Source organism: Cygnus atratus, chromosome 3 (assembly GCF_013377495.2).
Source record: "Cygnus atratus isolate AKBS03 ecotype Queensland, Australia chromosome 3, CAtr_DNAZoo_HiC_assembly, whole genome shotgun sequence".
NCBI lineage: Eukaryota > Metazoa > Chordata > Aves > Anseriformes > Anatidae > Cygnus > Cygnus atratus.
The window spans coordinates 91988030-92060118 of record NC_066364.1 but is presented as its reverse complement, the minus strand read 5'-3'; the positions used below and the strand labels follow the sequence as shown (position 1 = coordinate 92060118).

The following is a 72089-nucleotide window of genomic DNA, read 5'->3' as shown; positions in this document are numbered from 1 at the left end:
CTCACAATTTTGGAGCTGAAGTCTTTGGCACGATTTGTATAACATTATAAGTTTGGTTTTAATAGGGAAGAAAAAAAAAAAAGAGGTAGTTAGGAAATGCAGTTCTGACATCCAGGGCCATTTTATCACTCTAAAGATTTTATCACTCTAAAGACTCTGTTCTGTCTTGCAGGTTGAAAATTATGATGTGTTCTGACTTTGTTTTTGTAAGCTGGTTGCCAAGTCTAAAGGATGGACATCCTCTTCACAGGCTGCTCATACACCAGCCCATCAGTTCATCTGTTTTGAGCCTGAACTTTGAATGGTGAGCAGTAGCTGGTTATCTCAGCCAGCCCTGATAGCTTTTGGAGAATGAGGATGGATATATTTCCAGCCTCTTACTGGGAGTGATGTGGTTGATAGTATTACATACTATCCAGGCATATCTAGTGGATGTGCTGCTATTTTTCCTTTTCTCTAGTCTCCAGTTAAAAAGGGTTAAGTTATAGGGCTAACTATAAATAAAACTATTTATTTGATGTTTTGTTTGCTAGTGTGGAAATCTTGCTTACTGAGCACTACAGCAGTAGCATTTAGTTTGCATATTCCTGACTTTGGGCTCGAGTTGATGCTGTGTAGGTGGTTTTGTCAGGACACCTAGAAACTGAAGTTGGCCTTTTGAAGCTAATCAGTCTTTGGCAGAAGATCTACAATTACAATGCTCAGAAACGAGACTGTGAAGGAATGCTTAAGGCAAGACTGCTCAGTGTCTGGGCAACAGGATGCATTTGGCCCACAAAGGCCACTCATTCCCAGATGGCATGAGTTGTAGTCATGTGTCAGCAGCAACGCGGGTCTTCAGATGCCATCATTGCACAGTGTTAGTGGCAAGGACCACTCACATAATCATGGGAAATGAGGACATGAATGTCCTGTCAGCAATCTGAGGCTTCAGCATGGGTCTTGAGACAAGCTAATGCCCATCCTGCAGATACCAGTAAGCCAAGACACCAGCTTTCCCACTGCCACGGCGCACAGCTCTATTTACCTGGGCTTCCCAGGGTGGTGGAGTCACCACAGTGAGCTGCTCGGGTGGACGTGACTTCAGCCTGGAGGTGGCTGAAAGGAGAACTGCGGTCCTTATTCCTTTTAGATCCCTAGTGAATGGGTAAAGGACTTATTTTCTGTCATTCACACTCTCTTTCTTTAGGAATATTTAACCCATCTTTGTGAAATGTAGCTGTGTCAAAGGAAGATTGAAAATGACCCCGTCCTAGGAACCTACTCTGCCCAGGTACTGTAAGCTTGGAGCATTGGACTCAGCGGGCATGTGGAGTAATGCTAATCTGCAGAGGAACTGCACAGGAGATTACAGATTTAGGTTTGTTTCAGAATCAAAGCAAAGTAAGTTGCTGACATTTTTCACTACAAAATGTTTTCCATTTTTTAATGGTAATTGTGAGTCGTATTTAAGCCTTCTCAGTGTCTCAGCACTGAATTTGGTGGAGATTAATCACACAGATGTCAAATAGGCTTCTTCTCTTTTGATTTAGAAGTACATTTATGGATAGCATTAGCCCTCTTGGCTACAGAATCACATTAGAAGCACGTAGCTAGTGCCAAGAAGACAACCCACCTTATTCAATCCCAAGTCTTTTCCAATGTCACCTTCTCAGGACAGATCTTCTAACTTTCACCTGTTTTATGATTATGATCTGCATTCCTTCTTCCTACATCTGTAACTTATGTTTTATTATATTTTCTGCTTGTGTCCGGTTTATCATGCTATCCAGACTGTTATGTATTATTGACCTGTCTTCATTCTTCACAGCTGTTGTAATCTTTGTTGAGTCTTTAAGCATCAGCATCAGTTAGGCACAGGTATAATGTTGTTTTCCCCCCAGTATGTTTTTCTGTCCTATGCACCCTCACACCATAGCTTCTGTATGTGACTTTGTTGAGGCAGCATAGTTATCACAATTACAAGATATAACAGCAACACAGATATAGTGCTTTCTGTGTGCTCAGTCCCCTTTATGGTGAGCTACATCACATCATTTCTGTTGCCTATGGACCGGGCCTTGCTCTTTGTAAGCCTGCTTAAGAAATATCTGCAAGAGGATATCTGTAGTCTTGCAGACTGGTCTTCTAAAAGTAAATTGATTTATTTACATACATTCTGCAGCCACAAAGGACACTGAGGCACAGCACTGTGCAGAAATCACAGTCCAGTTCCCAGGGAACAATTATTCATCAAGAGCAGATCCAAGGAAGCTTCTGAAAGACTTGAGTCAGAAGGATCTAAGAAATTGTACTCACTTCACTGAGAAAATAGATGCTCTGTGCAGCTACATCGACATGTACAAGATGTTCCTTATGATAACTATTCAGATAGCATGGCCAGGATCCAGCACCTGTACTGACAAATAACTCCATGAACTGAGACCTTCCCCAGAAACCTAGAAAAAGGTACTTGCACCCTCTTGCATGTCCTTGGCAGGCATAAATTCCTCTTTCCACAGAAATCTAACTGTATACAAACAGGCAATCTGTACTGGAAAAAGAGAAAAGCATCAATAACTTGAAACAAAAGAGTATCAGAATAGAAATGCTAATGAGGTGTCAAATATTCCTTCTCTCTCTTTCCTTTCCTGCTGGTAACTTAATGACAGTCTTCCTGCAAACTATCAACATGATTATCTCACAGATAATAGTTTCATAGGAACTCCCTCGTGGAATACCTCTATTCCCAAATACTGTTCTAAAGCAGCATGTGGTAAACATTGTGCATTTCTGATTTAAAATGACTGTAAATTTGTTTCTCACTCATTAGTCAAAGAGTTTGGTCACATATACTGAGACAAGTAAGACTATCAGATGAGCAAATATGATATTTTCTACTCTAGAAAGTACTAAATCTAGGAAAAGCTGATGATTATTAGAACCTTTGTTATTATATAAGCATGGATAGTTTGAAATCTTTTGTATTTTTTAACATTGCAGTTGGTGTCTGTAGTTAACTTATAAAATAGGTCAGCTAATATTTATATATCTAGAATGAACATCCAATTTTTTGTATTAGAAACACCTCTGGGAGAAGTTTGGCTTCATAAACTGGAGCTTAAGCCAATCTGTATGTGCTAGGCACCAGGCTAAGACCAAGGCTATGAGTCTGACTATTTGCTTGCCATGAGGCTCTGGAAGGTTCGTTTGAAACACCTCGTACCAATCACTGTCAGAGAAAAGGTTTTGGACCAAATGAATCTGGACTTGCACATGCAGGTAATATCCACGTATTGAAACTTTACTGCTGAATTACTGTCTGCTCCTTAGACTACAGCACCAAATTAGCTCTGAGTTTACTTGAATTATTGTCATCTTCTATAGAATTTTTCCTGTCACTTCCTAGGCAACAAGATATTTTAACAGTAGAAATTGAACTAATTCACAGAACAAAACACGGACCCAATGGCACCTATACTGCCTTTAAGTTGAACATTTTTGCTTCTTCAGTCAGCTTTTCGATATGTGTGGTCTCTTGGCACCACCTAGTGTTAACAAAATAGATAAACTTTAGACCACCGAGCACAACAGCACTACAAAGATTTCAGCTGCAATTAAAGCTAGTGGTGTTGGTAACTATTAACTAATTAGTTTCACGCAATTAAGTTTTTCCAGTTAGAGAATACAAATATACCAGAGCAGGATATTCAAAAAGCTTTTGATGCTTGTAACTTCCAGTCCCTTCTCTCTCTCATGATGTTACACTGAACTAACTGATCAATTCAGAAGGACATTTCTACATCCATTAGAGGCAAATGTAGAATACTTTTCAGGGAAATAAGTTGGGGTTACATGTTATATGTTATAGTTGGTGTTAAATGAATCTGCAGGCACAGATTGGGTGGAGAAAATGATTTTCTGCTGTTGTTCCAGGTTAATGTCAGCTTCTGACCCATTCCATAACTGCAGCCCTCTGCATCCCAAACTTAGCTGATGGTTATCAGCCTTTCTAGGAAATGATGCTGACCTTCCAGCTCTTGCATGGATTCCTCCAGAAGCAGAACCATAATTACATACACATGTACTGTACAATTGTATAAGCTACTCTTCAAAAATCTATTAGCAGAGCTTTTCTGTCAACATTTTGTATTTTATGAATTTTGCTACCAAAACATTTGTTTTAATAAAATCAGTAAAAACTATTTAGTTTTAGTATAGAGTGCTATGGCTTCTAAGAAAACTGAGGCAGCGTAGTCTCTGATTTCTGATATGTTGAGACCATGACTTGCAGCAGCTGACTGAAAAGATCTGTGTGAAATGTAGAGTGTGGTTAGCCAAGTGTGAAAAGGAAAAAAATGCTGTGATAGCAAATTACACTTCCTTCTACGTGCTTTGAGAAATGTAGTCAGGCAAAAAAAATAAATTACATCCCATTGTTGGTTTATGCCAGGCCAAATGAAAGTCAGGGAGAGGTGATATCATTTTTTAACTGATAGCTTTGTCTTGTTCTTGTGACTCCATGAATGTGACCCAGCTGCTGGATATTGAGGTATTGCCAGGAATGGCTGGGAAAAGACAATTTGCTATAGATAACTGGAGATAGAGGCAGAGGATGTGTGGAAGACAGAGAACAGAGAGGATATTCAGCATTTAAATTAAACTATGTGGATTCTCATACATCATGAGTTTGGCTATGCATGGAACAGATTATAAGTGCTGTTCTGGAAAAGTAATCAGCTGGACTAGAGAGCCCGAGCCATCATTAAGGAAATAACTGTGATTGCCTTGCTATGGCTCTCTGAGAAGTAGACATCTGGTCCTATGTTGTCCTTTATGCTCCTTGCTAGTCAATGGAGACACCATTTTCAGAAGGTGATACACTCCATGTATCTAAAACATTTATTTTGGAGTGGGATGAATGCAGAGCTCGGTAGGTAGTCCTTCCTCTCCTGGACTGCAGAGGAGGCCTAAAAGGCAAGCTTTGAGATGACGCCAGGTTTAGCTCAGTTAGGTGGGGTGAATCCTGTGCTAATTCAGAGGCAGAAATGAGGCGAGGAGAAGACGCCTGAAGAAAAATAAACAATTAGTAGCATGAACAACCTTTTGCTGTTCTTTATTCAGCATACTTAGGGTAAGGGTAATAGGCATGACAGTCTTGAGACTGAGATCCTGTAAGTGTATAAAATGATCTGCATGCTCATGATAACTCTGTTCCACACTGCCCTCTGCTTATGGACTCCATTTACATTTGTTTCAGCCCATTTGTTGTTATATTAAATAATTTGATGAATGCAAGACTATACTCATAAAACAGGTGGCAGGCTCAAGCCTTTCTCTGAGGACTGATACCACCCGGGTTTTGGTGCAAAATAATTGACAGCACCTTTTTCAGCTAGGTCTAGTCTGGTAGTGGCTGGTAGATATAGGCCCTGAGGCTCTCTTGCCTCACAGCTGTCACAACACAACGTGATCTACCCTAGTCTGCCCTTGAGAGTGAGCTCAAAATTCTCATGCAGTGCTTTCTGTAGAGGAAAACCTGGGGTTACATGGGTCATAAGCTTAGTATGAGTCAAGTTCTGTGACAGGATTGCAAAACAGACAAATGATGTTCTGGGAAGTGTTAATAATAGGGCCATACATAAGCCAAAGAAGGTCATTTTTCTGGTCTGCTTGGCACTGGATTGTTCTTCCACAGCTGGAATAAAGAGTTCTGTTTTGGGTACTGTGTTTCAAAAGGGACGAAAAGCTAGACAATGGGAAGAAAAGCAGTAGAAATGACAGGCAGTTCAGAAAACCTAAGCTCCAAGAAAAGAAAGAAAAGAAGGAAGTTAGGCTAAAAAAAAAAAAAAGAAAAAAAAGAAAAAAGGAAAAAAAAAAGAGGGAACTAGGGAACTGAGAGAAGAATAGAGAGAGCAATCCGCTAAGTATGTTTTCAGTTGTTATGAAGTTGAAGTTGATTCAACTGTTGTCTATGTCCAGTGCAGGTAAGACATTGAGAAGCAATTATCTGAATTTTGTAATGAAAGATTTAGCTTAGCCACTAGAAAAACAAAATCTAGTTAGAAGGACAATGAACTAGTGTGAGGGGATGCTAGTTGCTGTCCCTGTGAAATCACTTTCATTGGAAGCTGTCATGAAATAAGCGTCTGTCAGGAATAACTTGATACACTTCATTCTGTGTTGGTACTGGGGAGTGGACTGAATGATACCAGGAAATCCCTTCCAGATTGTTGTGGTTTAACCCGGCCGGCAGCTAAACACCACACAGCCGTTCGCTCACCCTCCCCCCTCCCTCTCCGGGATGGGGGAGAGAAACGGGGAAGTGAAGTCTGTGAGTTGAGATAAAGACAGTTTATTAAGACAGGAAAATAATAATAACAATAATAATAATAATAATAATGATAATAGTATTACTACTAATGATGTGTACGAAACAAGTGATGCACAATGCAATTGCTCACCACCCACTGATCGATGCCCAGCCTACCCCCGAGCAGCCGGCCCCCCCTCCACCCTGGCTAGCCACCCCTATATATTGTTCAGCATGACGTCAGATGGTATGGAATACCCCTTTGGCCAGTTTGGGTCAGCTGTCCTGGGTCTGTCCCCTCCCAGCTCCTGCTGCACCCCCAGCCTGCTCGCTAGCAGGACAGAGCGAGAAGCTGAAAAGTCCTTGGCTTGGTGTAAGCACTGCTCTGCAACAATTAAAACATCAGCATGTTATCAGCGCTCTTCTCATCCTAATCCAAAACATAGCACCCTGCCAGCTACTAGGAGGAAAATTAACTCTGGCCTACCTGAAACCAGGACAGATATCCACCCCTTATTCCATACCATTTATGTCATGCTCAGGTTACACTCTTTCCAATACCTTCTAATTAATCACCATTTTCATCTATGGTATATAGCAATCATGGTAGTGATGACATACAGTATTATATGATGATTAACATACTACAATTCAACTCATGGGCTATTCTCACCCAGTATTAGGTCCCCTTGAGGTACACACCGGACCTCCCCATTCTTTTGCATTACCCACCAAGTGCATCCAGGTCCCTGAGCAAAAGCAATCCCACGAATGGGCTTGCCTTTTCCTGAGGCAGGAGTAGCCCAGACTGTCTTACCCAGCATGTTTCTTACATGTACTACAGGAACTTCATCCACTTCTACAGTGCGTCACAGGTTTGATTGGGCAGGTCCAGCTTGGTTGGCAGATCCCCTAGTATTGACTAACCAGGTGGCCTTTGCCAAATGTGTATCCCAATTTTTGGATGTCCCAGCACCCATTGCTTTCAGTGTAGTCTTTAACAGTCCATTGTATTGTTCAACTTTCCCAGAGGCTGGTGCATGATAGGGAATGTGATACACCCACTCAATACCATGTTCTTTGGCCCAAGTGTCTATAAGGTTGTTTTGGAAATGAGTCCCATTGTCTGACTCAATTCTTTCTGGGGTGCCATGTCGCCATAGGACTTGCTTTTCAAGGCCCAGGATAGTGTTCCGGGCGGTGGCATGGGGCACAGGATATGTTTCCAGCCATCCGGTAGTTGCTTCCACCATTGTAAGTACGTGGCGCTTGCCGTTGCGGGTTTGGGGGAGTGTGATGTAATCAATCTGCCAGGCCTCTCCATATTTGTATTTCAGCCATCGTCCTCCATACCAAAGAGGCTTTGACCGTTTGGCTTGCTTGATTGCAGCACGTTTCACAATCATGAATAACCTGTGCTATAGTGTCCATGGTCAGGTCCACCCTTCGGTCACGAGCCCATCTGTATGTTGCATCTCTACCTTGATGGCCTGAGGTGTCATAGGCCCATCGGGCTATAAGTAATTCACCTTTATGTTGCCAGTCCAGGTCCACCTGAGCCACTTCAATCTTAGCAGCCTGATCCACCTGCTGGTTGTTTTGATGTTCTTCAGTAGCCCGATTCTTGGGCACATGAGCATCTACATGGTGTACCTTTACAACCAGGTTCTCTACCCGGGCAGCAATATCTTGCCACAATGCAGCAGCCCAGATGGGTTTGCCCCTGTGCTCCCAGGTGTTCTGCTTCCATTGCTGTAACCACCCCCATAGGGCATTTGCTACCATCCATGGATCAGTATAGAGATAGAGAACTGGCCACTTTTCTCGTTCAGCAATATCTAAAGCCAGCTCTGGCAATAATGGCCTGGAAAGAGGATGAGGAACCCCGCAGTGGATGAAGTGGCTAAACTCCGGCAGTACGAAGAAAGTCTCTCCTCTTCCCTACAGGCCTGCATCTCGAGGAAACCAGGACACAGATATAGATCTCTAAGTCTCATTAATGCTCTCAAATTTCAGGAAAAAACTGTATTTACTTTACACAGACGAAGTGACAGATATGTGACCTTTCCCATCAATTTAACAATATGCCTACCTCTTTTTTCCTCTTTTTTTTTTTTTTCCCCCTAGAGCTTGCATTCCTTGGCTGCCTCTGGATGCACAAATTGCAGTGGAGGCTGGACCCCCTTGTGCCTGACTACCAATCTGTGGTACCTGCCTTGGACAAGGACTGTGCTGCCTTACTCCATACATTTCTCACTTCATTTCTCACTTCCATCTTGGACCATGGCACTTTTTCTCAACAGAACAAAGGTAATCCAAGCTAATACAAGAGGGGTGTGCCTGTGCTCTGTATTGTATCATACATAGAGCATATTTCATCTCCCTTTACAGATTCCACTTCATTTTCAGCTATAACTTAAGGTGTTCATTTTGCCATAAAAGTGCTGTAAAGCTTGGGCTTTATATGTGTAAGGACATATCTATTTAGTTGTGCTAGGCTGACTGTCTTATACCTGAGGTCTCATTCAGTCAGCTTTGGTGCTAACAGCAGTTTAAACAACACTAATACGTACCTAAGTATAGGATGCAGAATCCATTTAAGATGCTGATAGGAGCTAGCTCCATGATGCTACAACTACGCTTTGAACAAAACCCATACTTTATGCCCCATCTGAGCATGTTTGTGATTGTAAATGGATGTGCCCTTTGAGGATTCTGCTCTTCTGTCTCTTTTCCTAAGTTGGTGAGATCAACTTGGTTGCTTGCCTCAAACATGAAGGTCTCGTGGGTAACTGTTTTCAAAGGTGAGCTCTTGAGTTTAAGCCTTCCCCTTTGTTCCCAAAATCCTGTAAGACTTCCAGAGTTGCTGGAAAACATCTGGTCTGTTCTAGAAAGATTTATCAACAGAAGATACCTTTTGTCACTGTTGATTTGCATGTATTCGTATACATATTTGATGTTAGCCAGCAAAACCTAGCCTTTCTGTCACCTGAATAAAACTATCCTCCCCAAAGAAAACAATCCTCCATTTAAATTCAGACCCTGGCAAAAAAAACAACCAGGATGTGCTCTCATGACACTAATGTCAGCCAATATGAAACAATACAGGTTCTGTGGGGAAAAGGCTTCTGGTAGAGATGTGGCCTGAGGCTTTCTCTGAAAGGAAGGATCAAAAGGGGAGGTTGTCGCTTTTTCTTCTGTGGGAGAGGGATTTCTTTAAGGGTCATTTCTAACATCATGTTAGTTCATCTTCTGTGTGTTTAGTATCCTAATGTGTATGTCTGGAGTGTCATAACAGGCAAAGTACAGAAATCAAATAAATAACAGGAGGATTGTAGAAGGATGTCAGACTGTAGCTTTATTTAAACCACTGCTTGTTTGCAATCCTAACTAAATTCTCAAGGGTTATTTTCACTTTGTTTTGAACTCTCTCTGAATATTTACAAGTTTGCCTGATGTTCAAGCTGATTAACCGTGCTCATTGTTACAATGTGAAGCTTTAAATCCAGAACTTCTGAATAACAGAAATAATTCCGTTTTGAGGAATGCCTGGAAATGAGTTTGGACTGCCAAGTTTAGCTCTGCACTGCAGAGTTTCCTCATTTAATTGACTATATTTTGTTAATTGTCTGCAAAGTGGTTTTGATCTGCTGTGTCTATGCACTTACCTCCTTCAACTAAGAAGAGTAAACATACTTTCCTGGAATTTATCTCCCTCTTAGAATAGGACTGAGTGATTCAAAAACATAAATGGACTAGAATGCTTGCTGTAGTATGGCTCAGAGGAAGATGAAGAAGTTATTCCTGAGCCTTTTGCAAACCTTTATTGCTCCCAAGAACTGAAGGTTACTCAGAGAAGGATCATTCTCATATTTCTGAGTTTGAAAACAACATATTGTCATTTTTCCTTGTGCTTCCACTTGTGTCCAATACAGCACATGGCAGTAGATAGTAGAGATGGGAAAAGAGGGAAAACTGGTGGAGTATCGCTTAGAGTAGGAGGGAGCCCACAGATCTTCCATTAGCAATGCTGATCAGGCTCTGTATGTACTACAGAGGGTACCAAAACAGGTGGGACCATGTGACCTTTATCCTTCAGAGCACTGATGGCAAAGTACAAGGTTCTGATTTTAACTTTAGCATATGTTGGATTTCTAATTTTGCTGAGTTGTGAGTATGCATGCTGAAAGGCTACATACTCACCCTCTGCTTCTCCCTTAGGGTATGGCTAAAATAAGGTTTAAGATGAGTCACTCCAAAGCTCTTATTATTGCACAGGCATTGATCAATGTCTGCAAAGAGCCAGTAAAAATACATGCACTGAAATTATTTAAAAGTTTGTATCATATATATTTTTGAAGTACAGACCAATACAGGATATAAGGTCCTGTGAAAGACACATTCGTCACTGAATTATGCCATGTAGGGACCACAGGGGCAGGAGTGTACACTTTATTGAAGCAAGTGCTTAAGAAGCTCTCCAGCTGCCTAGATGTACAAAAGATAATAATTATCTTTTCCTCTTTGATACAAAAACAGAAGAAGAAAAAAGGTTTCTAATAGTGACTATCATTTGGTAAGAGGAAGAGGCAGTGGAGCTGTAAGAATGAAACATTTCATAGGCTCCCATTCATTTGTTATGCACATCCTGCTACAGAGATCATGCCTCCAACACAGAATATAGATGTCAGAATCCAGTATTAAATATTCTTACCTCATTTCCTAAGGTGTTCATAATTGTCAGTCATCCTGCAGATTTTACAACTGATACTAAAAAGAGAACAATTTATTGCCATATTGTGTCTTGAAGGTGTCTACACTCCATAAATAATGACCTTGTCAGATAACAGCTGAACAAAGGGAGAAGACGTAGTGGTTGAGTATATAGTTCTTCCAGTCCTGCTGTATGATATTTTAAAGAGTAAGCTGTAATATTTAATAAACCAAATAAACAGGCTTCCAAATTGGCAGGAGGAATAAACAGTAGAAGAACTAGAAGGACATCTGGTAGAATACTTTCTTCTCTTTTTAGCTGTCAGCTGCAAGGAATGTTCCCAGGACAATAAACTCAGAATCCAGTTGGGAAAACAATAATTGTTTTCCACTCCTGTCATCAGGAAACTGAAGGCAGAACAAAGTACTTAACTTGTGTTATCACAGTGACAGATGTCTGCAGCATTCCCACCACCCCTCGTACCCCCAGATTGTTTGTTAGTGTCTGCATTCAGTGAGTTTAAGACTTTAGGATATGCATGTGGACTACACAAGCAGCCTGAATGTTCATGAGTGAAAGAATAAATATGGAAGTATTACAAAGCATTGATTTCTCTGTATAGCTACATGTTACCTGCTGTCCACTCTACTTCAAGTTGTCCACTCAAAGAGATTATAGCTGGCAAACATTACTTATGACCAAGAGAGTTGTCTTCAAAGTTTAGGAGTAACTTTCCAATTTTAAATATTATTAATAGGTCAGATTCTGGCATTTCCATCAAACATTTCAAGGAAACAGAAAGTCCTGCCTGACCATCCACTGATGAATCACTAATAGCTGGAGTCTTTTCCAGTCCCTTGGGATAAGAGCTACTCAGCCTGGAAATACAAAGCTACTCCTTTGTTTCTCCAAAGAAGAAACTTTTTTCTACTAAGTCAAAAGGAGTCTTGCTATTGTTTTGAATAAACACTGTAATTCTTCTCAGCAAGGAGTGACATTGGTAGGAGGCATTGTTTTCTCTCAGCAGTCCCAGAACAGGGACAAAGCCTGCCTTGCTGGGATCGTGCTGTTGAGGAGCAAGAGTTACAAGGTTTCCTCCTGGCACTACTCTGTGTGCCTGGGTCTGGGTGGAAGCTCTTGTAGCTCTCAGGTTGGCCCCAAATGCAAGAATTGGAGAGGCTGCTGGTCATCCTGCATGAAACCTTCTCTGTCCTTTTGCTTTGAGCATTAGGTTTATGGAAGAGCTACAAGAAGTTCGTGCTGCTGCTTCAGGGGCAAAGAAGTTCCTGTATGGTGAATTCTTTATCTATTACCCGATAACATCCTGCCATGTTTTCTATACAGGGGAAAAAAGCCTTCTCTGAAGGCATACCATAGCTTGTTGCAGTAGCCAGCCAAAGACAGGCCAAGCAGCTATTTTTTAATTAATTTTCATGACCACACTGAGCACCATGCCCACTAGCATGGAAAATCCCAGAAAAGAAATGAGGACAATGCAATCCTGCATTGTTGCTTGTGTCTCCTAAGTAATCCTGTTCAGTCACATACTATTTCTAGTGTCTGCTCAGCAGCATGATATGTGTTACCTCAGACTCTGGCTCCTGTGTGTGCCTTCTATCAGCTTTGCAAGACTTCATGAACAATTAATGGGAAAAATGTAAAGGACAGAGAGGCAACTGATCAGCACTAGCTCCTGAATAAGACACAGTCCCTGAAATGTGTGCAAAATCAACAGCTCTTCTAAAATTGATTGCTTGCATATACAGATATAGGAGATGGTGAATGCTACAGACTCTATGAATTTCCTCAGCCATCCTGTTTAGGTGCAGCTCTGAATGTTAAATATTAGGTGATTCAGTTGCCTAATCAGAAGCATCTCATGTCTTCTTATATCCTGACCAGCCTCCAGTTGCTGCTGAAGAAGGGCTTAGATCTTCTGGAAGTCCTTATCATACCTGTCAGTCCAATGTAGATCCCTTAAAAACCTAGGGCATCTAAATGGCATAGATACCTAGTCCAGATCTGTCCTGATTCCTCCCAAGATGTCTGCCTAGCTGGGAAAATGGGATTCATTTGAAGTTCAAAGCTTGTATTTTCTGAGTAGAATAAAAGGGTTTCCTTTGTCTTAGTTAAATGGATCATTAGGAGAACAAGCAGCCCTTCATGTTTTGGCACATGAAAGGAAACCCAGAAGGTCACGAGCTCTCACATGCAACCAAAAACTGTATATAGTGTATCTATAATCTGTATGTAAGCCACGGTGAAGAGTACCAGTCTTGCAGTCACCTGACTGCTTTCATGCAATCAAAGGCAGTGGAGTCCTTTGATTAAGGATTTATGAGATTTCAGTGGCATCGAAGACTGTCTTTATTTAAATGTGAGTAGACTTGTGAGAATTGAAGCCATTGTGTGATGAGAAGAATGTACTGGTTTTTGTGGTGGTTTTAGCTTGCTGGGTAGCTGAACTCCACCACAACTGCTCTCTCACTCCCCCTCCTCCTCAGAAGAGGGGGAGAAGAAAGGATGCTGGAAAGAAAAAAAAGGCTCATGGGTTGAGATAAGGATAATTTAATTAAAGGTTAGAGGAAGAGGGAAACAACAAGCAAAGGCCGTGTGGAAGCACAGAGAGAGAAAAAAATTATTCTCTACTTCCCATCAATATCAATGAGTGATGTTCAGCCATGCCCTGGGAAGCAGAGCCTCAATATGCGTAATGGTTGTTTGGGAAAGATGTCTTCATAACAAGAGGCCCCCCTCTCCTTCCCCTTTCCCAACTTTTATTGCTGAGTGTGACACCATATGGTATGGATATCCCTTTGGTCGGTTTAGGTCAACTGTCTGGTGATGTCCCCTCCCCACATCTTGCCCACCCCCAGCCTACTGGCTCTTGGGGGACGTTGGAGGGAGTCTTGATGCTGTTCCAGTATTATGCAGCAGTAGACAAAACTACAGTGTGATACCAATGCTGTTCTAGCTACAAGTGCAGAACACAACGCTATATGGACCGCTGCAGGGAAAGTTAACTCCATCCCAGCAAGACCCAGTAAGTTACATGACTTGCAGATCTCAGTGAAGTGTTCTACATCTACAAATTTCTTTCCAGAAATGATTTAAATACACTTCACGCCATGTGACTCAAACAATTCCATGAAAGAAGTGGAGCTAAATAAAATAAAAGTAAGCCGAAACTTTCATCATTGCTCTACAAACACATAATCTTATCATGTATTTTATGATAGTGGGATGATGTGGATTTCCTAAATCTAAGTCCTGGAATGACATAATGTCACACTTAGTTGTGTAATGTCAAAGAAAAATTACACATTCTAAAAGATAAAGTAAAAAGAGCCCCAAAAGATATAACAACAACGATGACAAAACCTTATGATCTGGGGTGTCTGCCTCATGAATTTTGAATACTTGTCATTAGCAGTACCGAAACAAAATGTTGGGTTTTAGATTATCAGGCTCTTCAGGTTCTTACGGCTGCTCAAGCACAGCATACTCGGTGTCTTGTCCCACTGGTCTACCCTGGAAACCTCAGTTTTACTGGTAGCTCCAGGTTAAACTTCAGCAGTAGCGAACCTGATGTGAGAGCAATCCCACACACCACTCCTACTCTGTACTCTAACTTCTATGAAGCAACAGGAATCCCCTATACCAAAAGTGGGTCTGGAAAGGCAAATCATTGCAAGATCTGCTCACTTAGCCATCCAGTCTGAAATAAAAGCAGCTGCAAGGAAAGTATTGTATCTTAGAAGACGGTGAATGCAATGCCGTGCCCTCATGGGCATGCCCCATGGGTGGCTTTTGGCATTTTGGCAAAAACAACTAGGCTTCAATGATCTTTGACAGTCCTGTTTGATCTTGTTAAAGGGGAAACCACCCTTCAGTCTTCGGTTTTTCCTTGACAGTTCCTGCTTTCACTTTGGAGTCACTCCTCCACAGACACTAGTCATCTTTATGGTAACATCTAGGCATGTGACATCATGGGCTAGATCTGAAGAGATAATCTGCTGTCTGGGAATCAGACTTCTCCTTGAAACCAGTGCCTCTCCAAGGATGCCTCTTTCCTTGTGGGATCTCCCTCAGGAGGAACTTCCCTTCATGCCACAAGAATCAACCAAAACACACACCCTGCCAGAGGGCCTCTGGCATGGCTGATGCACATAAACGTCAGTTTTCTTTGCAGACTTCCAAATAAGCAAATGACAGCCATTCCAAATGCCAACCTTTTGCCCTCAACAACATCCTGGATGTTTCCTTTCTTAGCTGAGGGGTACAGCTGAATTAACTGTCCTGGCCGCTTTGGCTATCACCATACAGGCTGCTGGTGAGACGTCCTAGTTTACTGGAGCTCTCGGCAGCAGCACCACAGCTGTGACGAGCCTAGAAGGTGATCTGGGCCCACCAAGCAGCTTGGACTCTGCGTGGTCACAGATGAATCAGCATGCTCAGGAATTACAGCACAGACTTGACTGGCTAGAGCTACTGCACATGCAGCAGTCATTTGCAGGAGTGTTTTTTGTGTCTTTGTGCTTTTTGTTTGTTCGTTTTTAAAGGCCAGCTCGCAAAGCTCCCTGTCTTGATTCTCTGCTGTATGTACTAGAAAAACTGAACACTGAGAGAATTGAAGGCCCGATCAGTTCTTTTGTAACCTCTTCTGTGCTTTCTGTCAAGGCTTATGTGTCCTGTGTGACACAAGGCAGAAGTTTTGCTTGCTGGGTTCTGTCATGCTTGACAAACCCTGTCATGGGAACACCTAAATGCGGTACCAGCTTGTACTTTCTCTAATACCTTCCCTCAGAGCTCCCAGTGAGGCCTAGTTTCCTTCCTCCTGCCTTGGTGGGCTGAGAATGTTCCACCTCAGCTCGCCTCATGGGAGTAAAAAGCAAAGGATTAGACAAGAGGCAGCATGCCTTTGAAGACATGGATGTATCCAGGAAGACCTAATTCTGCCACCTTCACTTCTCTCAAAATATACTCAGTGAGTCACTTAGCTGACCTTCACACCCTTATTCACTGATTCATACAGCAATGTACAGAGGGAAGATGACAGAAGCAACAAGTCTGGAATATGTTTACTTCTTGTGACTCAAGTCATGCATGCTAAATCAAACTAGCAGGGTTCTCTAACTCAGATTTTGGATCTGCGAAGTAATTTTGTATGTAAACAAGTTATGGAATACCTTCCTTATGATCAGTCTTTTTCAACATATGTATGCAATTTTTCTCTCTCAAAAAGCACCTTCTCTCCTGCAGGAAAGGAGATAGAGGGATCCTCCTAGCTTAGGCCTCAAGAGAGAAGAACCTGTGAAAAATGTTAGGAGCTACTGAAGGAGTGGAGGAGCAGAAGGAGTGAGGAGAAAGCAGGTCATGGAAAGCAGAACAGGGAGGGGATTTGGATATTGAGGCGGAATTGTTTATGTCAGAAGTATAGCCCTGCAAACTCAGAGCTTTGCTCTGTTCCCGTTTTAATAAGTATAAAAGAATAACTTTGCTGAAATCTATGGGATGAATTTCAAGGAGGTGAGAGGTAGGTCTCTAGGTTTCTCTTTTACGGGGCCTTCCTAATTTATCCATAGCTTGCCTCTAGATCCTTAACTCTCAAAAGCAGAGCTTCTTGTACATGACCATAAAGGCCAGATGTTCAAAGAGGGCAAACACATTTGTTCATCTGTGCATGCAAAAGCTACCTCAGTGGTCGTTCTTATCCCAGAACTGAGAACTGAGAACTTTTAGTTTATTGTTTGGACAGACAAGGAGAGGAGGGACGGAGCACACACTGAATCAGCACATTGCACAAAAGGGTTGAACAAACCATAGGAGGTGAGCTTTAGGTGTGTGCAACAGCAGCATGCTTGAAATGTTGCCACCAAGTCATTCTCAAGGATCTGTACATCTAAAAAAGAACTATGATATTTATATGTCAGTTTAGCAGACATCATTAGTTCAAATGGCTTTTCTTTTTGGAAAATGAAAGGGAAATGATTAAGACAACGTAAACAGTTATCAAAACAGTTGATTTTATTGCAAACATATACAGTGGGCTTCTGAGAGACTATTTCATATCATGTGATTCTGAGTCCTGAAAAGTGTTAGAACACTGAAAACCTGACTGGCATTTAACTGTAAGGGAGCTGTAACAGTAAGACAAACTCATTTGAAGAAATATTAAAAGTGCCAGGATATTAAATGTACTTATAATGCTCTCTGCTCTCTTGCAAAGCCCTCTATTCTTCCCTGCTGATTTTTCCTCTAAATGGGGATTCTTTGCCAATGAAAACAGAAAAAGATTTTCACATTCTCAAATGTCTTAGCTTTTGACATTTGGAGTAAAACCAGCTACTTTTGAAAAAAATATTTTTTTTTTAATGGAAAACTTACGTTTCTTAAGAGTCTAGAAGCTATAAAAAGAGTCTTGAAATCATTGCAATTTTTAAAAACAATAATGCAATTCATGTGTTTTCTAAAGCAAATTTAATTAGTTTTTAGTAATTATCTCACAAAAAGGGTAAGTATTTCCAGCAAGCCAACATATAATACCAGAATTTGCAATTGTTTTTCAGTGTCTCTATTGTGGCACATTGATGAGATCAGTCAATAGAAGCTGAAGAAAATTTCAGAGGTGGAAAAAGTTGTTGTGACAGAATGAATGACACACGGGAATTCTGCAGCCATAGTGTCAGTCCTGTTACAGTACAACATACTACTCTGTCAGGAGAACAATGCAATTACTATGCAAAAATAATAAATCTTTTCAGATTTTCTGAATTTAGGAATAAAGGTATCAGAAGTGTTCAAATTACAGATGTGTTCCATGGAAAATCTTTACCTCAAAAAAGTATAAAGAGAAGTGTTTGAAACTTAGGAGAGAATAATTTGTAGGTCATTTAGACCTCTCTGACTCTGCTTCTTATGCATGTGGACATACTTCCTGTTCCTCATGTGACAAAGGCCGCCCCAAGAACATAGACTCTCTCTCTATGCCTCTTCAAGTCTACATTTATTCATAAGCCCTGCAGCCAGAAAGAATTATCTGTCATCTTGTCTCACTCAGGCATAATACAGGCAGCTGGGTTTCACAAATCAAGCCCACCCCTTCTAGTAGAAGGATACCCCATCTGGGTGTAGAAATGGCAAATGCTGTGGGCCCACAAACCATCCTTCTCTGATTTCCCTGCAGCCCTGGAGGTGAGCCCAAGAGCTCTGCCCTGCCAGAAGAAGGCAGCTTACCTGTGAGGAGTGAGCTACTTGCAAATCATAGGAGAGCTGGATGGATTCTCTCGCAGTTCCACTTACTGAAGGAAAGGTCCTTTTTGGGGGGGCAGAATTTCCCCAAGTTACACGCACAAACCAAGAATGAAATGTATAATATTGGACAAGAGCAAACTCTTGGAAATGCCAGGAGAGGAAAAACTCTTTTTCAAACCTCTAGATTTTCACCATATTCACTGCAGATCACAGAAGTCACAGCAGCAACCTGAGTACTTTCTGACAGAGAACCTCAAATCACTCAGCAGTGTTAAATTAATAGAAAAGAAAAATAATATTTTTAAAGTCCTTTTCTCTGCTCACTTCATCATCAAGTACTGTTCAGTCATATTACAGAAAGCCCTCTGAGCAGAGTATGAATAAGCCAAATTTTAGGCCCAAGGAAGGGGAAGAATGTTAAGAGAGAGGAGATCTATAGATGATCCCTCAGAGTACAGACACGTATTGTTGCAACAGTAGGTGTCAAAGCCTGCTGCAACAGCACCATGGTTCTATGGTGTGTGAAAGGAAGATCAAACAAGTAAAATAGACTTATAATGCATTTAAATTTGAAGGGAAAGTGAAAAAAAAATAAAAATCAGTGGTCTTTATTCACAGTGCAATGAATTTCTGTAGAATTTTGAAAAACACCCTTAATTATCCATGTAATTCCAGAGCATGCTAAAAAAGAGATTCGACCATCTATCTTTGTAACTATTCTGAAAAGACAGTTGAAAGCCTGCTAGGAATGAATATCTTGCTGGCAATGAGAGAGCTGCCCTGCTGGCTATGCATTAAAGCAGAAATTTTGTTTTAATTTGAACTGAAATACCTTGACAACTCCAGAACAGTCAGCAGTGGTCTCTGGTTTTACTTCTGTGAAAAGGAGGACAGAACCTGGTCCTGAATAACTGACTTTATTGCTTTCTGCTCTGCATGCGTAGGAATCATAAAGAGAAGGATTTACATAACATTATTTGAGCACTTTGGTAACGAGACAAATCTGTTCTAACACATATTATAGGGATAAAAGGGAAAAGAATAGAATGATACCAATCTTATAGCAAGAAAAGTAAAGTTATATAAAAATCCATATTACTGATATTAAGAAAAATAATTTCTGAAACTCCTGAGACAAGAAGCTACATAATCATGAGGGAAAAAAAAAAAAAAAAAAAAGCAGAAGTAGGAATTCCAGCACCAAGGAGGAATTTCAGAGATTTGGGAACACAACTGAATAGCCGTGAAAGTTCATATCTAAACTAGCTATCTTGACAGTATCTACTACAAATGCACTGCAAGAATTAAGAGGACAACAACAAAAGAAACACTCAAAATGCATTATTTGTGGCTGTTGAAAAACTGAAATCTCTGCTGTGACACAACCTGTTAAGTTTTAGCATTTTGTGCCTTTAAATCAGAATGAGAAACTACTGCAACCCATCCAGAAACTCAGCTAACAATCTTCCAGCAACTCACCACCAAAGTTTAAAAAAAAATAAAAATTGAAGGCAGAGTTAAACAAACTGAAACACTGACAAAACTAAATGGATTCCCAGTAATATGAAAAAGAAAGCCAAAGTAATATTCCAGATGGAGATTATTTGGAGTTATAGCAGTGAACTGTGTAAAGCTAAAGGAATTGTAATAAAGAATGAAAATGAAGCTGTGGCTATTAAATGGAGGGAATAGGAAACTGTACCACTGAGAGATGGGTGTGTTAGGCAGCAATGAGAAATGGGATACTCTTTGCAAGAGATCAGTTCCCAAGCTGACAATTCTGCAAAAGCAAAACAAAACCAGCAACGCTTCCTAAATATCTCATCATCCATATTGGGTTATGAAAGCTGACTTGTGCATGCACTAAGATTTGACATCAGGAAACAGAAAACAGGTAAAATAAATCCCTCTGTTCTTCTCCTACTCTGCAGGCTGGCCAGCAGAACTGCTTTGAAGTACTGACTCTGGGAGCCTTCTGCTGTGCTAGTGAAAGCTTAAAGAGGACTCCACTTCTCAGGGAGATGGGCGCTGCAGAAGCTTTGCACTGGAGCCCAAGTCCCTGCAAGCCTAGTGATGGTATCCAGTGAACATTTACCAATTTCCTCTTCACTTCTAAAGATGATGGGATAAGGGATAAGGAAAGTATCTGGGGTGAGAGAGTGAGTTAGAAAAGGGCTGCCCAGTGCCATCAGAAGTAACCACAGCCAAGGGCTCAGGTACTTAGTGGGGCTTCTGAAGTTCTGCACCCTGGCTGGCCAAACAGACAGTTCAGGTCAGCTGGCCACAGCAGCCGGGAGAAGGATCCCAGGCACTAATCTGCCATGCTTGAGGGCACCAGGACACCCAAATCTTTCTTAAAGCCGCAAAAGCTCATTGTGAATGTGTTTTATTTCAATGTGATATTAAGCTGCAGATGACATAGATGACTTAGAGGCTTCTGCACAGCTTGGTTTCCAGTTTGATCTCACCTCTCTTTATCAGAGACCATGTCCAACCCCATGTGCTCCAGCTGGATCTTCCACTGCATTCTCAGACAGCCTATGGCCAAGTTAAATATTGAACTGGGGGACTGGCAAAATCTTTTTCCTGCTAAGAACTGAAAGCCTTCTGAACACCTTTAGCAGGTCAGAACTTGACATATGTCTTAATATTATCCAACAATAACCAGAAAAATAAATAAACTCTTTGTTGACAAGCAGTCTGAAATAAAATCACAAGTCACATTGAGGCTTGAAGTCCCACTTCCCTCTCCCTTGTAGTTTCCCTTGCCCTGAACTCTGAAATCTGGATGTCTGCTGTTTCTGCACCAGCCTCCATTTCTTTGGCCCATTACTGTTGTTGGCTGCTTCTCCTTCAGTTTTTACACCCACATTTCACTCTCTCTGCCCATCCTGGTTTTCACTCTCACAAGAGAAAGCAGACTAGATCAAAGTCCTTCTGACAGAAATGAGTCCAGGTCAAAGGTTTAGCAGTTGGAACTGCTAAATATCATGGAGGAGAAGTTTATATGCAAAACATCAATTATATGTGGTAAAAATGTGAACTGAGATGTCACTGACTCTTCAGAAGTCACTGAGATCCTTGTATTGATATGTTCTGGTTTAACTCCTAGGAGAAGGGAATATTTATATTTAAAGCCTTCTGTTTCTATATTGTTTCGTAAGCTATATTTATTGCTTGACAGTGAAAAATTGATCTACACCTGTTATATCTAAGTCTCTTAACAAGTTTGAAATATACCAGAGTGGAACATCTATTTGACATTTAAAAGAATGAGACAGTTGTGTACCGTGCTTAACTGTGACGCTGTCAATCAGCTCTTTTTTGTGTATCATAGGCGGCGCTCACAAACTGTGTGAAATGTTTTCTAGACACAATAGGAATGCAGTCCTGACCTTTAAAAAAAGAGTTAAGTCTGTGTAGTTTGCTTGCATATTTGGTATGTTTATCTGCTAAGACATATTTAGCACAGTCCTAAAATTGAGACTCTTATCAGAGCTAACATAGAGTGTGAAGTAAAATTCAGTGCAAATGTCCCTAAATTAAACTGTATCAGACTTTCTTATCCCTAGTTTCTGTGACATGTTCCAAGTGGGCGGCAGTCAGACGTGATTATAAGTCACTCTTTTCTGTTCTCTGACTTGAGCACTATCCAAGATAGATGGTGGGCACCTCCAAAATAGCTTATGCACTCACCTCAAAGACTTTAGGAAGACCTTAGATTCACTGTCATTCTGTAAGACTTACCTGGCAAAATCCAAAAATTGTCTTCTCGTGTCAGTTTAAACTCTGTCATTTTTCACTCCTTTGCAATTTGAGAAGGCTTTGGCAGCAGCAGACTGGAATTATCTTTTGCAGACTCAGGAAGATGGTACTAGACTGTGTCATTCTTAAATCACATTAGAGTTTTTTTTGTTGTTTTGTTTTTTCAGGAACAGCACTAGAAACTTTTTAAAAATGAAAGTTATTGTTATTCATGGGGGGACATCCGTATTCCTGCTGAGTGGATTTAAGACACTTTTTATTGGATCAAATTCTTCTATCTCTCATTAACTCACAGAGTTCTATTAATATTGTCGTAAGGACAGTGTATTGCACTCTTGATCTGCAAAAGGCATAGACGAGGTAGGCATAGACTTGCAGTTCCTCTTGCACAGTTTACAGGATCTTGTGAAATGGTCCAGCAAATTCAGGCTGAAGTAATAATACAACAGTTACAGAAGGTGTTGGGTACACAAAAACCGAACAGTGGGCTGTATCGACTGCACAGAGACAAAAGGCCCATTAGGAAGGGCGGTTAAGACCATATAAATGCATTTCAAACAAAGATCCTAAACCTGGTGAAATGTGTGCAGATGCTTAACGTTTTGCTTTGTGAGTGGCTCTATTTAAATCAATGGGGCTCTTCGCAGCATGTAAAACTTGACACATACATAAGTCTTTTCAGGATCAGGGCCAAACATTTTTTTTTTCTGAAGAGTGTGACTTGCTTGGAGACATTCCAGAGGAAAAAAAAACATGTGGGGCTTTCTATAAAATTGTTGGCACCATTCTGCTTATTAAACAGACATGAATTCATTCAAGTAAGATAAGGTCTAGACATTTATATCAAGTATGTGAAAGCTTATACCTATTTCTAAGTCAAAAAAAATAGCAATAATACATCTGGATTTGTAGATTGCATTAATTGCATGATACATATTTATTTAACTTAGAGTTTTATAATATTACTTCTCTTACAGATTTTACTATCTTACCTATAGTTCTGCTACCAGGCAAAATTTGCTCTGATGGCTAATAAGGTGCAAAAACTTTCAAGCAGACTGCACGGAAAACATTTTTATTATTTACTTTATGACCTTAGATGTGGCAAAAAGTAAGTCTTTTTGTCTTACTTCAAGCTAATTCAGCACTAAGTATATGAGATGGATTTTTTGTCGATTTGTGGCTTGCATATTGAAAAGTAATATATTCAGTTCAGGAACAGAGTCTAATTTTAGATCAGTATTGAAGGTGCTATGAAAATGAGAATGCTGGGAGTGTCAGTAGGACTTTTCAAGAGCAATCCCAGTATAGTTCTTGAACTACAATGATTGTAAGATGAGAGAAATCACAGAACAGACTTTACTGGTCTAAATGGAACCTGTCATATACCTGAAATTATCCATCCTCCAGTTGTTATCATGGACATGGCCTCAAACTGTTTCAGATAAACACCCCAACGTTATAGCTCTTCAAGAAAACAGAAAGAGTCATTTGCCTGCCTGGTGCTGGACCGCGTGGTGGTAGATGGTGCCAGCACCCTAAATAAGCAGCCTGGGGAGACACGTGGAACATCTGGCGACAGCAGCTACTTTTAATCGCACAGGCCACAGGTCACATTGTACCACAACACACAAACTGAGTGTCACATTTAGCAAAGCACGTTTACTTGACCACAAGATGTCCTGAGGTCAGACTTAAAAGCTTCTGCAGATGTAGACAGGAACCTGGCATGATTTTCACAAGTCCCTAAGTGCTTATTTCCCATTGGTTTCTCACTAAGATCTTCTGTGTATTACTACTTTAAAAAGACTTCAGAAATATGGCATTAGCTGTCTTGAGGCACGCTGCATTGCTTCAGCCTGCAGAAATTCAAAAGCTGCCTGTTGGGTAACTTCTTCATCTATGGCTACTTTAGGGCAGCTCTCCTCCCATGCCTGTACCAAGATCCTCTCAGGGCTCCTTGTCTGGGAATGCGGGAGACCTGGGTGAGTTGACAGGGAGTATTGCTACATGAATCAGCTACATTTTTGTTAATAGAATTGCATAGAAAGTTTTGAAGAGTTTTTCATCTCCTGGGGTGTGGGAACCTCTATGGATTTTTCAACAGAGATTGCTTCCCATATTTATAGGGAAAATAATAGCTTTTTCACTATTTTGTGCGTAGAAATCAACTTTGCATCATCTCCCCTCACCTCCCTGGTACTCTCCAGAACCCAGACTGGCCATGCCAGAAGGCATCAGACCCCTTCTCTAAGCTTACTTTATCGAGTAACTTCCACATTCCTATTTTTAAAAGTTCCACATTTTGAAGATTAGGGAACACATGGTCTTTGCAAGATAATCTCCAGTTCCTTCCCCATTCCACACAGTCACTGTGCTCAGTGCCAATTTTATTGCATAGCATTGCTGAAAGGTCTGTTATAGAAATATATATAATCTATATTATGACTTCCCTGAAAAAAGATGGGACGAGGAGGGAATGTTCCCGAGGAAGTGGACTGCATTTTCAAGATCTAAGAGTATTCAGAGCTAGAAGTAATGAATACAGAGCAATGCCCTCAGAAATGCTATGCAGCATATGGGAGGATCAGCAAAGTGGCACTAGATGGCACTGTAGTAATCTTCACTCAATAAGCCTAGGCCAGACCCAAGGAAAGATGGATTCAGGTCCAGTTCTGAATGGGCAGCTGGGATTTACTGTCTAAATTTTACCTGGGTGGTTTGGGGGATTTTGATGTATATGAGACACAGCAGTCCTTCCGAGGATTCTAATACATAGCCTTCAGCAGATTGATAAGCAATATAATAGATACAATGAAGAAGAGCATGAAAAGCTGGCTGAATATTTTCGTTTCACAAGGTGAGACTACAAAGGCATCTGAGAAGCTGTTACGTTCTGCTAAATCCAAGGGAAGGATATTCAGATTCAGAGCTAGGCCCAGTACGTCTAAAACTGTCTCACTCAAAAGAACACCAAAAGTTTTGTGTGTCATCTAGGCAATTGGAGAGTTCAATGTCTGTCTGCAGGCATAAGCTGGGTGTTTGTAACTGCAGTGTTTTGTGCCTAAACAGGAAGACTTGATTTAGTGGGCCAAAGTCAACTAGATTTTGGGACTAGCCTCGTGGGCTGCATCTTCTTGTCTCACTGAGTTAAATGCCGACTATTGACAATTTCTTTAGAAGTTTCACACAGCCGTTAGCTAACATCAAAAATTAATACACATCTTGTTCCTAAGACAGTGGCCTGTTGGCTCCAACAGGTACTGCAATAAGCTGTTTTCACAGCCAGCTTTTAGAACGTGCAGAAGTAGTCTTTTTGGTAGCAATTGAGTGGTCCTGCAGCGTGTATTATCAAATGCATATGATGAGAAAATGGAGCCTGTTGAAAAAAATCATGTCTGTTCTTGTAAACTGAACTGATTTAAAGTAAATTCAGGAAATTGCTGCAATATAAATGACATGGTCTATCCCAAATTTGAATTCTAAAATGTTGTAGAACCAGATTTATAAATCTTGTAAATCTTTTTAAGAAAACATCTAAGTGCAGAATATTCAGTACAACAGCAATGCAAGTTATTTTTATAATGTCATAATACTTTTTCTATTATGTATTTCTTTAAGTTACATTTTGCCTTCTGTTATGCTCCAGGTTCAAATCCTCAAAGGGTAATTAGTATCTATTTCACTGGAATCAGTGGGAGTTAGTTATCTCAGCTACTCTGACATTTATGTTTTAAGGAGAGATCAGCTTGAATGTTTAAGTTTCTTCAAGTAAATCTTATTATAGTCATATAGCTACTCACAACTTAGGGATATTTCCAGCTAAAAGGCCATCTACTTGCCAGCTATAAATAAAAAAATCTAACAGTGCATTCCTTTACTACAAGAGTGGTCGCTATCCCTGTAAATAGCCCAGCTGAAGATAATAGGATTGCTTAGAAAACTGAGCATTGGAACCAGTATTATTATTTGACCATATGATTTCCTGTCACCCAGGCAGTATGTTTAGGTTAACCTAAATGGGCATTCAACACAAGGAGGGTGGAGAAGAGGGGTCATAAGAGTCAGAGCATAAAAATCTAGTAGGCACCATTGCTTCAGACAATGCCAACATATAAACTGCACAGTTTAATAAGAAAGTAAATGCCCTTTGTGCTGGAATTGGACTATTTGTCCATGCAAGGCTAAAGCTGTGGTAAAGACAAGAGACACATGATGTCCAAAAACACTTCAAACTGTCTCTTTTAGTCATAAGCTACTGCTCTTTGAAACAATTCCTGTGTGGTTCTGAGCACATCCTGAGAAAATATTCTAGTTGTCCTACTTCTTCTAATGTGTACTCTAATAAGGGCTCCTTTAATCTGTGCTTTAAATCTCCTTTAATCTGGTCATTGTTTTACACTTTGAGATGTACCCCTGAGGCCTCTTCTTGCCTCAGAAGAGGCTTGAAAACAACCATAACTTGCTGCTTGCTTTTTCAGACATGCCTGTGTCTACATTCCTGGAGTCGATGTTGGTCCTGATAGACATGTCCTAAAAGCAGGCTCTATCCTAGGTGCAAAAATAGTCTGCGTAGCTGGCAGCGAAGCATGACACTCACCGAAATGCTCTCTGGTGAAGCGAAGGTCTGACGAGACATGTGGTTAGTAGTTCAGCCCATTTTGCAACCCGAGTGACTTAACCAAAGTCAATCCCATTTGAAGTCCACAAGAGCAGCTAGAGAAAGTTCTGGAAAAACTTCCCGAACAGTGCGGTATGGCTGTGGGAAACCGAAGCAATGCCCCAGAGCTCCCTGCTCTCGCTAGCACTCCAACAACATGGGGCCACCCACAAAGGGTGCAACAGGGCCTAGCCTTTCCTCGAGCAAGCACAGCCACAGCAGAGGTGCATCGCTGCCCAGCTGTGCAGGCTTGGGAAGAGCTACGTGCTTGGTCAGTGCTAATGACATGGCCAAACCAGTGGGTGTGTGTACGTGGGTGTGTGACGTGGGGGATCAGGAAGTTTGTCTTACCTAATCCTATACCTGAAGGCCAGGTGTCCTGCTTGGTCACCTAGGCTTCCTTTGTGTCAGTGATGAGGTAGGGTAATACATCCTCTTCTAACCTAGGCGTTAAAGCCTAGAAAAAGAAAACTAGTTTAGAAAATGAATAGCTACCACTTAGGTGAACATGTGATAAAAGCCCCCCTGTGTGCTTAAAAATAAGTCATCAATAAACAGTCTGAAAACACAGCACATTTAAAACAATTTCCTTCCCTTCTAGGTTTGAAATCCACAACTAATACTTCCTCAGCTTCTTTGATTTTCTTTTTTTTATTATTTTTTGACTGGAGCCTCTTTCATGTGAGGAGAGGCAGAGAGGGGAGAGGCTGCTCAGTCTGGAGAAGAGTCTCAGAGGGGATCTTCTCAGTCTGTACAAACACCTGGTGAGAGGGAATGAAGGAGGCAGGCTCTTCTCAGTGCTGTCCAGTGACAGGTTGCCCAGAGAGGTTGTGGAGTCTCCATCCGTGGAGATACCCAAGCTTGTAATGTCCAATCTGTAGTAAATCCAGACAGCTCTGGAAGAGAAATAAGTGCTAATTTTTAACATTAATCTAGTTGATCCTAACATAAATGACACTGGATTTACATGATTTGCATGTTTATTAATATTCCATCCCTTTTGCTCTCATTTGTCTTTAATTTTCATTTCTACAGCTCTTCTTAATTATGGCTTTAGTTGTATTTCCCAGTTCATATTCTTCCTTCAACACACACACACACAAAATCCCAAAGACATAAACGAATACACCATATTTTCTATGTTTCTTGATGGAGATTAAAAAAAAAAAAAAGACATTCTCTCTTTTTTTACTACCTTCATGCTTTTGATTGCTTATTTATATTTATCCATACACACATGCACATGCACGGACACAGGATCATTTAATTTAAATCATTCAGGTGTTTTGACATTGTATGAACCGTTTTCAATCTTTATGTTTAGCTGTCAGCAGTAGCCACTAACACTGAACATTGCTAATTATAATCAGATTTTTATGTAAGAAATCTAGATCCTCAGCCTCACATCACTGACCATCGGTATTCTGAGATCACAGACCAAGTTCAAAACTTCTTTGCTAAAAGTGTGGGAGTCTCCGCGGGGACTGAAGGCACCAACCATAATATCACCCAGCTCCTGGCAGGTTCTGCCACAGCAGGAATATGGCCTGTGCAGACTCCAGGGGACTGCTTGGCTGCTTCAACTTATACTAAGATCATGCTGACAGTCAGGTGTCCCCAAGACCTGGGGAACAAACAGAAGTTTTAATGCAACTATACAGGTCTCAGACCTAAATTTCAAAAAACTTTGGCCATGCGTTTTGAGTCTTTACTTGTTTGCACCTAAATTTCATTCTAAAACTGATGAAGATGTGCAAAAATGCAACCCTGTTTGTTCTGGTGTTAGATCTGCACTACCTGTAGCATTTTAAAAGCTGCATCACTCCTAGGGTGGCAGAGTCACCCCATGCAGATGTGCACAGAGGTCTCTTCTGAGGACGCAGGAGGCACCACGGGTAGCTGAGATACACATCCTTTTGCGTATCCTCTTTCCAACAAGCAGTGACATCTGCAGATGAAAAGTGCTATACCAAAAAAAAAAATGGGCTTCCATGTTGAATCTTGCAAAGCACGGAGGCAGATCTTGTAGTACAGAGTACGATCACAGGGACCGAGTACTGAAATGCAAACCTGGAGCATATTGGAGTGGCATTAACTGGGTTTCAGCCCAACCTTTTCCTACTGCTGCTGCTGTAGCCTGGAAAACTATGCAAATGCATTGCTGCTGAAGAAAGGAGGAAAAACTAAACAAGCCCAGACAACAGAAGAGCCAGCTCACATTTGTATTCTGCCACGGTGAAAGAAGCCTGACCGTTCGGATGAAACAGGCACAAACGAAGGGCTCATAGGGACTATAGCTGGTTGAGTAGGAATGGCTCTAATCTCCCAACAGTGCCACAAATCCCCTGTGAGAAAATGAATTCTGGAACACTTCAAATTTTTAACTGTTATTCGTTTTCCATGGAATAGTACTGTGCCTCAGGCCACTCTAATAACATTCCTGGCTTGCCCTGTTGTAACGATCTGTAAAAACTCATCCAGTCAGATGATTTGGGTTTTAATATCAAGTTGCTTGGAGAACATTCGTGGTTGGAGGTGCGTAATAATACGTTTTATTATTGCCATAAAAAAAAAAAAATCTAGAAGAGAAGTGGTTTGCCTTTGCCCATTGGGGAGGTCTGGTTTGTTATTACATTCAGTGCAACGATAATTAATGACTCCTCAACCAGCACTAAAAAAGTGTTCCCTGGCTAAAATTTTCAAAAGTAATTAATGAGTTGGGGTTTCTTTGCTTTTATGTGTTTGGTTTGAAATACCTTAAAACGGGACCTGGTTTTCAGAAAAGCTAAGCAGTGGCTTTCCAAAATTGTCTACCTCATGCTCAAAACCTTCAGCCCATGTCATTTTAAGGTCACAGTGGATGCTGTTTACTGGTAACAAAAATAAAAGTATGTCAATTCACAAGTTAGTAATAGAGCCCCAGAGTAGATTTACAGATCACAAATAAATACATTTCAAAGGAAAATATTTTCAAATGATACCTTCCTTGCACTTGCAAGAGGAGAATTCGAGACTCTCGGGATGAATGGAAGCTACTTAATGAACAGCATGTAAGCAAAAGAGGGTAGACAGGGGACCGGTTCTAGCAGTTGTTTTGTATTGCTTATTAAAAGAAAGATCAAGACCACATCCTGCAGTCTTGGGTCATGCTTGGACATGTCAGAGTACTTTTGAATGTCACCGTATGGGTTGTGCCTGCCTGAAGCTGTCCTGGAGCCTGGCTGTCCTTTGCCCAGCAGGAGGAATCACCATTGACTCCTGTGCGAAGTGGAGGACTGCAACTGAATCAGAAAGCCGATGTTTCAGCCTTGGTGCCAATGCTCATTCAAGGTATGCAATAATGGAGAAAGGAGCATCACAGATGTCCTTATTTCATCCACCCAAATGACTCAGCTTCAGAACAATCCAGAAAGGCTTCTAGCTCTTCCCCCAGCTCAGCTGCACTGGTGCAGGCAGTAGAAAGCAAAGAGCTGAAGGAGAAAGCAAGTAACTGCTTCCAAGCTCTTCCTCTGCCAGTGTTTTATTTCATTCCCTGCTGCTTCCAGTCATGTTCAGTTAGTCCAGATGAAAAACCTGCTTTGGATCTACGTCTCCCAGGCTTGGCACCGCACAGTTCAGCAGCCTTTCCTTTTCTTTGAGGGGCAGTCCCCAGCCAGGGCAGGTGTGCTGGCTGTTCGGGTCAACATTGCAAAAAGCTTTCTTCTGATACCTGAAGTTCTCATATTTAAGTGCAAGTTTGCTTTCTATTCATTTGGGCAAGGTACAACTTTTGGTCCTGTAAATTTAGCAGGTATGCTTGCAAGCTACTGGATGACCATGCTGCAGCAGATTTTGTGTGGAGGCAACAGCCAGAGGTCTGTGAGGGCTAGCTAGCACTAGCTCAAGGTGCCCAGCTACACGAAGCCAACTGACCTGCTGATGGGGTTATTTTTGTTGAATTAGACACCAGGCAAGGCTCCACACTTGCTGGAGCTTGCTCCACCTTCCCCAGAATTGTCCACTTCTGTTTTGTAGAGGTCCCTCTTCCCAGATCCCATGATTTACGTAGCACATGCTCATCATCCTTTTTGCTTCAAGGTATCCTTTCCTGACAGGATTTATCCACAGATGCCAAGATTTCCTCAACAGGATAATGAAAGTACTTATTTGTTTTCTCCAGCTATCTTTCCTTGATGATATCTTAGATTTTCCATCATTGATTCTTCTCCTCCTCCTGGCTGAAGGAAAGAGGGGTGTTTGTCTAGCTCCAGCCTGAAGAGAAAAGGCCTGGAAGACAGGAGGCAGCATCAAACGATCACACTTCAATGACTGCCCTGACTTCCATGGGCAGACCTTGGGCTGTGTATTACTGTGGGCTAGAAGAAGCACTTTTTCAGTCTAGCCTAGGAAAGTCCTACCACTATAGCTGCACCATGAGTCTCACAGACTTCACAGATCTCTCTCTCACAGACTTCTCTGCAGAGAACCCTGCTACATCAGCCGAAATTGAAAGGGTACTGTTTTGCTTTGCTGAATTCCAATTCAGTTTTACCACTCCTGATGCACTAACTGAGGTTTAGTATGTGATTGATGAGCTGCTAGGAGCGAGGGGAAAATGCGTGCCTTGCCTAACTTCATGTCCCGTCATGAAGTACTGTTTGGAATAGAAAAAAAAGTTTGATTTAAGCTTGCATTTGCTTTCTCAGAATTGCTCTAGGGTGGAGACAGGATAAACCCTGGAGAAGGGAGTGGGCAAAGGAGCTCGGAGCCAGAGCTGCAGAGCTTGCAAGGGTCAGGCACTTTCTCACGCAGAGCCGCGATCGATCAGGAGCCCGCTGAGAAGCAAGGAGCAGGGCAAGGTGAGCTAGGGCAACGCGCTCCATGCGGCAGCTCAGGGCTGCTTCGGCCACCACGGAAGCTCACAGCCCAGCAATGGGCAGCATCACCCAGGAGCAGCAGGCCAGGGGCGCCGTGCAGGGCATGCCCAGCAGCACAGCATTGTTGGCAGAACACGCAGCTGCTGGCGGCAAGCCCGGAAAATAAACATCAAAAGATGAAAGCGGGCCAACGTGGGAGGCAGCAGCCTGCTCGGTTTCCAGCCTCTGATCACCTTCTTCCAAGCCCTGCCTCCCCACCGTGTCCCCTTGTCCACCACAATGAATGGATCGTTGCCCTCCTTCAGAAAAATGAATTGCCTTCTGGAAAAGGGGGATTGCCCAGATGTTTCCCCGGAGAACTGCTTTGCATTGAAGGGCGTGTGCACATCCTGAGAAAGGACGTGATCTGATTTCTTTTAATAGACACATTGTACCCCCATAGTCTAGAGCATCCACAGTTGTCCATGGCTTTCTCATGTCCTTCTCAGAGGCTTGCTGACACAGCTATGTAAAACGTCCATACTAACATATTGGTCCCGAAAAACCACAACAAGTAGCATCATGTGCTGAGATCTCAGTGTTGGCCCCTTGCACCACTGCTTCCTCCCAGAATCTAAGCAGATCCCCCAGCTCTCAGTGCCAGGTTGGGTATGTGGTGGATGAAGCCTGAGGAAGATAACCATGATATCTGTCCTGCTGGGCTCTAGCTATGGCTGAGTCAGATGCAGATCTGAGTTACAATAATGTTGTTTGTATGGGTAAGTCGAGCTTATTGTTGTTGTAAGGGTGGAGTTCAGGTGGTCTGGCAGGAGACAGAAGATACAAGCCTGGTATCCTAGTGCCAGAGTAAGTGCATGAATTTATAAAGGCAGGTGGTGACATCAAGAAGATGCCTGGAGATTGGGACTTGTGGTACAGAGAATGGAAGGAGGACAAGAGAGTGGTAAAAGGGCCTGGGAAGTCATAGAGAGAGACATGGTTCTACTGGAATAAAACTGTGCCAAGTCTTACACAGCACACAGAAATCAAGTTACCCTTCTAAAAGATCTTGAACAGCTTTTTATTGACATGACTTTTTTCCTTGAAGTGGCCATGGCATTTATGATTCCTTTCTGGATGTACTAAAACTATTTTTTAGGGAAATTAACATATTTTCCCCAGACTTTGGAGATCTTTGTATTTGAAATATTGTACTAATAGAGAAATTGCATGCTTTTAGGAACGCTGCATCTATGTCTGACTCCATTTCACAGACATCCTGAAAAAAGAAAGATCAACTGTGCTGGGTCTCAGTCCTCATTTTTTTTTTTTCCAAATTAAATAAAAAAGCCTCCCAAGCCTAATGAGTCATGTTATTTTGCAGACATGAGTGAATTCTTCTCTATCACTCAAGCTGATGAATGGCAAGAAAGAATTATTTGGATTGCCAGTTATTTGTTCTAAAAGTTATATATATTTATTAACACTATGGTGCTATTGTCCCCCACATCTGATACAAATACACCTCAGGTCTCATTCTAATATGGCAATGACTTTTCAGTTGATAGATAGGGATACTCCTGTTTACCTTTCCTGATATTAATAAGACATTTGAGATGGAGAACCCTGAAAAATAAATAAATGTGCAAGAATACAAAAACTACCATTGTGAATATGAAAAAGCAAAAGTAGTGTTTCTGATAAAAGCATAATTACTTGGATTCTAAACTAAGAAAGAGACAAAGAACTTTGACTTCAGTACATTGGTACCCGAGGAATGGAGCTGATGGAGGCGCGGTAAGCAAAGTGACAACAGATAAGAGAGTTCTCACACGATTCCCCTGCATGCCCCCACAGTGGGTCTTTGACAATGGACTGAACCATTTACTAACAGGTTTGGGAACACTACAGCATATTAGTTTCGACCATATTACTCTGGGATATTATATCTTGGTTTGATTGTTACTTTTCTGAGAAATACAGTGAGGGAGTTCATTGCATATGTCAAGCAGATGCTTTATATATTAGCAGAGCATAATGTGCTGTTGAATAGAGGACCAACAATTTACATTCCCTTCTGAGATGTGTAAATAATTACATAGAAGACAATGTACAAACTAATCAGGCACTTTTCACCCACTGAAGTTAGTCAATGTGCTTTAATGAATGGTTACAAGATAAGACCTTGATCCTGCAAACACTTGGTCAAGTGAAAAACTGTGTGAACCGTGCCCACTGGCCAACTCAGGTGGATCCAGTTGCTCATGCTAGTGATAGGACTAGAGGGAATGGCCTCAAGCTGTGCCAGAGGAGGTTTGGGTTAGAAATGAGGAGAAATTTCTTCTCAGAAAGAGCAGTAGGCATTGGGATGGGTTGCCCAGGGAGGTGGTGGGGTCACCGTCCCTGGGGGTGTTCAAGGAAAGGTTGGACATGGAGCTTAGGGACATGGTTTAGTGGGTGATACTGGTGGTAGGGGGATGGTTGGACCAGATGATATTGAAGGTCTCTTCCAACATTGATGATTCTATGATTCTACGTGTGTAATAGCTTCTATGATCATGTAAAGGATATGTTATACAAATATGGAGCATACGTGTGTGCCTTGTCAGTTGGCAAGGCCCTGCCTCTTGGAAATTAGGAAGGGTCTCAACTTCAACAGCCTCTTCCTTAGCATCAGTACATATTTGTCTCTTTCCTCTACCCAGCCACTGATTCCCATGAAACCTAGTGTAAATGTCACATCTCTGATACTTTACTTCTTTGTCAAAAGCAGTTGAAATTCTCATTGAAAAGTTATCAGTGGGCAGTTGGCAGGCACATGGGTGGGACAGAAGTGGAGTTGCATTAGTGCATAATCGTATCAGGTGTCACTAGCCCTCAAAAAGATAGAAGAAACAAGTTTCTTTAATATAAAAATCATAGAGGTGTCTCAGAAACTCAAGCTTCTCCTTGGTCCTTGCCGTGATGACAGTAAAGTGATATAAAAAGAGATAAATACCAATACACCTGCCTCCTTCCTGCACTTCTTGGCGCAGGACTGTGTGGTTATCACTGACCTCTCTACTAGCAACAGGTAACTCTCAGATTTCTGCCTCTCCACTGCCTATTCTTTGCCCCTAGCCCTTGTCCACAGTCACCTCTCCAAGTACAGTCTAGCTAAAGGTTGGGCAGTGCAAAGTCACACTCTGTCTGTGAAAGCACACTTTCTCTGCTCTTTTTGCTGCTGCTGATGGGAACTACCTTATACTCCTATCGATTAAAGAAGCTTTTTGCTTTAAGGCTCACAAAGGAAGTAATGTACTTGATTTTATTTGAGAGCTGCAAAGTCAGGAAGGAATTCCCTGTTCCTCTAGTTGTTGCTTGGCAAGAGATGAAGAATGCTAAAGCTTCTGGGAGTGCCAGCGAAAGCTAGCTGAAGGGCAGCCAACCCATCCTAGCTTGAAAGACTCAAAGATCAGAAGGGACAATCTCAGTAATATGTAATACAGACCACAGGGGTACCAGAGTTTACTCTTGTTTATACTACAGCATAGCATTTTGGTAAACAGTCTTGATTTTAGTGGTGGAGAAACATCACACAATGCTATGTGTGCTGTTCCAAGCTGTTGAAAAGGAAGAGCTTTGGTTTTGGTCTGAATTTAATGAGGTTAAACTTCCAGATTATCATTCTCGTTACACCTTTACGTGATAGATACTGAAAAGCCTTCACTACCAAAGTCTGCTCCTTGCATATTTACCTGCACACTGCAATCAAGCCACCTCATGACCTCTCCTTTGGTTAAGTAAATTGCTCGAGCTCCTGGTATCTCATAGTACGAGGGATGTGTTCCAATCTCTAGTCATCTGAAGGCTACTCTCTGCATCCTCTCTAATGTGTCTTAGTCATTACCTCAGTCCAGTGATTAGTCTTTACTCTCCTATTTGAAAAATTCATTGATTCAGGTTCACGTTGGATGCAGTGATTTAAACAGAGGATGAGACAAATATAAGTCATGCAAAATATAAAGTGAGTCTGCCATGTAGGTGGTGCAACCATGCAATACTACTGCCAGGCAGCAGGAGGAATACAATAGGCCCTGCAAAGACATGTATTCCTAATTATTCAAAGTACAATGTAAAGGGATTTTTTGGAACTAACTTGTTCTCTTTTTTCACTTCAATCTTTTTTTTTTCTTTTTCAAATGAATGAGGAGAATGTACATATGTGTTTGCCTTAGTGATGGTGTACAGTCTGTGTACAAAGGCATATAGACATGATTGATGTCAACATGTTTCCCTGTTTCTAGCCAAGCTGGCAGCACCAGCTTATTCTGAAAGAGAGGAAATTGATTTCCACCCATTTACAGAAAATCTAGTTTATTAACAGTGGATCAGACAAAAAGAACTGTTTTTCATAGCTTGCTAGAACATGCAGGGAAGGAAACAGCCATGATTTGGCTACTGGCAGCTCCACAGCTGCATGGCCAGACCCGTACCACCCACGTCACAGCGTGCAGCAAGCAGCACTAGAACGGGGCAGGGAAGTTACAGCCCTCCTGGGTGAATCAGTGACCAGCTTATCTATGAACTCAGAATAAAAGCACAACCTTCTGATATGTAATAACTAGCTGCATAAAAACTGGGGAAATGCTTACAAAACTTTAATGTGTATCTACTCTTCAAAGTGAGCTAGACTGCCCTAGCCATGGCACGCCAGATCTGTGCTGGTTAATTTACTCTGTTCATCATCTAGAGCTACTTGAGATGTGTTTTCATTACCCCACAGTCAGATGAAAATAAGCTACCACATGAACAACTTGTAGTATGACCGACATTATAGAAAGAAAGAGCTCAATATCTGTATTTTGCATGCTGTGTCTCAGGTTAGTCTTTTGCCTACCTGTACTGCAAATTGCCTTTCCCTTGGCAGTGCCAAAGACCGTGCCAGAATTCTCCAGCTCAAACATATTTATTTCTTGTAGATTTGTATGAGATAATTTTCACTTTCTAAAAAGCTTGATCCCACAGTCATTATACCTTTGGAACTTCGAGGCTGCTGTTTACTTTTGACTATTTTTTCTCCTCAAATCTAACACAGCAGTGAGAGACTGTTTTAACTTATATATGAACGATTTAAATTTAGGAGAACATTGAACTCTCCCTGCTGCTGTCATTGACAGCTAACGTGAGATGTCTAGCTTGAGAACTAACAGAAATGGTTATTACTGAATGGAGAGTAATTGCAAGGAAATCTTTGCATTTGAATCCCCTGTGGGAGCCAGTGCCATAATTTGATGGACAAACTCTCAGACAGAATAAAGACCCATAATTGATCCTCAATAACAGGAAGGATTTTTATTGTAAAACGTCTGCGCAGTTAAATAAGAAATCACAGAAGTTAAGTTACTTGCAACAGAAATCCCTTGATGATAAATGCTTTTCGAGACTTTGCACAGACACAAAAATTTCATTCAAATACATCAAAAAAAATTAAAAGGCCTGATCCTTTATTCTCTTGACTCTCTAAATTCTGAAACACGTGTAAGTCTAAGTTTAATTTACATCTGCAATTTTGATCAGTTAGTGCTTAGTGCTAAAGAATGCTTTTGTGGAAAAAAAAAAAGAGTTTAACTTGCATTTCTATGAATACTGCAGATATTTTGGAATTTCCAATATAAATAACCAAAGCAGCATAAAACAAGACTTGGGACTTTGGATTAGGAAATTTTCTTCTCTTTTAAAGCAGCACCCTATTCTCTTTCTTTTCCTCCATCCCACCATCAGATTCCCCAAATGAAACATAAGGTAATAAGAATGAAGCAGTTGATTATTTCTCTCTATTCAGTTGCTAGTTATTTGCCTGAGCAGCAAGCCATAATGGAAGGTGTTTTTATTAAATGAAGAAAACTGTTGATCTTAGGTTGCCAAATCACTGTATTTTCTTTTCAGCTGCTGTGGTGGAACAGTAATGCAGGCCATGGGAAATAACAATGGGAGCAACAGTCCCTGTGGAAAGGAGACCGTGATGTTCTGCTCTCAAATTCACTCCGGGTAATTATTTCATCAGTGCTGTCCTCAAAAAGCAACAGAGAGCCTGCTCCAAAGTGCTTTCAAAGTCAAGGCGAGGGAAGGAAGATTGACAGAGAGAGGTAGCACTTTCTCTTAAACCAAGTAACACAGCTGAAGGAAAAAAAAAATCCAACAAGCTTTCAGCAAGACAAAATCCAACAAACCTTCTGCAAGGATGCAAGGCAGAATGCTTCCCCATGTGGATGCTCTGCAGAGACTGCCTAGTCCATCACAGATTTCCTCTGAATAACTATTTTTTATTTTGTACTTTTGGAAGGGAGAAAGGTAAGTAAGATAAGCTGCTAACTTTCCTTTCTGTTTATGCACAGACGTCAAAAGCCAGAGCAGGCCATCTGCTGTCAGTAGGTTTGGCAGAGAGGGCAGGTAAAATCCAGTCTGCAGCCTGCATGCTTTGTACCATTTCAGTTACAATTCTAGGTGCGAATGACAATTTGTAAAGCTGAAATTGTGTTTTTGAGTGTATTAAAATTGAGAAAAGAATCATAGAACAATTAAAGTTGTAAAGATCCTCAGAAGGTCATCTGGTGCAACCCTCTCCTATAATGGTGGATTTACTTGACAGCCTAAACAGGCTACAGCGATGCCACTTATACTGTACTGTACGGTGCAAGCTCTTTAGACAAATCATATTGTGTAGTAGCAGCTTCATACCTATCCTCTTCGGTCTGCCACCTAAAAAGCAGCTGTGTGTGGCAATGGTCAGTTAACAGGAAGATTTAAAGTCATTATGCTAGTCTTGCACTTTTTTACTTACTGAGGACAAGATAAGCTTTCCTTCCTTTCTTTTCTACCTTTTCCCTTTCTGCTATTTACCCAAATGTTGATATATAATGTATGAAAACACATTGTGTATATCCTTGCCTGCTGTACTGTTAAAGCAGCACAAATGAGTTCTCTTAGGTTGTGCTGGAAGTCAGGGATCCCTGATTCCCTGTCCTGTAACTCTGTAACCCCTGGACCACATAAATTGTTGCAGAATCAGATTTAAGAAAAAAACAATATATTTATTTGGTCATAAGAGTCTATTTAAAAAGCATAACTAAAGAAAATCCTAACAACTTAAAAAATGTCAGTGGCAGCAATGAAACCCACTTTCAGATTCTGTCTTCTAAATATCAGTCTTCTGAAACTTTACAAGCTTTGGTTTTACCGGTTTTCTGAATGACTGCCACCTAAGCAAATTTGAGTAATGAACCATTCAGATGTCTTGATAAAACAGGATATAAGGGAAGAAATTATAATGACCCCAAGAGTACCACACATAGGTACACAAAATGTAGGCAACGTTATTTACCAAAGCTGAATAGAGGCTGTCAGTTAATATTGGCTATTCTGCTAGTTCTCCATCAGTTCATTGCAATAGCATGGAGTTTTGTATTTAATCTCTGTATTCAGTTATGTTGGTTTTCTTTTTCTTTTTCTTTTTTTTTTTTTCTTCTGTGTTTCCATGAAGGGGTTAATCCAGGTAGAAATTAAGGAACATCCTGAAAGATGTCCTGCTGTGGAAACGAAAGGAAGGAAGTAGGAAGGAGGTTGTTCAGACAAGCATGTTTGCACAAGTAGATCCGAGAGATGTTGGATTTTAAGTAGCAATTATTAGATTGAACACCTTAATTCCTCTTGACAAACTGAAGAGGTCTGATACTGTGTGGATAGGGTTTATATTAAATGGGGTTCCTTCCAGGCCATGTGGAACGTCTGTATAAGAGCTGCAATGATTTCTAAGGTGCCAGCCATTGCTCTACTCTATGAAAGGTTTCAAGCTTTTTCTCCACTTTATTATTTCTGTCTCAGAATGTAAAACTTTACACATGCACTAAAATATGAATATATTTAATAGGATTGAGGTGTAAATGATATTTTGATGAAAATCTAGTTACAAGGATGTAGCATCTTTGTGGATGTAGGATTAACTGCTATTGTTCTAGCTGAAACTGTAGCTTAATCCCGACAAAAACAGTAACATCAAGAGGTTTTGGTCTATGAATAAGAAGAGATACAGCACATTTGGGGCTTTAGGGTCTGTGCTTAATCAAACTTAATAGTTCTGAGAAGTCCATAAGTATCTAGCATAAAAAATATTTACTATGTACTAGAATTAAAAATGAATGCTTCCTACAGAAGTCATTAAAAAGGGAAACAGTCTGAAAGTTGAAGTTAAAACTGACTTATGTAACTTTTATACAGGTGGAGTCAGCAGTGGGTAACTGCAGAAATAAATTGTAACTTCAGTCATGCTTCTGAAGCAAAAGCTTTTAGGTGATGTGGTGATACTAAATGTTATAGAATCACAGACTGGATGGGGTGGGAAGGGACTTCTGTAGGTCCCATAGTCCAACCCCTGCTCAAGCAGGGCCACCAACAGCAGGTTGCTCAGGACCACATCCAGGCGGCTTTTGAAGATCTCCCAGGATGGAGGCTCCACAACTTCTCCGGGCAACCTGTGCGAGTGCTCCATCACCTGCACAATAAAAAAAAAAAAAAAAAAAAAAAATCCTGATGTTCAGAGGGCACCTCCTGTGCTCCAGTTTGTGTCCATTGCCTCCTGTCTTGTCACTGGGCACCACTAGAAATAGCCCGCCTCCCTCGTCTTTGCATTCTCCCTTCAGATATTTATGTACATTGATGAGCTCCCCTGATCTTCTCCAGGCTGAACAGCCCAGCTCCCTCAGCCTTTGCTCACAGGAGAGATGCCATTAACTACCATCCATTAGTAGTCCATTAACTGCCTTCGTGGCCCTTCACTGGAACCCTCCCCACCATGTCCACATCTCTCTTGTACCGGGCAGCCCGGAACTGGACCCGGCACTCCAGGTGTGGCCTCACCAGTGCCAAGCAGAAGGGAAGGGTCCCCTCCCTTGACCTGCAGGCACCACATGTCACCACAGGCCTTCTTTGCTGCAAGCTGCTGACTCGTGTTCAACTTGGTGTTCACCAACACCCCCGGGTTCTTCTCTACAAAGCTGATTTCCAGGCGGTCAGCCCCAACACGCACCTGGGGTTGTTCCTCCCCAGGTGCAGGGCTTTACCCTTCTCTTTGGTGAAACAGTAACTTAGAATCACAGAATCATTAAGGTTGGAAAAGCCCTCCAAGATCATCTGGTCCAACCATCCCCCTACCACCAATATCACCCATTAAACCATGTCCCTAAGCACCATGTCCAACCTTGCCTTGAACACCCCCAGGGACGGTGACCCCACCACCTCCCTGGGCAACCCGTCCCAGTGCCTGACTGCTCTTTCTGAGGAGAAATGTCTCCTAATTCCTGGCCTAGAGCCTCCCCTGACACAACCTGAGGCCATTCCCCCTAGCCCTCCCTTGAACCGGAGCAGCGACCAGCACGCTTTGTGTGGTGTGATTCGGTGGGTTTTGGCTGTACCACAGCCAGGCAGTGAGCTCGCTCCCCGTTATACGGAAGAAGTGAGGGAAAGGAGTGAGAAGCGCTCTGCACAGGACACAGCCCCTGTATAACAACGACAACAACATGGCTCCAACAGCCTTTAATGTGCCACAGCGCCCTCACGGCGGACCCGCCCGAGCCGGGCCGAACGGGGCCGAGCGCGGCCGAAGCCGCCCGAGCCCAGCCGCGTCCGGCCGAGTCCGGCCGAGGCTCCTCGAGCGCCGCCTCCGCCTGCGGCCCCGCCACGTGACGCGGCCCCGCCCCGCGCCCCTCGCCCGAACCCAAAATGGCCGCCGGCGAGCCCCTTCCCAGACTGGGCATCGCGCCCGACTCCAAGATGGTCGGCGGCGGAGGCCCGTCGCAGCCATCCTAGCGGGTCAGCCCGAGCGCCGCTCCCGGATAGGCCGCGCGACGCCCCGCCCCGCCCGGCCTGCCGCTCCCATTGGCCGCGCCGCGAGCCGGCCCGTCCCCGATTGGCTGCCGAGGCGTCGCTCCCGCTCTGCCCGCTGCGGGGCCGGGGGAGCTATTTTCCATTCCGCGGGGGGGGGGGGGGCCGGGAGGGGGCCCCGGCGGAGCGCACGGCGCGCGCCCAGCGGCAGGCGGCGGCGGGACATGGCGGCGGCGCTGCGGCAGCCGGAGGGGCCCGGGGGGCCGCCGGGACGGCGCTGAGGGGCCGCTGCCCCGGCACGGCGGTGCGTGGGGACGGGACGGGACCGGGACCGGGACCGGGACCGGGGCGGCATCGGCGGCCGCTCCTCGCCGCCGCAGGTCCGGGCAGGGCCGGGGTGGCCGCCCCGGGGAGCTGCCGCGGCTGGGGGCATAGCTCGGGGCGGTGCTGTGAGGGAACGGCGCGGTGCTGGTGGCGGTGCTGGTGGCGGTGCTGGTGGCGGTGCTGGTGGCGTCAGCCCCATGGCTCGGTGCTTGCAAGGAATCACGGCCACCTGGCCTGGCACCTGGTCAGGGCATGCATCTGGGTGGGCAGCATGCAGGAGTTACGCTCCCCTTCCCTGAACACGTTCGGAATGCTTCTCGTTCTTTTTTTCATCTCTTCTAAAGCTCAGTGAAGTTTTATGAGATGTTGCTGTGATTGTAACCGGTGGTTTTAGGCAGTGTGTGCACAGCCAGATCGTCCCACGGGGCACCACTCTCCCTGCGTGTGGGATACAACCCCTGGTTATGCCATGCCAGCCCTGTGATGAAAAATACAGTGCTTTTCCACCAAAACTCATCCCATTATGGCCTGTGTTGCTCCCTTTACTTTCGTAAATGTACAGCTTTCCCACGTAAATTGCAACAACTCGAGGGTTATTTTTGTTGGTGGTGCTGTGGTATATTCCTACAAGAAAGTGTTTTTAGGGTAGATGTAGTCCAAGTGAGCTGTTTGCAGGGGGATGACATGAATGGAAAGTGCTACCCGAGGTTGCGTTTATGTAACCTTATTTGAAATTGAATTTGCACAGAAAAAGACTGGCTCTCATAGTAATTGATCTGTCTCCTCCAGAAGGCAGTGAGCTAAACATGTGTGTTGGATGTCAAGATGAGAGTGGAAATCCTGAGGGTTTCATTGTGGCTTTAAACTGTTGTGCAGGAGGCTGCATGCTGCATTATCGTGGCTATCCAAATACTTCACGTGCTTTGAATACATCTGAGTGTTCTGTTTTAGATAAGAGTTTTTAATCATAAAACCTTTTGTGTGGTTATTTTGTTTAAACTTCAGTTTCTTAGAGGCGAGCAATTGCATGTCAGGGTGCTTTTTTTCTTTGTAATCTTATTAATATCGTATGAGGTAGGGCCCAGTGCCGGAAGGAGATTGTTCAGTTGCTGGACCCTTTGGTGTGGACTTGTTTAGAGAATCGGTGTCGTAATGTGGCTTCCTAGAAGTGCTTTTGTTTTTATTAAGGAATTACAGAATGAGGGTGTGATTCCTACCTTCCTTTCATGTAAACCTGGTTAGCTTCAGCTAGGGATGCTGCTCCAAGATCACTCTTACCAAAGAGTCTTTTTAGTCCCATTCCTCCCCGCAAAGTGTGTTTGTGCATCGCCGAGGCTGCAGTTTGTGTGCCAGAAGCTTTGAGTGCAGAGAGCCACCGACCAGGATGGGATGTCCCTTCCCAAGCCCACTTCTGGAGGGGAGTTTGGGGTTGTGTCACTGCTCTCTCGGCTCTCCTGACTCTGCTGCTGAGCTCCTGTCTCGTGTGGGCCTCTGTGTGCACGGACGGCATCAGGGCCGGTTCTTAAAGTGTGTTGCATCCAGAGGAACCTGGAGGCTGGTTCACATCGTCTCGCATCGCCCAGGTTTGTGCCGTTTGAGGCCTCCTGCTGAAGCTGTTAGGCTGTGCTCGGCCTGGGTATAACCCTGTTACCTTATCAGATGCAGACTTTGGAGGTTGCGGTCGTGAGATACTGGCAGGAGGTAAGTAGCCACAGCGAACTACTGAAAGGAGGCAAGTCTCCAAGTTTGTAGCTGCTAATTCATTCGGTTATTAACCTGCAAGCTGGGATGCTCAGATGGACTTGATGTTAAAGCAATAGCCTTAGCCGTGGGGTCTACATAAGGACAGATTTGATTCTCTCTGCTGTTTTTGTACATTAATAACTACGGCAGAATGAATTAAATAGACTTCTAGGATGTATTCTGAGTCAGTCTGAAGCGAACTGTAAAAAAAGGGAAAACAGAATGAGTTTGAGACCTGATGGACTGAGCTGCTGAGATTTGTTCTGATTTTCCAGTTTGCCTAAATGTCTCGTGTCTACCCCAGTTCCAGAATTGCATTAGCAATTAGTAGAGTGAACTAGTAAATTCAGACAGCTGGTAGCATGCAGTAGCTGTAGCTTGACATGACTTCATACGTATGAGAGCACTGGAAAAATGGCTGGTTTAGTCCTTGGGGGAATATCTAGAGTTTCTCTTCTATTACCCTGGTAATGATGGCAGGTACATCTAAGAAAGAGAGAGCAGATGGAAGAGATTAGGAATCAACTGTGTTCAGTTACAAATTTTGAAAAAATCGTCTTTGCAACATGTGAAACCTGTCACTCTGTGACAAGGTTCTCGATAGATGGCTGTTCATCACATTTGATGTGGCAGTTCATGTTTCCCTGGTGGACTAATAATCCAAGGTGGTATGATGTGCATTTTTCCGGCCTCATTCACGGTGTTTAAAGCTAGGCAAGGGATGTATTTTAGTCTCATCAAAGGACGGTGATGATTTTTGTTACTAGCTGTAAACCACCTCCTCCTGTGACAGCATGTTGCTAAATAGCTTGGTTTTTAGTAGAGACAAGATTCAGATGACTCCATGCAACTTCCATACAGCAGGTATATAATTTTTAAGGTTTAGTTAAAGTGGTGGTTTCATTTATTGCTACAGATAGCGAAAACAAACCTAAAAACTCAGAGGGGTACCTTTTTCTGTTCTGAAATGTACATGTCTGACCTGAACGAGAGAAAGAACTTCAGATGCTAGGGGTTCACCATGAACTCCTAAAATAGTGATTCCTGGAACAGGCTGGATAGCGAAATAATTCTCGAGTAGCTGTCAAAATAGCTCTCTTACTTGCCTCTGTTTCCCCAAGAGCTCCCTAGTGCCTTCAGCCTGAAGGGGAAATTAGCACTTAGCATTTATGCTGTGGTATTTATGCCCTGAGGCTGCATCAAGGCCACGGTGCCGGGTCGGCTGGGCGCTATCTCGGTGTGCTGCGCCTATCCTCCGTGCAGTCCTGCCCTACGCCGTGTGGAGGTGCCTGCGAGCTCCTCAAGGGGCCTGCCTCCATCGGAAAAAGGTTTCCATCGATGGCATTGGGATCCCAATGATTTATCCACTTCGCTGATGTTGCTAACCTGTGCTTGGCACCAAGATGCAGTCGCTCCGTTAAATACGAAGTGCCCCGAAACGATGTGTTTTTCTATGGTTTAGCTGTTGGGCAGCTTATTTTAATCTTTGAGCTATATCTAGTTTAAAAATTGTATTTAAAGTTTAGCAAATGTATGCTATACCTTCTGGAGCCCTTATACTTTGTCAGCTCTATAAATTAACTCTGACACACTGAATATTTTTCACCAGCTAACGTAGCTGTTAGTTAAGTTAAATAAAGGAGAAAAGCCCACATGCTCTCTCCGTGCATACAGCTGGACATCTCTCTTAAATTTTTCAACAAAAATGAAATTTTGATTGCTTTTTAAAGCTTCATGAATACACTAATTGGTGAATCATCTAATGTGCAGTTTAGTTTCAGGAAATATGTAATGGCTCACTAACTTCACGGTTATAAGATTATGCAGACCTTCTGAAAATCTCAGTAAGAAAATGTGTGCAGTGGTGGTGGCGGCTGATATTTTTGGCTGTGAGCGAGGTTGGCTAAAACTCAATGTAGTTCTGCGTAGTCTGCACTAGTTTATATGGTAGAAAACCCTTTGAAGAATTATCTGGAAGGAAGAAAGAGTAATTTTACAGGTTTATCTGCTCGTGGGACCTTAGCCAGGTTTTGTTAAAGAGATTCGCAGTCAGGAACCTCTCCTGGATCTGTAACTAGTCCTGGATAACGTGGCAGCCTGTTCTTCCTTGCCTGCACTTCTGCACAGATGTGGTTGGTGAGTTCTTCAGCCTTCATGTTGGACAGCTGCAAAAGGCTTAAAGCCTGTCTGAAAGGCTGGGGCAAGGAGGAGAGGTGGAGGCTGCCCGGATAAGTAACGCTTCCCGAGGGCGCTGGAGCATCTTCTGTGCGCAGCCAGATGAGGTGCGTTCCTGGTTAGCATATAGTCAGGTAATACCCTGATGTGTTATCCCCCGAGGTGCTCAAGCCAACAGCCTTTTCACGTGAAGGCTTGGGTCTCTGCAGGAGTCTCTGAGGAATCAAGCAGTTCAGCAACCTGCTTCCTTCCTCTGCTGCACCAAGAGGAAAGGTAAATTTGCACGGCGTAAGGTTTCTTTGTTAGTTTCTCTAACACACATTCTCACCCGTCCAAGATGCCTGAAACACGCTTGGCATGTTGTTGTAGTGCAGGACCGGGTGTTGCAAGCCTTGATTTCGTACGGGAGGAAGCTCTTGCTGTGTTGGGAAGTGCTTCACAAGCTTGTTTCTGAAAAGCCCATGATGAAAATGAAAAGTGTACCTACAGAGGTGGAATTTAAAAGGTCGCTTAAAAAATGTAAGTACCTTGGAAGCAATATAGAATAGGTTTCCTGCAGTGCTAAATCAGATGACAATTTTTGTTCCTGCTCAGCAGAGTGAGTTCTGGTAGTAATTCTGCGGTCGGCATGGCACCCTGCTGAAGTCCTTTGGGCCTCAGCACTGGAGGCCGGCCTGTTAGTCCTACGTGTGAGGGACGCCGGGGCCTGGCACGTGGCACCTTTTGTGTGGTTCCTTTGGGTGAGAGAAGCTCAAGGGCTGCGGCCGGAGGAATTAGATTGGCCCCATGGAGACTACAATAAAACTGATGGGGATCATCTCCTAGAACATTTGTCCTTCAGCAGCAGAAACGTAGGGCGCAGAGGCTGCTTGCGCCAGTTTGACGTGATTTTCGTTGTGAAACTTAGCTAGCTAGGGACGACAATGTTTATTAGGGCAGACCTGCAAGTCCCCTACCTCTGGCAAAGAGCTTCAGCACCAGACCTCCCTCACCAAGACTCCTCTGACTTTTGGTGTGTTGAATCCTATCTGCTTTTCTATCTGTGTACCCTCCCTGCCTCCCCCGGGGCCTTGGTTTTGCTGCGGGGCCTGTGAGGCAGTTTGATTTACGGACTGGCTCGCTCATGGAAAAAGTACCCTGTTGCTGAGCTTTGTTTTTGGAGAGCTTTTAAATTTGACTGGCCTCTGTGGAGAAGGAAGTATTTTAACTGTTCCAGCAGTGCAGTCAGAGGTCTCTCGCTCTTTTGAAACAGCACATGGATAAAGTGGCCGAGCATTAGGCCGCAAACTGGTGCGGAGGCTTTGTCTGGTAGCTTTGGGTGAGCTCTTACACTGCCTGGTTGCTGTCCTGTTCGCTTAGTTCCTTAGTTCTCACTGCTCTGTTGGGGAATGTTGAATTATATACTTCTTTTTAACATGTTAAGCCTCACTTGGATAGGAAGAGGAATTCAATTAAATATACAAATAGCATTTTAAAATTGGTGTGTGGTTTAATTACTTCAGATATGCTGCGTAAATAGTAAAAAAAAAAAAAAAAAAAAAAAAGAAAAAAAGGTAATTTTGTCAAGACACACTTTTCATTTAAAATTTGCTCGGGAAGTTAAAAGCTTTTGTGCCTTACTGCGTTTTGACTTGGTAGCCCTTACTTCTCTTTCATTGGGCTTACTGCTCGGAAGGGGAAGGTATTCGTCTATTTTAAAGCCACCAAACAGTTTCTCCATTTTTTTTATTCAACCGGTCCATTTACTCCGTGTAGGCAGGATGGCTGTGATGAAGCTGTGAGCAGGAGAGTGATGCTGCTGCTGCCACCCTCTTCCCCACACCAGGCTGCTCAGTGAAGGGTTGCTGAGCCCTGCTGTGGCCCCCCCCGGGTGCTGGAGCCAGCAGCGGGTGCCCCATCGGCCTCCTGCGGTGTAAGGAAGTCTCGAATCCAGCCTGTGAGGTTTCTGCTGCCAAGGGCTCCTTGGCTGTCCCTGCAAGTTCTCACCAGTCACTTCTACCCATTTGGCAATTTGATGCTCCTTAAAGCTTCAGCAGCAAGCATGAGCTGCTCTGATTTTTGCTCTATTTTTATTTATTAGTTAATTGCAAGCCAAGGTCTTAATATTGATTGCAATAGTTCTAGGTAGATTTGGATATAAAGTGGATTTTAAACTAAAGGATCAGGTCAGCTCTGTCTTTAAAAGTGTGTGTGGCATATCTGCTGAAGTTCCTCCTAATTACCACCATCCTTATGGTCTGGATGCTGCATTTAGTAAGGCAAGGAGTTTGACAGCAGGATCTCTGGTTCTTATGGATGTGAGACAAATTATGTATCATAATTTACATTATTAGGTTAAGAATACTGTTAATATTGTCTTGGAGAATGCAAAGGTAATAAGTACCTCTTGGTTTGAAAGGGTGTCGGGATGTGATACGAAATATTTCACCTGCTCTTGTATTCCTTGCTGGGCACGTGTTGGCCTGGTAAGTCTGCTTGTTCGTGCTTGCTGCTGTTACTAGTTCGTGGCATGGCTTGGCTGTCAACAAGGTTCGGTCTTGAGTAAAAGCTGCCTTACATTTCTAGAAACCGTCTGGGATGATAACATTGTGCTTGTTGGTTTCTGTTGATGTTTTAGTGATCTTGAGAATGTTTGAAGTAGGCTTTTGGAGAAAATCTGAACTTACTTTGGAAATCTAACGTAGTGTGCATTGCTAAAATTGGTAGAAGTAGACTTTCTGATTCTGTCTGGCTTGGGTATGGAAAATAAATTTGTGTGTGTATATATATAGTTACACACACACACACACACACACATATATATATATATATATATCATATTGTAGTAATAAATATAATCTGGCAATTAGTCTTCCAGTATGATGATTTCAGAATAATTCATGTCTTTTGGTCTTCTGTGGTGTTCTCATGATTCAGTTAACACTTTAGAAAGTTCATTACTTACATCTACAAGGCGGTGTATATCCCACAGGTATTTTTATGTCCATTGAATTGTACTCTAGCAAAATTTATTTGAATAAACACAAGGATTCTTTCAGCTTGGCTTGATCTACTGTTTCTCTTTCCTGAAAGTAAAAGGAGGAGCTGGGAATCCCAGCATTATAAAACTGCTGACATGGCTGTGCTGTCAGAAGTGAGAAAACTGCTTTGCCTCGTGAGTCTGGATTGACCAGTGTCAGTTCTCCTGTGCAGATGGTTTGGGTCTGTTGCTGTCTCAAATTTCATGGGGTCTGAAGCATCTGCTTAGAGGGTTTTAGCGTTGCGGTCAGTAGGACTGTCAGTCGTACATGCATGTGATGAGGTGGTTTTGTTCCCTCAAATTCCTTTGGGTGTGAAACATCTGTTAAAGAATTTTTAGTATTTTGGTCAGGAGTGTGACTAAAATTCAAAACTACCAAGTAATTGCACTCACCTGCTGCTCAAAGTTGGTTATGCAGATGAGCGATGACCACTGCAACGAGAGCAAGTTTTTTGTTTGGGCCTTGCTGGTTTGGCAGAACAGATACGGACTGTTTGTAGACACGAGCAGAATAAGCAAGAGGTTAGGGGCCTTGAGGTCCACGCTGGTACGGTAGTTTGTCTGAAAAAGTTGTCATCTTGTATTTTAGATTAATGATTGGACATGGTATGGCATGTAGTTTTGGAGAAAGCTTTTCATGGCCGACAGTAGAAAAAAAGCTAAGTAATTCAGGCAAAACTGTCTTTCTGTTGATTAAATTTATTTCTGGGGCTAGGTCTGGAAGCTAGTTTCTAGAGGCTAAGTGTGCAGCCCAAAAGCCTGAAGTCTCCCTGGTTTTGTGCTTGTTTGGTTCGTCCTTCCCCAAATCTGTTGATCACTGTAGTACTTTTTTCTTTTTTTCTTTTTTTTTCTGTTGAGAGCTGTTTATTTTATTTTATTGTGACTAGTCTTAATCGTGACTCTAAGAATGGAAAAATTTCTTCTTGACTCTCTGTATTTAACTGATATTGGGAAATCTTCGCTGGTAGTGAGCTCCAGAGGAACTTTACAGCCCTGTTTTTCAGCAATACAGCTGGCTTATTTGGGGAGAAAATATATTCTTGCTGAGTGTCACAGATGACACCAGATAAGCTGAAGAATTGCTGTTGTACCTCTTCTGTATATGGTTTGTAAGAAATAAATGACTTTCGTCTTAGTCCTGTAAGTTCTTGCTTATAGGCTCAAAAGTTATGTTATGGAATCACGTTTTGTTCCAGTTATGCAAATAATTGCCTTGTTTTTCTGGGTAGCAGTAGAAACGAAGTAAAAGATCCACGTAGCCCATGAATTAATTCTAGGATGTTTTTACAACTTTAGTCAAATGTGAGAGATGAATCAATTTTGTACCAGGCTCAGCTAATTGTCTTAATGCTAGTGAAGTTAACGTGGCATACCAACAGTATATCTGAGCATAGTTCAGGAATATGTCATCCCTGTGTTTGCTTTAAAGCCTGTAATAAGTGGAAAGAATCTAGATTTGCCAGTTTCATAATTGACAGAGGCAGGTATAATTTCACACAAGTTTCTTAATGGGACATCTGCAATGACATTTTCTGTTTTCCCAGGAAATACTGGCACTAAAATTTTTATTTTTTTTTCTCAGAATCCCAGATAACAGCAAATAAGTGAACCTGAAAATTGTGCAGAAAAGATTATTGTGATGTAGGGAGATAACATGCTGTACAGCTGTGGCTTGCAATTTGTTCATTTCTATGAAATTTCAGAAAATTATATTCCGTGTTGTGAACGTTGTGCTCTATCTGACAAATGTTTGATGCAGCAAAGATGTACAACGAAGTAGTTCTGCCCTTGCTGTGCAGTACAAACCCAGAAAGAGGTTACTTGTGGTCAGGGTACACGTTCAGTTTTTTTCCTGTAAACTCCCTGCTCCTATCTCATTTTGTGAGATCTCACAAATGTTGGGCTTAGTTTGTTCTGTTACTCACAGACTTGCTTTTCTTGGTACTGTGAAGTTATAGCTTTAATGCCAAAAAATCTACTTTGCAATTTAATTTTGGCTGACCTGATGAGGGTCAGTAATTATAGTTACTGTTTCCAGCAAGTTGAGTTTTTCCAGCAGTCTTTCTATGAAGAATGTGGCTGTAGATTAATGGAACAAAAAATTGAGTCAAAACCTGTTTTTTCTGCCAAAGTCAAACATAAGAGTAGGTGCTAGTAAGGTTTTCAAAGCTGTTACCTAGTTAATTTGTAGATCTACTGTAAGGTGGTGCTCAAGGAAGTGTAAAACTGATTTAATTTAGTGAGAAAGTTATTAGGGTACAGCTCATTTTGTTAAAAAATAAATAAAAACAACTCATAGCAATTTTGTGGAAGTTTTTAAACTCTTAGAGACCGATCGCTGTTGAAACACTTTTAGAGCTTGCTGCCTCTGCGCTTCCTACCAACAGCGAGGCTGTCATCTGGAAAGCATGGGACTCTGTCTTTTTTCAAGCTCTTCTGAACTGGGAGAGGACAGTAAGTTGGGGATTGTTGATGTAAGAATATGCTGACGACACAGGTTGCTCACCGAACAGGATTCCTCCTATTCTGTCTTGGTAATTCACGCACATGGCTGAGCAGGCAGCATCCTGCCCTGCTTCAGGATGACCACTGAGTAGTGTACAAAAGTACTCGGCTGATGCCTGGCCTGAAGGATCCTTTATTTCTGCAGTTTCGTTAATCTCGGTGAGTTTTCCTGGTGCTCAGGGCTCGCTCGTTACAAAACACCTTAGTACTGGTGTAAGGAATGATCTGGAGGTGAACGCTTTGCAAATGTAGCTGAGTGTTTTTAGCATGGAAAAGTAGTCTAGATCTTTGCTGTCAGAGACCCTCACGGCTCCCTTACAGCAGGGATTATAGGGGTGTTACAGACACAGCTATAATGGCAATAATTCTTGTGCTTAATTTGGGGCAGCGATGGAAGCCAAACCAGGGCAGGAATGTCCATGTCCAGAGCTAGCTCTGTTACAGAGCTTTGCCAGGTGGGCCTACCAGTACAGCACCATTCGCAAATCCCTGAAGCACAGGCGAACCCAGTGCTGCTGCTTCTCGTTACCTCTTCATTTAGCCTTGCAGATATATTCTACAGTAATTTTTGGTACTGATTTTGGAGTTGAACCGTGTATTTAGATGTTTAATGGGAAGTGATTGTACCTCAAAATCTGAGGTTTGCGGAAACTTTGGTGTGACCTCTTAGAGGTTATTGCTAACAGATTTATCTGTTAAAAGCAGGCTCTGATCCCAAACAACCAAGCCTGTATCCTCTCGAATGGTTTTTCAGGCGATGGTGTGTTGTTAATGGTTTATGAACCTCTCCCAGAAGGTACTTAGGGATAAATTCCTGGCTCAGGGGGCTCATACCCGAATCCTGGGATGAGTAGCTGAGCGTGGGTAGTTAAATGTAATCTCTTGCTGCCTCTATGCAGGAGCCAGCCCTGGGGGTCGAATAAATGCATGCAGAAGATTGCTAGTCAAATGGGTTTGCAAGCTGTCCTGTACGTGCAGGAATTAAGCAGATAGCAGTGAACTGTTTACTCCTATTCTTCAGCTGTAGCATGGGAGTCTGCACCAGGGAGACAGAGTTGGGCCTCCTTGGTGAGGAGCGGCAGCAAGGAGCGTGCCATAGGGTAGGGGAGCAGAAGGATAGGAAACAAAGCTCAGGGTGAGCTGAAGGGAGCTGAAGCTTGTGGCATGTCAGCAGTCACGTAACTGCAGGCGGCCGTGATGCCTTGGACACGATCCCTGGGCTGGGATGCAGTGCCAACAGGTGGCTGCTCTTGTGACTTCTGTCAGGTAGAAAGGCCGCATGAATGCGGAAATCTGCTGAAAAACACACAAAACGTTCCAAAAAAACAACAGCAAAACCAGCTAACCAGCCAACCGATATTTGGACGAGGGTGTAACTGTGGACCGGGTGTAGCTATATTCAGCAGTATTCCGGTTTAGGCTGGCTGCAAGTAGTGCTCTTCTCTCTTTCCATGATACTTCAGCTGGCTTTAAATTGTCCCTAGTGGAAGGTCGAGCAATGGTATGCGAAGTAAACAGTCGGGGGCCGTGGCTGGTCTGGTCTTTATTTCTGTGTGTTCTGAAGCTAAATGGGACGCCCAGCACTGCTTGGAAGAGGGACGGAAGAGTGAAGAACCACCTCTTCTGGTCATTGCCTTTTCTTACTGTTGGAGTGGGGCTTTTTCATCTTGAAACCATGAGGAGTCTTGTCTGCATGGGCTTCTTTAGCTCCTTCTTACCGTGGGTCTAAGAGTCTGCCATTTTCTCTGATAAATTCAGAGAATAGTGTCACCCGTACATGTCTGTGTTGCATCACTATCTCCTTTCCCACCTCTATGCGCTACTCTTAGGATGGCTGTGTCCTATCCCAATTTACAGTATCGGTGCCATTAGATCTTCAGATTCAGTACAGTGTCTCTGAGGCTCGCTAAGGTCACTCTGGTTTGTCTTAAATGTAGTATTTTCTGGAGAAAACAGGACAGCATAGGGGGGCTAATGTTACCTGATCTTTTATCCCAATAAGCAAACAAATAGTTGGAGTTTTCAGAGAGGAAGATAACTGTTTCATGTGTGTTTGCTGGATCATCCCGTTCTGTTTTACCGAGCCTGATGCTGGCAGTTACACGGAAGGTGACTCTGAGAGCGCCTGGCTGCTCACCATCAGCTTCCAGCCCCACTGGACGAGTGGGGTAGCTGTGGTTCTGTATCACTGACGTGTTTTATTTTGTGGCACGGCTGTAAACTCCCCCAGCAAAGCGTGTTGCTGGGTAAGTGAGAATGGGAGCTCATACGTGAGTCATCGGTCCCAGCGGTGTTCTTCCTCCGTCTCTTGTTTCCATAGATAATAGGAAGTGTTGGACAATTTTTAAGAGGTGCTGCGTTCAGTTGTTTATAACATTGCTGAGCTGTAATCTTTTGGACTGAAATGCTTTATGCCTTTTCTTTGCCTTGGGTTTGACTTTGTTTAAAGCTTTCAGCCAAAATTCTTCATCTGTTTTCAGAAACCAAAGGAGAATAATTGTGCCTTTTTTATGGCAATCTCTTTGAAATATTGTAGTGCACCTCTGAACTGGAACATGTACTTGAAATTTGTCAGCGGATGACCTCTGGCAGAGAGGTAATGTTTTAATTTTATATGAAGATCTGCCAAAACTGAGCCAATTCTCTTTGAAAATTTTTGTTCTGGACATGCCAACATTTCTCTGCGGAATTCCTTGGAGACTGTCTGCAGTCTGTGTGCTCAGCAGGATTTTCCTTTCAAGTGCACCTCTGCACCTCAGCGAGCTGTGTGGAGCCTGGGAGCCAGAACCAAAAGGAAGGAGTGGGTCCGCCAAGTTGAGTGAGGGGTGGGGATGTGGTAATGCCACAAAGCAAGGAGGAAAATCTCCTTGAGACAGACCTGGCACACGGCAGCTCCAGAATCAGGCCTTGTTCCTCCTTTTTTCTCTCGTCAGCTGCCCAGGACCTTCAGACCCCAGCTGGTGCCCTACAGCGATGGTTCTGTCTGTAGTGGGGCACATATCCCAGCACGTGGTACAGCTGAGCACGGCAAGCATGTTGCTCGTCTCGCTGATGAGCATCTGGGGCTCATAGCGAGCGTGCTCAATCACTTCCTAAGACTGGGGTGAACACATTTGGTCGGTACTGGTTGCTCACAGTCATCCGAAAAAGCTCCGTTCTGGTTCATTACGGATCTTAACAGATGAAATGTGGAAAGGCTACCGAGACAATGAACCTAAAGGTCTTTTTCTTCAGGGATTTCGAATTGGACCGAGTTTGGCTGTACTTCCGCAAGGGTGTCAGAAGATACTCCTCACAGAGTCCACGCTTACTAAATTTAAAACATGAGGAGGTGGGTTTTTTGTTTTTGTTTTTAAATGGGTGAAATGTAACTTTTTGGGACACTTTTCCTGGAATAACTTCAGCTTTGAAAAGCTATTTTTGGTAGCTGCCCACGCCGAAAAATTCAGACCAAATGGGTAAGCTGTGGTAAGCCTTTGAACATGGTCCGATAATAGGAAGCAGTAGGTGATGGTGGTTTAAAACAAAAAATAACAGATTTCAAAGACGTATCCCTCTTGTTGGAAACTACTTCAAGCCCACTGAGTAGGCTGAATTCCTCTGGTGCTTTTGAGGTGGCTAGTTCGTACTTTAAGATGGCATTGCTTATGGATACCGTATAGGATAAAGTAGCCTTTTGGTTTTTTTAGCATTTCCACTGTAGCAAAGTTTACATCCGTTATGTAGTTGCTTGAAGCTGTCTGAGATAACCAACCTCCCGTGAAGGGTGTTGCTGTCCTTGCTGTCAGCCTGCCTTCCTGGGAGCTGGAGGCAGGACAACTGCAGCAGCGTCAGCTTCACAGGGAGGTGGTTGAGCAGGAGCTGCTTTTCCATGTCTGCCCGGTATAGGAGAGAACAAGTAGATTTTGCTGTGAGATGTTCTAGTCTGGCTGGTAATCAAAACTCTTACGAAGATAAAACCACCTTTTTTCTTCGAATCGTGGCTGATTTTAAGTTGCTAACAGGTTAGTCCTGTATGCCTCTGCTGCCGATGCCAGTGCTATCAGAAATTTGTGACCTTACGTACAGCTCAAACACTCGACAGTGCTCTCTGGGTTTCCCCCCTTCCCTCCACCTGCCTCATTGACTCTTAGGCTGTTCTGTAGCAGGCGGGTCTGGGATCTGTGTGAAGTTGCAAAACTGTTTTTAGTTCTTCAGACCCTCCAACTTTAATGGCTGGGGAGGAGTTCAAGCTGTGGCTAATCACAGGCCTTCCAGGAAAATTTCTTCCTTTTCATCCACTAATGAGGAGCGATAATTTTGTAGTTGTCATTCTTGTGATCACCCTGTTTGCTTTCCACCAGGATTTCCTGGCCCCTCTGTGATGGTGGCTAAATGTAGAAACTGTCACGTTTTCTTGCTTTATCGTTAGGAGATTTGTGTTTTCTAATTCAAGAATCAAATTTCTCTCATTGTGGAGGAGACTTAAGGAGCGTAGCTTCCTGAAATAATTTATTGAACAGGTTTTGCCTGTTTTCTTGAAAAAGCTTATGCAGGTTGTTTGGTGTTTTAAGTAACATTGAACTGCCCTTTTGAAAAAACAAAGAGGAGAAATAGTTTTGTATTTTAATGTTAAGAGTTGCATGGCTCTTGGATCCTCTAAAATGTACGGTATTTTGTTAGGTAAATCTTAGTTTTTAAGGCTTCGCTTTATCTTTCTGGTACACAATTGTAGCTTTCATGTATTATTTCCTTTAATAAAACGTTGCCTAGTACTTGGAGAATTTGATTGAGCAGTAAGGGGTGAGGTTTCACAGAAATGGCTAAACCACTGCTGCTGGGGGAGATGGTTCTTCTCCCCTTTGCTCTTGGCTTAAGAGCCTGGAGCTTCTCTTACCCTCGCTCTGTCACTCGTCTCTTCTGGCTGCGTTTTCCTGGGTAATGTTCTGTCTGCCTCTAGTGAGCCGATTCCAGTTGACCAGTGAGTACCTTTATGGCAGGTAATGAAACTAGAGGTCAGGCGGATGTTGGAACAGACGCAGAGGGATGGGAGGGAAGCAGGACTATCCCTTCTAGCATCAGCAAAGTGGTGGTAGGTTAGTAACCCTGGACTGGCACCCTTGGGATGCCCTGCCTGTATCTGTTGATGACAAACAGCCAAGAAAGACCCGTTCTGTTCCTTTTGCACACGGGGTGGGTGGTAGATTATCTTCTCAACTTGATATGGTGAAATGGCGTCACTCACTCACTCTGTGGTTTTTTGTTGTTTGTTTTTTGGAAATGCTTGCTCTGTCAAGTTCATCATCTGGGAATCACTGTTTGATTTAGGCTTGCTCGGTTTTATGCAGTGCTGCAAGCTTTCTGCATGAAATGCTTTCTCTTAAATCATTCATACAAGTGAATCTCTGCTTTTATAAACCTGATAAAGGGGAAAAAAAAGGTTAAGTTTTATTACTCTTGTAGACTTGGTAGGGCTGTTGTAAAGATTCACTTTTCTAGGCCGTTCCTCTGCATCTTGGAGTTCCTGCAGCCTCAGCTTAACGCTTACCCTTATCAGACCTGAGACCATAGATACTTGTTCACTTCCCAATACTGAATGAGCTGTTAAATGTGTTGGGGATTGGACTGGCATTGCAGGTTAGAGAGTTGGCCTCTTTCAGTTAAGCATCCTCTTATGGATTAATAGAAGGGCACAGTAGTTAACCAGTGGGTTCCTGGCATATGACTAGGTCTTGGAGAAACAATATGAGTGATCCTCAGTGAAAACTCAAGGCGACTTTAGGATTGGATAGATGACATCAAAAGGTAGAGCACTTGCATCTTATCTTCAGAAGAATGTAGGAGGTAATCAAACACACACACCTTTTTCTTAGAAAGCTCTCATCGTGCGGGATGAGATGCACGCTCAGTTAACATAGGCCAGTGCGTCTTTGCCAGAATAGGCATTTTATTCAAATAGTTCTGATGTAACTGATTGTATTATGTAAGGCCAAGGAGAAAGGCATAGCCACACCTTGACAAGAATTATCACCTCTTTTGCATCTTATGACATAAATCCAGCTCCTTAAAGATAACCTAGTAACATAATATTTTAGTTAACGCTGCAGTTTTAATGGATCGATGCTCCTAAGAGGAAAGAGAGACCTGGCTTTCTTACCAGTGATTGTTCAGCCTCTGATGCATACTCTGTGCATAGTGATAGCCTTATGTTTTGGCAACATCAGGAATTAGGTTTTTTGCTTGAAGCTTTTATGGTACACACTGATATTTGACCATACTTGTGCTTTGAATTGTGAGCATCTAGTGCCTGTTCTGCATGGCACAAGAAAAGAGTAGCATTCTTTTTTTATTTTTTTTTAATTTAATGACACAGAAGTCTTCTTACTCTTGAGTGCAAGCTCATTAAAGTTGTCTTTGTGTAAAGGCCCAGATTACAAAAGGAGAGCAAGTGCTGTAAAGAGCTGCATTCTTTGCTGTGCTGTCACTGAGAAACATTTTGTTGTTGTTAGAGCAGTAACTTGAAACTTAGTGGTTTGTGATCTCGTTACATTGGGCCCTTTAAAGATTGCTAAAGGATCTTTTAATACCACTCTTTAACATTGCTATCAGTTAAAGGAATAATGCTTTTATAGGTCAATTAAAAACAGAGGGGCTTGCTCCCTGGCTGTTAGGGTGGGTTTGTCCTAGTGGTTCCCATGTTTCATGGCTATCAGGCAGTTCCGCTACAACCTCTTGTTTTCACAGACTGCATAATTCTGCAGTAATGCTTTTTGACTGAAACGTCTTTCATACAAAGACTACGTCCAATTACTGACTGTTTTAACACTTCCAAATCTCCAGTTATGTAAGTCATGGAAATATTCACACTACTGTACATGGTTGGAATTCTTGACTAGCTAAAGTAAAACTATTAAAATGTGAAACTTAAGCACTTATATTTGAAGTCAGAACTAATTTATTTTTATACTTTAAATATCTTGAACAAATAATGAAAATCATCGGTATTCATGCAATGTATGTATGCTTCGTGTATACACACACGTATGTGTATATATAATTAGATACTTGTTGGGTCAGTAATATAAAACTCTGGTAAAGCTGACAAAGCTAACTGATACATTTTTTCCCTTATTCATAAGAAAAATCTCCCAAACTCAGGGGCTGAACCTATAAGGGTAATGCTTCAACTTTTTTTTTTGCTTGAAGTATAATAACATGAAAATAAGGGCAGAATTCAGTGAATTTGAAGCTTTCTGCAACTGATGATATCATATATGATGAAAATCAAAGCACGTTCAAAGTGTCTTTCCACGCTTCTGGAAGTCCCGCTTGAAGTTGTTCATGCAGTCTGCCTTTAGCTAGCATCCAGAATGTTTGGTTTTTAAACTTTTTTTTTCCTCCTTAAAGAGGCACTGCGTGCTTTGTGTGTCCAATGCGCAGAATATCCAGGACAGTCTTGATTTTGATTTCTTCTGGCGTTCGAGTCTGTAACTTTAAAGTTGTCATAATACACTTAAGCGAGCTCTCGCTGGCGATTGAAAACCTAAATTTCAGCTCCGTGCCAACGTGGTGTTGGTGTTGCACTGAGGTGGGGTGGGTGCTCAGCGGCAGAGTTCCCCTGTACCCAGCCGCAAAGCACGGGCTCCTTTCAGCCGGCGGCTTGCAGAGAGCCTGGTTCTGATAGCTCTGACTGGCTGTGGTCTAGGATGAAGTTGCCCGCGGATCAAAGTGAACGCATGAAACGGGCTAGACCTCCTGGCAGCCTTCCAGCTGCTGCTCCTCCTTTGCAGGGTTTGTATTCTTTTACCTTCCCCTGCCCAGCCTGGGGAGCCAGGTGCTTGCTGCCAATTAGTCTTGTCAAGACAGCCGGAGCTTCTCCTGACAAGCCTGACTGCTGACAGCAGCTGTGGGGTAGTCCTGGGCAGGATTTTAACTCCTAGCTTGCCACGTGCTCTGCAGGTTAAATCCACAGGTTTCCTTCTCCGCTTATCCAGACGCGCTTCTATTTTATGAAAACACGCTTTATACAGCAACTGATCTGAGAGAACTCGTGACACTAGAATTTACTTCTTAACTTCTCCCCCAGGAGAAGGCAGAGTGGGAGCTGAATCGTTTTGAAGGTCACTTTGCAGACTGTGGATGCTATCAGAACTGCCCATCCTAGGCCACCTTTCGGCCTGACGCACAGCGCGGCTGAAGCTAGATAAGAGACCGGCCTGGTCCAACGCTTTCCTCCTCCTCGCTTGAGATTTAATTTCTTCAGTATTGCAGTGGCACAATGGACCAACTACTAGCTGTATGTTAATATAGTTGTACTATAAATTGCAGCTAAATTTTCATATTTCTTAAACCTATCAAGTCATTTATGTTGCTGCCTTTGCAGCTCATTTCTAGTCGTAGATCTCTTGTGAGTTTCCTTGTTGTCTTTTACACGTGCGTATGACCTTGCTACTATCTAGTGCTTTGTTCCATTAACGTTAGCAGTGAACAAAAAATACAGATGCTACCCATAAAGCCTCTGGGGGTATGGGCTTCTTGCAGCACAAATGGCAAATTTATGAAAAGAACAGCTCATAGCGAGAGAGGTGGTTTTGTTTTTTAAGTGCATGTAGCAGTATTCAGTTTTCAGTATAACACTGACTTTTGTCTTAGGAAATAGGCTGTGATTTCTCAGGAATTGCAAAGCCGTCACACTCTTCACTTATGTTTGCAGAAACCTTTGAACTTTTTGGTCCATTTCACTCAAATTTGAAAGGAGGGCAGCTTTCCTAATAAGTCTTCCAAATTACACGAATATCAATACTGTTTTTCTGATGTAGTCACCGTCGTAGATGCATCACTAGAGAAAGACAAATCAAACTTTTAAATCAATTTTTGATGCAGCAGCCAGCTAGTTAGTATTAGACAGTATGGTCTTTTACATGGTCAGCTAGAAAGGGAACATGGGAAGTAGCTGGGTGCATGAAGAGCTGTGTAAAGGAGATGCTTGTAAGGGGTGGTGGTAAAGGTACTGTGATGAGAGAGACATTAGGCAGGCTCTTGGGGTCTTGAACAATGTTGGCTACTGAGAGAAATAAGAAATAAGACTGAAAGAGTCTGGACCCCAGAACAGAGGAACTATCTTCAGGATAGCCAATTTGCAATGGAAATGTTCTATTTACAAAATATCTTAAATTGGCTGTTTCTACTGAGCTAGTCAGGGATGTGTGCTATGAGACTGACCCATCTTTTCAACTACTTTGCTTCCCATTTCCTTGGCTTTAGAGAGGCACAGCTATTAAGATATGCTTTTCCTCAACTCGTAATGCCCTGGAATTACATACAAATAAGTATCAGATCATGTTTGATATCAATTTGAGACCTATTTGTGTTTTAGAACTTGACAGAGGAGAACATGCTTTGTTAGCGTTCATTAAAGTGGAAACTAATTTTGCTCTGCTGCGGTAGAGCTCCGTAACTTTTTCTGAGGAAGCTTCTAATGGCTTCTGCAGAGGTCATCAGGAGGGCTGCTGTGCTTAGCTTGAACACCGACTGGCACTCTTCTGCACACGTTTTGAAAACAAACCACCGATTATACATACATACGTGTGTGTGTTCAAGAATACGTACACATAGCAATAGAGAAAACATTATTTCAGTGAGTCACCTAGAGTTCCCTTCTCTAGCAGGTACCTTCCTTTACCAACTTGATGCTTTTTCCATTTCTTTTACAACTGATATGGGGACGTTATGCTCAGTTGCCTACTTATGGTGTGTGGAGGTCATTTAAAGGAAACTGCTTCCTTTTAATGTTGCTCGTGTGGATTTATGTTATGATGAGTGGCCATCAGGTTACTGCCTAAGTGATTAGAGGGTGTCTTTACTTGGAGTTAATGTATGCATTGTTGTTTCGAGTTTACAGGGCTTCTGCCATGGGTATCTACCATCATGTGGAGTTCTCAGTAGATCTGTGCAGCGTTACTTCTTCCTTAACACCTGAAGCTTATGCTTGCAGTGCCTAGTTCTGTGATCCTTGTGTAATTACTTCGCTCATCAGAGTTGTATTATTATCTGCTAGGCTTGTATAAGTACAGGAAAAAGTACTTCAGAAACAAGCCTCTGTCTATTTTGGTGCAGTGTTGTTCACATGCTGTTCTTCCATTCATGCTCTTCTCTTTTAGGAATTTTGGATCTTGTGAAGAGAAGGGAAGTGGATGGCAGCTGTACAGTATTTTATAATCCAACACGTGACATGTAGTCCTGACACCGTCTTTTTGAACCCCAAAGCCTAACAAGGGGATACAAGGACTTATCCCACCATTGAAAAAATCTTGAAGCAGTATTTCTGAACTGAAGTTACCACGTGTGGCTGCATGGAAAGAAAGTGGCAGAACATCAGCTATGCAAGCTAAGAGTGCTTTTTGCTCATTGTGAACCTGCACCAAGGAGGGGGAGGATATTACTACTTAGTTTCAGGTAGAAACAATGGCAAATACTGTAATTTCTCTTTGACTTGACACTCTGCCAACTTAAGTCCTTGAAACTTGTAGCTTTCAGTATGCTTTAGCGGGCTGCATCAAGCCAACTTAGTGTTCTGTGTTCAAAGTAAACCTGTTCAGTGGCTGAACTTTCAACCTGAGTATTTGGAGAAGTAGCTCAAAAAAAAGTAGCTCAGGTGAAACTTCTTTTCAAAGTAGCCATCTCAGGTGTTAATACTGGGGGCAGAATGAACCAGTGCAGATGTGGAAGGAAGCAGACGTGCCCTGGCTGTTACTTCCTCTCTCCTCATCCGCTCCTCCCTTGCGTTAACATGAATAACATGAATGTTTGTAAAGAAGTCAAAAAAAAAAAAAAAAAAGCATCAATGATTGAGACTTTTTCTGATATCTAGTTTTAGTCTAGGTCCCTTCCTTGAGCTGGTTGACTGAGCAGCCGGCTGGTGTACAGGCTGTGTCATGTCATGTCCTGGCACGTGTGGCCAGGAAGGGACTGCTGCAATTTCTTCTGGTTGCAATGCTGACTTGTGCTGACTTTGCGTGGCGTTGGAATTGTAGCTTGATATCCTTTACCTTTTTGGGTGTAGTGGCTGCCTCTGGTCTGGGAATTTGGAACTGCAGATCATTCTCCCAACACCACTGCGCTTTGAACTAACCAGAGCCTGCAGCTAACTTATTCCTTCTTTTTTAAGGAACGTTGTTTCTAGTATTTCAGCAGCAATTCATTATTTCTGGAATGCGTATTGGAAGGGAGGAAATTGCTTCGTAATCCTTAGCATTGCCTTTTCTCCCTTCCTCAAGTGGGTTACTTCAGATGGTAGGAGCTGGCCAGCCTTCCTCATTTTGGCTGAGAAAGGCTGAGGAGTGCTGCTGTGAGCAGCACTGTCCCTGCGGCCAGGGGAGCCGTAGCCCATAGCAGGCGTTTGGCAGTGTGAGAATAGGGCACTGACCGCCTCAGCGAGCGTGCTGTGGTGCAAGAGAACGTCGTCTTTAATGGGGTCTCTCGTCCTTGTGGGGTGAATTACGTTAAAGCAGGGAGCAGTCCAAACAGCAGATGTGTAGCCTCTTTCCAGTCCTTTTCCTTCCACATGCGTGGGCCAAGGTGACAGGTTGTGGGTTGCTGAAAGCTGGGCAGCGTGGCCTGAGCTTGTATGCTTGTGCTGGCAAGGGGCTCAACAGTGTGCGAGGAGCAGGTTGATTTCTCCCTCTCCCCTTTCAAGTTATTGAAGTTTTGACTTGTAGGAGTTGTCTGTCCCTGTTCTCTTCCAAAGTTTTTTGTTCGTCGTCTTTCAATGTGTTGAAGCTGTCATAAGGTAAAAATAGAAAACCAGAGAATTTTGTAGGCTCTTGTTTTTGAAATAAGCACCTTTTTAAGGTGTCCTACATTATATTGTGTTATGACTTCTGTGAAGATGGTACGTTTTTAGGAGTTATTTTGAATGTAACTTACTGTATCATCTATTTTTCAAATGAAGTAACACTGAGATCGAGACAAGCACGTTGCCTCTAGGACAGAGCCCAGCTCGCACTCAGAGTGGCCCTAGCTCTAGCTAGATGCTGTGACACTTCTGGGAAGAACAGTCTGAGTTTTCACAGTAACCTGTTGGTATGAGATACTTACTTAAGTGCTATTAAACTAATGGTTTGCCTAGCTTTCAGTAGTTTTGTTGTTTATCCACCCAAAATACTTGGATACTGTGCTCCTACAAACTTCCTGGCTTTGAATGCATCTCTGAACTGGTTGCAAGAGGGGATATAGTGTCATTGCTTCTGTAATCCCTTCTGAGTGCTTACTACCTATTATTTTTAAGATAACTTATGCCAGTTTAAGGTAGACAAATTATTTTTAGTTGGAAGGAGATTGTTTTGGAAATGTTAGTATAACTTTTTCTGAGAAAATTTACAAAGTGATGAATTCACTTTGTGGATTTTGATGGGATTAAATTTATTTTTTGTTCAGGCTAAAATAACCTTTTCCAAAGATAACTTTCTCAGGCAGTGCTCCTTTGGAAAACTGGGATGGCTTTAGGGCCAGTGCAGAAATAATTTGTATTTTGTCGACCTTAGTGCTGCCACAAGAAATCTGTGAAACCGCAAGTCTGTTGCGTGTTGATTTAAACCAGTTTGAAATTACTAGATGGAATATAAAATACCTTAAGAATGAGTCAAGTTGTATTCTAACACATGATTGAGAGGTTTAACCGAGACAGTCACCCAAATTCAGGAAGCTGTTTTCCATTAGCGAAGGATGGCTCCTGAAGCAACCACTGCCTCGTGCAGGCAGCATGTGGAACAGGCTGCTCCGGCTGGCACCGAGGGATGGCAGTGGCACAAGGACTTAAACTAGGAACCGTAAGGCATGAAACTTCAAGATCAGCTTCCATGTACTTCTTAGGTTTTTAATGAGTTAAAAGGTCAGTGTGCGTCCCCCGTGCCGCAGGTGCTCAGTAAAATGGCTTTGCTTGGAATGTGGGTATGTCCTCCTAGGCCTGGGTGACGCCATGTTTTAGCTAAGGCTTCAGTGAAAACTGTACGGCCCTTATTGTAGGGCTTTACTTCTGTTTGCTCCGTTAAGGCCTTGCTCTGAATCAGCTGTACTAGTTGGTAATGTCTTATGTACTGTAGACTTGCTGAAAAAATAAAGGGGGTGGTGGGGAATGTGTGTAAACTCTACTGCTGCAAAAAGAACTTCACCTTTGGCTTAATCTTAGTTTCGTACTTGTAACTCTGCTCTCTGGAAAGTTTATTTTTATGTTTGTTTTTTTTTTTTGACAGTACTCACCAGCCTAATTTCAAAAGCATTTAATCAATTCTAGTGCTTCCGTAGGTGTATGGAAGCTAATGATGTTTGGTACTGTTCTGACATTACTCTGAAGTTTCTGCCTAGGAGTGTTAACTTCTGATATCCATGTAGTAATTGATCAAGCCTATAGTTTTTATTTCAGTAAATATATGTCATGTTCAAGTATGCTAATACTTTACATGCCGAACCGAGAGAAAACGAACTTGTCGGTGTGTTGTTAACTCTTACTGCTGTCCTAGGCTTGGTTCTGGTGTGGAGAAGCAAATCATTCTCCGTCCTGTTCCTGCTGGACTTGACAGTGGCATGAGCATACTGTACTAAAATCCCGTAATGCCTCTTGGATTTCTGAAAAACAATACAATCATTATTTTAGGGAAGCGCTGACCTACTCTTTTAGTGAAGAACTTGTCTTGCATTCCACGTACTTTCCCCTTTTTAGAATCATGGTTCATATTCCTCTTGCTTCACAATCATGTAACATCCTTGTGGCAAGTATAGCAGTTGCTTACCTGGAAAAGTAATATTAGAAAAGTGTGTATTTTTAGCTGCCTTTTGATGTGATGTAGCAGCTGGAAACAAGGAGGGGAGGCAGTATGTGGGGATCTGACAGCACTGCCAGCCAGAACGTGGGAACCACTGCTTTGGACTTGAAACCAAAACGTGGGGAAACCATTTTTACAGGCCTGAGTGTGCCCACTGTGTCTGGCACTTAGTGATCCAGATGTTGTGACCTTGCTCTTATTTCATAAGCTTCACTTGAGGGTCCTCCCCAGGCTTCTATCTGACAAACATGGTTAATGGATGAAAAAAGTTCTGTGAAGCCTTTTATTTACACTTATATACATATTTATGCTTATTATAAGCAGGCAGTTCGTGCACACATGTAAGACGCTATTAGTGAAATGTCCCTTTAATACATTCACAGATTGTAAGTATCAAATTGAAAAGTTACTCAAACAACTAACAAAAATACTGTTTTTTTCTCTTTGTAGTAATCATGTCCACAACTGAGAGGAAGAATCTAGCAAGTTCGTGTTGAGGTGTATTCTCAAGTCAAGATACAGCAGTGGCTCGTATGCTTCTCTGGGTAAGAAGGGTATGCTCTTGACTATGACAAAGTAATTGACCTTTTAAATTTAACTTTCAAAAAGTAGTTTGTTAAGCCAGTATGGTGGGGATTTTGTGGATGGATTTTTTTTTTGGTTTGTTTGTTTTAGGAAGTTGTGGGCAGGTATAAAGGGCTTCCAACCCATCCAATAGCCTAAAGGCATTTTAGACTAACAGAGTAAAGGAAGAGCAATAGTGAGCAATAGTGAATAATGTATGACTGGTCAGAAAAGCAATTCTGAGTCATTGTCACAAAAATATATATAGTTCCTAGCCTTCTTTCCCAAGGGAATGGAGGTTATATATTGTCTCTTCCTTTTCACTTCCAAAACTTTAAAATTTTTTGGCTGGCTTCAGCTGAATTATGACAACGGGTTAGTAGGTGTCACAAAGATAAATTTATATATCGTGGTGGCTTGAAAGAAGAAGAAATGGAGAATGTGAGAGAAAAGTGGGTAGAACTTAACCTTATATATACGGTGTTGACAGGCAGACACATCAAACGTATGCTGCTTCTGCGTAAGTGTGGATAATCTGTGAGACTCCACAAGCAGCTATGATTATTGTGATGACATGATACGTGCTTGTATATTTTCTACAAATCTGTACATGATCTGGTGTAATTAGTTCTGCTGCTCTTGAAACTCCCCAGTCTTCTAGCTTGGTCCAGACCACTCCAGAAAAAAATAATGTAGCAGTTTGTTAAATCAGGAGGATGTTCCTCACTCATGTGCATACACACTTTCACTTTTAACATACGCACAGAACTCTGTAGCCTGTTCTACATGTAAGACTTCCTGTCTTAGCAAGTTCTTCTCCATCTAAAAGTTACTTGAAAAAGTGTCTTCCTTCTTAACAGCCGCTTGGGTGTTATTCAGATTGTCATTAGCACTGTGTTCTAGGTAACTTGTACCAGCAATCTACAGAGGCTGTTAAGATCTGGGTTTTTTCTTCTTCCATCCACCTCCCGGAGTCCACACTAAGTTCTTAAGGTTTTATTTTATGTAATTAGATGTAGATACCTAGCTTACTGCTTTTGCTGAAGTATTTGAGGAAGGAATGGGGGAAAAATCTTTTCTATTCTCATAGCAGTCAGGAAGAATTTCAAGTCATCTGTTCGTAATTCTCATGTAAGCTATACCTCTGACTTTTCCTCAGTGCCAGTGGATTCTGCTACAGTCATAGGCTTACAGCTGTGCTTCTGTCTTAAGGGGCTTCTAGACTGGATTGCTAGACTGTTGCTTACTTGTCTGTCATCCATGTTATTTCACAAGACCCAGTGGGTTTGATCTCTGTTTTAGATTCCTGTCTAGCTGTGGGGGGGAAAAAAAAAAGAACAGTAGCAACAGAGGAATGTTACTTCAAAATAATATATATCCATACAACTGAGCAGTTTCCATTAAGAGTTAAATATGATGACATGTTTTAGTTCTTTTAAGTTCAGCACTTCTCTCAGAACTTAATTAGATCTAATTTAGTTTGGCATCGCCTGACTTCTTAGTACAGAATTAACCTGTTTCTGTGTCCTAGGGCAGTCCTGTGATTTTTGGCAGTCTTGTTCCAGTTATCAGACTTGGCTTCTGAAGAAGCAGTTGCAGAACACACGCTGCTAATGTGTTTATCTCTTTACTGTATCTCCATGATTCACTATCACTGTTTTTTGCTGCAGAGCTGCTTTCTTTTTAAGTGCTCTTACTAAAGATTGAAGAGTTTCTTGTGCTCTTTCATGACTGAAGTAATAAAGCCAGATGTTCTTTAGCTGTATGTATACATAGATGTATGTATGGCTTTTACTATGTATCAGAGACTTTATAATTCTAAAGTCTTGCTGATACCTTATTGCTTGCCTTTTTTTTTGTGAATGCTGAACACTCCAAATTTCAATTTTTATGCAATTTCTTTTCATCTTGTCTTTTGTAACTGTTCTCATAGTTGGGAGTCACCAAAATTGTTCTTTGTCAGGATTTGTTTTATTACTACCTACTGGAAGCTTATCAGGGAGTCATATGTTAAATGTGACACCTAAAATGAAGAATTTGGGATTGTATTTCCTGTCTGTCAAGTGCAATTATGCAGCTCTACCTAAATTTTTAATCATCTGATGAAAGTACAGAGGGGGCTGTAAATCAAATGTTTGTAATTTCCAAAACATTTTCTTCTAGGTGATTTTTCTAAGTCTCAAAATGGTGTGATGCCTGCCAGTGCTACATATCTGTGCAAGTGTGAGGGCACTTTTTCAACTGTAGTATGTTCAGTCTGAATTGATAACTGAAGGTGTGGTTTTTTAAACTGTTCTATTATAATATTTTTTCTTCTTTTGAATTTAGATAACATAATCCATGGATAAAGTGGGAAAGATGTGGAACAATTTCAAATACAGGTGCCAGAATCTCTTCGGTCATGAAGGTGGAAGCCAAAATGAAAATGTGGTTGTGAACTCCAGTAGTTGCTCATCTGCTAAAGACAAAGCTATCCAGATAACTGGTGTGGCCCAACAGCAACCCAGCAGCCCTTTGAGAGAAAACATTGCTTTGCAACTAGGTTTAAGTCCTTCCAAGAATTCGGCAAGGCGGAACCAAAACTGTGTCACAGAAATTCCTCAGATTGTTGAAATAAGCATTGAGAAAGAGAACGACTCATGTATCACCACGGGAGCGAGGCTTGCTCGAAGGGACTCTTATTCTCGGCATGCTCCTTGGGGTGGGAAGAAGAAACATTCCTGCTCTACCAAAACCCAGAGCTCCTTGGATACTGAAAAAAGATTTGGTAGAACGCGAAGTGGTTTGCAGAGGCGGGAGAGAAGGTACGGGGTGAGTTCTGTCCATGATATGGATGCAGTATCAAACAGGACAGTGGGCAGCCGTTCTCTGCGACAGCGTCTCCAGGATACTGTTGGGCTGTGTTTTCCCATGAGAACTTACAGCAAACAGTCCAAACCTCTGTTTTCTAACAAAAGAAAGATCCATCTCTCTGAACTGATGCTTGAGAAATGCCCTTTTCCTGCAGGCTCTGATCTGGCTCAGAAGTGGCACCTGATTAAACAGCACACAGCTCCTGTGAGTCCACATTCAACCTTTTTTGATACATTTGATCCTTCCTTGGTCTCCACGGAAGACGAAGAAGACCGGCTGCGAGAGAGACGCAGACTCAGTATTGAAGAAGGGGTTGATCCCCCTCCCAATGCTCAAATACATACTTTTGAAGCTACAGCACAGGTTAATCCATTGTATAAACTGGGACCAAAGCTAGCCCCCGGTATGACTGAGCTGACCGGGGACAAAAATCTAACCCCTCCAGGAAACTGTGACTCTGAAGAGGACACAACAACACTCTGTCTGCAGTCACGCAGGCAGAAGCAGCGTCAGATCTCCGGAGAGAGCCACGGCCACATCAGCAGGCAGGGGGCTTGGAAGGTGCACACTCAGATTGACTACATCCATTGCCTTGTGCCAGACTTACTTCAGATCACAGGTAACCCCTGCTACTGGGGCGTGATGGACCGCTACGAAGCAGAAGCACTTCTGGAGGGTAAACCTGAAGGCACTTTTTTGCTCAGGGATTCTGCGCAAGAGGACTACCTCTTCTCTGTGAGCTTCCGTCGATATAACCGATCGCTACATGCACGCATTGAGCAGTGGAATCACAATTTCAGTTTTGATGCCCACGATCCCTGTGTGTTTCACTCCTCCACTGTTACAGGGCTTCTGGAACACTACAAAGACCCTAGCTCTTGCATGTTCTTTGAACCATTGCTTACCGTGTCCCTGAACAGGACCTTCCCCTTTAGTCTGCAGTATATCTGCCGGGCAGTAATCTGCAGGTGCACTACATACGATGGAATTGATGACCTTCCTCTACCTTCAATGTTGCAAGACTTTCTAAAGGAGTATCACTATAAGCAAAAAGTCAGGGTGCGATGGCTGGAGCGGGAACCTATAAAAACAAAGTAAACGGAAATCAGAATCCCCAATAAGCTTACAGAATATGCTTTTTGTGTGTTACAGTTTAACTGCAGCGAACGCACCAACAACGTCTAGCTTTTTTGCAATATCCTATTTAAGCAGAGTGTTAGTATCCTGTCAGATGCTGCCTGCTGTTAATCAAACTAAGTTGTGATGCCTCTTGGAAACAATAAGCAGACACAATTCTGCACGTTTTTCATTAAGGCCTAATGAAAATATTTTTGCTAATTCCTGAATATTCTGTTTTTATAGCTGTAGTAATTGGATGAAGAAACTATGAGGCATTTTCCGTGGGGCATTCATGTGATGCTGATAAAGAAAGACTTTATTGGAGGAGCATTTTTGCTAATATTTGAAGTATTTTTTTAAAATACCTTCTTGAAAACTTTTCACTTCTCAAAGTACTAATTTAGCTCGCGGATAATTTTGCAGATAGTAGTGAATATTTTCTTTTAATCAAGAGCAGTTCGCTAGAAGCAGGGATGGCCTGCAGTCCATAAAGAGTTAACGGCCTTTTGATGCTAGCAGATGAATCATGCTTTTCTCAGTGTATAGGGTTTCCTAATCGTTAAGACTTGAATATGCCTGCTCAGTACTGTAATTCTATTTTAAACACTTGGAGATTTAAGTGGCATTGTTAGTAAAGGTAATACTGTCTTGGACAGTTAAATACCTTCCAGCGTGAATTATCAATTTGGTGGCAGGGCACAGAATTAGATTACTGCCATGAAAGAAAAGTTTGTGTTTTTCTAAAGCAGAATTTGGTGGCCTGACTACTCGTCATTTACAATGGAAGGTAATAGTGAAGAGAAACAATGTTTTTTATTTAAAGTGTCTGATATTTTTATGGAGAAAATTACAAGTGGTTGAATTATTATAATCAGAATACAAAATCTGACATATCTGAAATAAATGTCAGGTTTCAAAGGTACTGTTACACTTTATTTGTAAATATCTTTCCATTTGTGCTTTTTTAAATGTTTTAAAGTAAGATGCACTGATAATAGTTTCAACAGATTACTTGGAAACAAAATTCTGAGTTCTGTTTGCTTATTTAATTGGAGATGGAACTTAAAACAGTTCTGTCTTAGACATTTTTGCACTAAAATTTTGTTGGAATGCCCTGTCCCGTTTAATGTTTTGTACCAATTACGAGTGCTCCCTAGTTTCTTTACCAGCTGCTACAGTATGTTATTACTTACTTCTCTATGGCAGTGACCTGTGCGAGGTAGGGAACATCTTGGCTGCAAGTACAATAAACGTTATTCTTGTATGCTACACTAACCCTTCTATTGATGTATTTTTCTGCTTGCTGTGCCTTGTTCTGGCTTTTTGTGCTAATAAAGTACAGTATGTTCAGTGTTATACTTGTATATTTGCTCTGTTTTTATATATTCACATAACCTGTAGCAGTTAACTGAGTTTTTAATAGGCTTTTCTTAGTCCTTAGTGTAGGTAATGCACAAATGCTGTGCAGCTGAATATTGGTCAGCACGCCATGCTCCTGCCTGGGTTTTGTTATATTGCTTATCAGAAACCTGACGGTGTACACCATTGAATGTTTCTGTAGTCACGGCGAAATAATGAACTTGTCTGCAGGCATAGAGCATTTTAAAGTTTTTGTAAAGGATAAATGTTAAGCAAAAAATATTCTAAAACGTTATTGATCCCCTGTAATAGTTGCTGAATGTGTTTTAGCTTGTTATATAGCTAACTGCTAGGCTTAATATTTTGATACTCCCCACTGAGTAAGGAATGGTTATTCCTGTAAATTGACAGTACAGCAGTGGCATTTGTTCACTTTTAGACTATTGTAATAAATAGATGTACACACAAACTGGCCAAATGTCCTGTTTTTACCAAAGAATACTGTCAATTTATATTGGTATTTCGTAGTGAAAAATCATAGAGTGGAGAAGCGCAATTTCTGTTCTATCAAATATTTATCCTAACCTATGATAAACCAAAGTATTTGACAACTTCATCGGAACTTATGTAGTGTATACATTTATGTTGGTGGAGCTTAAAACTTTTACGTCAACAGTGTCGTCATTTTTTTCCTGAATACACAATGCACCTAAAGAAGAATGACTTAAATAATTTTGTAATGACTGGAACAGCACTACATAGAAGCTTATACTGAAAGGGGTTAATCTGAAGCACCCAGGAAGCACTTTAAAACGTGTTTATATGCTTGTGGAAAATCTGTGATCCTGTTATGCGTTCTTTGTAGTAGATGATCTTTCCTGTGTTAAAACTTCAACTGTTAAAATGAAACTTTGTTTAAAGTATATAAATACTGAGTTTATGTAAGCATGTGTACAAATGTGCTAATGGTCACTTCAGTTTTTTGAATTGTGTGTGTCATTGGATATGCAACTCCTGGTTTAAAACCTGCGTAGAAAGAGGAAAACAGTCACCAGCATGAAATTGCACCCAAGTGTACCTTCACCGTGTCATTCTCACTGTTCCCTTGATCGGATCTGAATTCCAGATGAGTTTACTTTAAAAATCTTGCTTTTAATATTAGTATCATTCAGTCAACCTGCAACCAACTTTTGTCCCAGTGTAGGGGCCTGGTTTCTGTTTATACCTTTTGCAGTTGCTTGTCATAAACTA

At 42.2% G+C, this 72089-nt stretch overlaps 1 protein-coding gene across 4 annotated transcripts; it reads left to right on the top strand.

Moving 5' to 3' along the window:
- The first annotated feature begins 41560 nt into the window (after positions 1 to 41560).
- On the top strand, positions 41561 to 70835 carry SOCS5 (suppressor of cytokine signaling 5). Of its 4 annotated transcripts, none has more exons than XM_035559674.2 (3): positions 41561 to 41682; positions 65394 to 65488; positions 67836 to 70835. In XM_035559674.2, the coding sequence occupies exon 3, from the start codon at positions 67848 to 67850 to the stop codon at positions 69456 to 69458; it is 1611 nt and encodes a 536-aa protein (XP_035415567.1). In that variant the 5' UTR covers positions 41561 to 41682; positions 65394 to 65488; positions 67836 to 67847; the 3' UTR covers positions 69459 to 70835. The 4 variants fall into 4 exon arrangements, with proteins under 4 accessions (XP_035415567.1, XP_050566074.1, XP_035415558.1 ...); XM_050710117.1 differs by lacking the exon at positions 41561 to 41682 and adding an exon at positions 41740 to 41758; XM_035559665.2 differs by lacking the exon at positions 41561 to 41682 and adding an exon at positions 60735 to 61578.
- Positions 70836 to 72089: the final 1254 nt, after the last annotated feature.

Excerpts from the sequence above, each read along its gene's own strand:
- SOCS5 (XM_035559674.2), top strand. The coding sequence starts at position 67,848 with ATGGATAAAGTGGGAAAGATGTGGAACAATTTCAAATACAGGTGCCAG.